A 72089-nucleotide genomic window follows, 5' to 3' on the forward strand; every position below is an offset into this window, starting at 1 on the left:
CCTCAGGCGCCGTGTACATGGACGGCGGATAGGCCATCTTCAACATGCATATTTGATAAACAAAGAAACAAAAAACAGTATCTTTTGTATTGGCAGTGGGGTTGTTCCAATGCTTGTGAATAAAATTCTCTGTTTTTCTTGATATTAATTTATGTAATTTGTTTGTATTGCCATGACGAAAAATAGATGAAAGCACAATGGGATAGTATCGGCCTTGGAATTTTCCTTCATATTATGTGGAAGGAGTGCAAATAATTGTGGCAAAGTGGATGGTTGACCAACCTTAATGTTGCATCAGGAACCCTAGGGTTTCGTTGCCTTCCCTTGTTTAGGCCCCCACCAAATCTTGTACTCTTATGATACACATTGAGAAACATATTCAGGTGGGGACACCCTTAGGTGATTTTACTCAAAAAAGTTTTCTGAAGCTCACGCTATAGCAAGCTATAAATCAACATCTAGGTTCTCTTCTCTCTCCTCAGATTCAGCATGAATCTGACGTGGTAATTGTCATTCCATGTTGGCATGTGCTATTTTTGACAAAACCCCAAAGTTCAAGCTTAGACTGTTGGTTTAATTTAAATCGTGTATTGATGAACTAGATTCGATCGATGAACTACATCCTCAACATGATAAAAGACGGTCCATGTACTAGTTTTGTTCGCATCCAAAAAAGGAAATCAACCTTATGTAATTATACAGGTATTTTAGGGGGGAGGGGGGGGGGGGGGTCTGCACTTATACATGCAGCACAAACAAGCGAGGGGAGCATTCATGGTTGGCCGGCCCATTTTAAGCAGCTACGTGAATCTGTTGTGTGGAACCTTCTAGAATGTTATGTCCCGTACTACCTAAAATTTTTCTTTTTATTTTGTTTTCTTCCCTTTTCGGATTTTTCTTTTTCATTTTTTATAAAAAATTCTGAAATTTCAAAAAAAATGGATATACAAAAAAATTTCAAAAAATGTTTGTTTTTTCAGAAAATGTACACGGATTTGAAAAAAAACATGGTTTTAAGAAGTTTCACATTTTCAAAAAATTGTTTGAAAACTGTTAACTATTTTCAAAACGTAAATAAAGAATTTTAAAATGTTACTTCAAAAAATCAATCTAAAACAAAAACACTATTAAAGAATCACTATTACAGTAACCGAGCCGAACCGCTACATTGACCCATCGCTATAGTTGCAGTACGAAAGTACTCCATGCACGACATCCTGCTGCACGATCGCAGCACGATTGCTAATCATACGGCTTGCTGTAATTTGGCGCACTGTATCGACGGTGCCATCTGGAGTGTCGTCCACATTTTGTGCGTGAAGTGTCGTGTGTGTAGCAGCATTCTTGCAGTAAATGGTCCGGCCTAGTGGTGACCTCCCTTTGTATTGCGGTCGCTATTGGAGGCAGAGAGCGTCACATATGATCTCCCTTGGGCATCCGCCATTTGTATTATTTTTGAAGTTGTCACTAGATTTTATTTAATTAAAATAGAGTTGGTGATACAAGTAATCTATAGGGAATTAAGAAGCCAAACATGATGCCCTAGATCTAGTGACATTGCTGCTTACTATATAGCTAAACAATGGGCTTCATAGTTTGCATCTCTACTCTCTAAAAAAAAATACTGTACTTGGTTCCATTAAAAAAAACGACGCGGACTTTTTTTTACTCGGTCACCACATGGATCTTTGTAGCACATAGCCTCTAAAACTTCAGGATCGGTCAGACCTTGTAACCATCTGAACTGGCACCTTGCCTGAGAATGGTTGGGCACCGCCGCACCGCAGACAAATCAGCCGCCATTTGTAGACCGATGGAATGGATCTATTTGCTTGCCTTCATGGCCTGTTCCCTTCACTGCTTGGTGTCAACAGGTTCCACGAACGCCACGGAGCCGTGCCATTTGGTCGTTGGATGCCGGAACCTCGTAAAACCGGCCAGATCTATGATGCCCTGGTAGCCTCCCGGGTGGCCGGCCGGCCGGCGCCGAGGATTGCCTCCGTCCTGCTCGGTCAGCTCAAATCATACGCACGTTACAGATGGTCCTTTGGTCCCCGGCCCTCGCCCATCCGATCACACGGTGGTCCAGATTAACCCAATGGTCCTTAGTCCTTAGCCTAATCACCAAGCGCTAATGCGATGGTGTATGGTGTTGGAATCCACGATCACGCAGAGCAGATCTCAGATCGTGATCGTGGTCATCGTGTGTAGTCTGCTCTGCAACGCACGGGAAGTGGGGGTAGTACTCCTTGGGTCCTTCTTAGTCCGCGTATTAAATTTGTGTCAAGTTTAATAACATATAGTTTGACCAAATTTATATTAAAAATGTCAACATCTACAATATCAAATATATATACTATGAAACAACATTTCATATCAAGTCTAATGTTCATATTCTTTGTTATAAGTATGATCAAAGTAGGGATACTTTAATTTTGGACAAAACTTATATGCAGACTAAAAAACGAAGGGAGTACTAGACTATTTCCAGTTTGGCTGATCAGATGAGTGGCCAGTTTGACCATGGCGGGCAGATCCGCACACTAATTTATCTATTTCTATTTCTATCTCTGATGAAGAGAAGAATCTTTCTAGACAGAAGTCTCTGCTAAATGAAATCGGAAAGGGAGCTTTCTTTTATCAGAAAAAAAAAAAAGATCAAAAACTGAAGTGTCTGAAGAGAAGAATCTTCCGGGTGATATGTGGAAATGGAGGAACCTGATGCTAAGCAGCAAAGAAGAATATCCGTCTTTTAGTAGGCCATTATTCCAAGCAAGGAATACAAACTGTACGCCAGGTGTCGACCGAGGGTTGCGCTTCCCACGTTTTTCACCGGTACCACTTGCTAATCCACCACCAGATCGGTTAAGCTCAGCCGGCCAGCCCCACAACGCGCCGGCCGCCCAGTGAAGAAGCCATCAACAGTGGTACCAGGACCGGGCGGTCGACATGTCATGGAACTCCAACCTCATCCTGTTCGGCGACGTGGATGGGCTGACGTCGCCGTGCACGCACGTCCGCCGACTTTTTAGCCGCTCGTGGCAAAATTTCGTGTTTTGACTTTTTTGCAAACAAAATCAGAATCTGACCCCGTTTGCAAGTATTTCGGGATCTGACCCTTTTGCCTACCGCCAGGGGGCCTGGCGGTAGGATCATATAGCCTACCGCCGAGACCAGCGGCGGTAGCAAATTTGTCCACGTCAGCAACGATAACGGCCTCCGTGCCCCCTCCGTCACACCCTACCACCGCTCCACCCGGCGGTAGGTTGTCTGAACCTACCGCCGGAGTCTCTGGCGGTAGGGTGTGGGCATATATAAACCGCGGGCCGGCCGCCCCCACCCCCTTCTCCCCCCCACCCAGCCGCCCCCACCACGAAGAACAGAGCAGTTGCTCCAACTCGCCCTCTCTCATTCCCTCCACTCCCCCCTCCGATCTTCTTCGTTTCTTGACGGATTTTGCGGATCGAGATGGCCCCGAAGTAAGAAAAGTAAGCTCTTTCAATCCCTCCAATAAGTTTTAATCAAACACCTTTCGATTCGTCGCATTATTCGATTCAAATCACTCCTATTTGAAAAAAAAATAACCCTAGGATTGATTTAGGTTGATTCTAGATGTTATATTGTGTTAGATATGAACTATATTGAATAGTTGGTATGGTTGTGTTAAGATGAACCCTAGTTCATAATTGATTCGAATGGTTTTTTTTATATGATGGATGATGCATGTTCCTATGCTATGATGCAAGTATTGGATGTAGTGTATGATGAATATTGGAGATGAATATTTGATATATTTGTTATATGTAGTGTATGAATCCTCAAGATGAACCCTAGTTCATTTTTTTTAACAAAAAATGAGATTATGCATGTTGGATGTTGTTGGAGAAATATGTGTTATGATGCATTGAAACCATGGTGATTGCATCTTCATAAAAGTATTTTATTTAGTTCTTGATATATGTATTGTATTTAGTTCATGTTCATAATAATCTTGATATATGATTATTCAAAGATTAAACTCATTGGTTCTGTTGGATGTGATTAATTTTTGTTATGCATCGATATGTTTCGTAGTTAATGTTGAACCATAGTTCATGTTGAAAAATCTTTTGATATGCTTATGCAATTCTTTTAGGAGGCCACCTCTTGCGGACGACATCGGCACGAAGAATGCTTGACCCTAGGTTCGACAAGTGTCACCGTGCCCGTTTCATTGAGAATGGAGTGGTAATTACCATTTTAAACCAAATCTTTCGAATTGATGAAAACAAGTTGCTAACTATTATGTCCATGCTAATTATGCTTTGGTTATTGATTTTCACATATGCTGCCGCCACTGTAGATGAGGGCTCACCAGACGACGGTTAAGATGGAGTACGACGATCGGTACGCATCGTTCTTCAGGAGAGCCCGACTATTGGGTTTCGTCCTGCAATTCAAGCGTAAGCCGCTGACGCTCGTTCACTCAGCTCTCACGGCTTTGATTGACCGGTGACGGCCAGAGACGCACATCTTTCATCTTCCATGCGGGGAGATGACTGTGACCCTCGAGGATTGGGCGATGATTACGGCACTACCGCTCGAGGGTCATCCTCTCACAGGAAGAGTGGAGAGAGTGAACTGGCACGAGAGGGTTGTCAGCCTCATCGGCGACTGCCCCCCCCCCCCCCCCCCGCTAAGAGCAACCGGACTTCCGGCATACCGCTGCTATGGCTCCTCGAGCACCAGAGCAAGTGCCCGGAAGATGCCGAGCCCCGGGTGGTGGAGCAGTACGCCAGGGCCTACCTGTGGTACATTCTCACGGAGGTAGTGTTTCCGGACTGCTCCGGGAACTCTGCCCTATGGATGTATCTCGACTTCCTAAAGGACTGGGATGCGGGGTACAGCTGGGGGGGCGCCGGACTCGCCTACCTATACCGTTCGGTAAGTGAATATCACTTTCTTTCAAATATCAGACGTGTGCTGCTTTACATTTTGACATCTTATCATCTATACTTGGTTTGTAGCTTGACGACGCAACCCAGAGAGCGGAAGTCATGTCCGGTATGTGTGGATGTGTATGGGGCCTCTCCATTTGGATGTGGGAGCGAATCCCGGTTGAGCACGTCGGCATAGTACTACTGCCCGGTTGAGCACGTCGTAATGGAGGTGAGTGGTTTGGTGTTAGGGGACTCCGGCTCCGGCGGCACAAGGTTTTGTGAGTGCGGGCATGGCTAGGGGCTTGAGTGCTGCGAGCGGGGAGTCCGGCAGCCGCCAATGGCCACCGCGCGAGCTTGTCGAGGCTGGCGGCGAGGTGGCCATCAGCAGCCCGGCGGGTCCGATGACGAGCACCCCAGGTTCTTCTGTTGCAGCCCGGCGGCGTGTCCAGTTGCTGCTGCAGCCCCGGCCGCTCCAACGGGCCGATGGCGGCCAGACCACGAGGGGCGTGGGAGAAAGAGAAATAAAGAGGTGGGATCGGGTGGGTGGATGGCAGGTGGGCCACGCAGGACAAGTAGCGAACACAACCGGACGAGTAGGACGTGGGAAACATCCGGTTTGTGTCCGCTTTGTATTCAAATAGAGAGCAAATTTGAATCGAAAATGGGTCCGAGCGAACACAAAACGAGATGGGTGTCTGCGTTGGGCGTCACTTTTTTGTTCACTTTTTTGTCCACATGGACACAGATGGACGCAACCAGACCATTTGGGTCGTTGCGTTGGAGTTGCTATAAGAAGATGGAGATGAAAGTCTATGAATGAAGACCATGATGTTTTTTATTTCTTGTTTGGGCGTTTCAATGTATTTCTATGCATTATTTGCCGTTTCTCACATATAATGAAACAAATACCGTGGCGTTTCTTGTGGAAAAATACAAGCCGAATCGAAAAGTGGTTGGTGAACCGGGCGAGGAATAACAATGGTCCTACCACCTACTACTAATAGGTGCCAGCCGAGCCCGGGGAGCCGGGGGACCTGCCACTGCCAGTCCTAGGCCGGGCCGGGGTGCAAACGGAACGGCGGTGGTTCCGTGATTTCCGTGGCGCCGCCGCGTCGTACGTGGAGACGCCAAATCCAATCCACCATCGCCGCTCACGGCTCCTCTCCCTGTCTGCCCCGTCCCGTCCCGTCTCCCTCTCGATTCCCTCCTCCTTCCTTCTTTAAAGAAGAACCCAGCCGGCAGCCGCCACCTCCTCCTCCTCCTTCCGTCCCGCCGGCTCCGATCGCCCGCCGCCTCCGTCTCCGCCAAATTCTATATCCGTACTTCCTCGGCCAGCGCTACGGATAGGGTCGCAGGTCCACGAGGACAGCTGGAGTCCTGAACGAACTCTCCTCGATTCCTCGGGCGGCAGCCTATCCATCCATACGTGTCGGGAAGCTGGCGGCAGATACAAAATCGCGATATATTTCTTCAGAGAAATGAACTAGCGGCCGATTCGCTCCTCTAGCGATCGAGGACAAAATGAATATGATATTTGTTGATGTTTGTGTGACAAATGAGTATGTGGGGGCGCCACCTCCCTCGTCTCAAGTTGGCGGCTCTCAAATTCGCAATGAAGATACTAACGTGGCAGGCTTAGGATGTGAATTAGATGCTACCCAGCAACTCTAGTAAATCGCCATATTGGTCAGATATCCATAATAACTGTCATTATGGCGATTTTGGTCAAAAAATACACTCTAGCAGATTTAAAAAGTCCCTCCATATCTGGCCTCCCAAACTCCATACATGGTGATTTGGGTTGCCTTTTGGACCGCGCTTCATATGATAGTTATGTGTGGCGAGAAGGAAACTTCAAGTGACCCCCCACCTCACATGGGATCTTTATTTTAGTTGGAAAAAAGGGATGCCCCACTGATACATGGTCCCACAATTATGGCATTATGGTGGCTCAGTGTTTGCACGCAGCCTCCATAATCCATATGGAGCATGTCGATATGACGACTCTGCTAGAGTTGTTCTATCATCTACCAAAGTTAAAGGTCTAAAAAAGAGATGATGTCCTTATGCACCTAGTCATGCGATGGTGCAAAAGATAATGATGATAGATTGCAATTTACGTGTATTTCTGACCTTTGGGGAAAGAGAGAGATTAGCCACAATTCGGTGACATCTAAAATGAAGGAGGATCTTGTGAGAGATGTGATTAAAAAGATGGAGGACATGGTGATGAATGATGGAGGTCTACCTGGAAGTGAAGTGTATTTCCATGCTCTACAGTTGTTTATAAAGAAGGAACATCATGATGTCTTTAGTGTCCTCATGGAGGAGACGACTATTGTGAGGCTGGAACGGATCAAGAGGACATGGAATACATTTATGAAAAATATTAGAGCATGTGTTATGTTACTTTCTTTGTTGTGAAATTATTGTAATGGCATATATCATGTGTTGTGGACCAAATGATTTGTTTTGTTGTGGAGAAAATTTAATGATATGTATCATGTGTTGTTTGTGTCATAGATGGACATCCGTATTGAGGGGGAGAGTTAAAAACTTGATTTATATGTTGTTGCAATCACACATTATTTTAAAAACAAAGAGAAGGTGCCATATGCACCTACAAGAGCATGGACGATGACATGATTACAGTGGGTGGCAGAGAAACAGAAGCAACCACAAACATTGTACTTCATGTTCAGGATGCGGATGTTAGGGCATCTCGAACGCTAACACCCAAATCGAACACCGTATTCGTCCGCGGGCCTATCCGGACACTGATACGGGAGCCGGCCATATAACCCTGTCCGCATCCATTTTAAAACAAATTTGAACAAGCCGGACTATATGTACAAAATAAGCACTTAAAAAGGAAATGAGAACCTTCCGCCATCCTAAATAGCCATGCTAGCTAACTAGTGTCTTTCACCTTCCCCCAACATGGTAGTACTAAAAATCACTTGAAAAAAATAAAAGTGTTTCGGAAAAAAGTGAAACAAGTGCTTCCCCGAACATGACGCGAGATGTGAACGGCGGAAGGTGAATTAGACGTCACACATGTTTGCGGAAACCCGACCTTCCGCCATATTTGACTAATAATGACGCCTTCATCTCCCACCAAAGAGACAAAATTAGCAACCGCTTTCCGCCATCCAGACAGAGCGCCCTTTGGGTGGCCAGACGGATGTTTGGACTCGTGCAGAGCCTCCTTTGTTATCTCGGATTTGCGGAAAAAAAATACGTTCTGACCGGCCGGCGGACCGATGCAAAACCATGTTGAATTACGTCCGGATAGCGCAGCAGTCCGGACGCCTGCGGAAAATTTGAGGAAGATGCCCATAGTGTTTTTTCACTACATGACATTTAGTTGAGAAGAATGGACTGGCTCGACTGTTGCAAGATGTCAAGCTAGGAAGCGTTAACACGGCCGACGGATCAAGCCCGGGCGGTCAGCGCGGCGACGACGTACGGACGCATCGACCGGTCGATGATAACGATGTGGTGAAGAAGTAAACGGTGGGCGCTAGCAGGCCGGGGCGACACGTCATCGCACCGCACCGCATCGTCGTCCTGTTAAGGCCGGCGACGTGGATGCCTGGATAGAGCAATGTCGCCGTCCACGTCCCGATGCCCGTCCCCTCGCGCCGGTCAGCAGGCAAACAAGCAACCAAACAAAGAAGGACGGACGGACCGCCGCTGCGGCAACGCCGGTAGAGCACACGGCCGTCGGACGGCGCGTCGCACCGCGTCCCAGCGGGAACCGGCAAATTTGATAAATTTGACTTATAGACGAAATCAGATCGCAGAATGAACTATCCGTAAAACTATTTTACGCGTCTGACCTTTTTGTGTGACGCCCGACAAGAAGGCGCCACACTACACTGTGCAACGCCTCACAGATAGGCGCTACACGGCCAGCGTCGCACCCGTGTAATCAGAAAATTACTAAGTCAGTGTGCAGCGCCTGAGAGCTAGGCACCACACTATACAGTGTAGCGCCTAGCTCCTAGGCGTTGCACTAGTGCAACGCCTAGCTCCCAGGCGTTGCACTAGTGCAGCGCCTGAGAGCTAGGCGCCACGGGTCAGCAGCGTGAAATAGTTTCACGGACAGTTCATTCTGTGATTTGATTTCGTCTATAGTTCAAATTTGTCAAATTTGCCGCGTGAACCGTGTCGCGCTGGCCGCGGTCCGGGCTATACGTGTGAGTGTGATGCGCCCGTCGCGTCGCCATCCCCTGCGCCTGTGCGCGCGGGTACGGTCTGCTTTGTCCTCCGTAGAAGGTGAGGCGAGTGCCGTCGCTGCTACGGTGGGCCCACTGCCCAGGACGTTGAGACCGACACGTACCTAGTGTAAAGACTCATGGCCAAAAATAAATCGAGAAAAGGAGCCGCGCTGCCATTTTCATTAACGAAATTGAGCACGCAGATTTAGAGACGCACTGTGCCAACACATCATTTTGAGATCGATGAAGTCGAAAATACGAGCATCAATGTCATGTTTGTGACTTGAACACTGTTCTCCTAAGAGCAAGTATAATAAGGTGACATAAGCGGGCTGTAAGGATTTAAATATTATATCTTTGTTGACTTGGAAAAGAGAGAAGAGAAGCGGACTGTAGACTTACAGCCGGCTGTAGCACGTGCTCCAAGAACCTATGTGAGAATGTATGGTGGGCCATATGATAAAAAAATAGTACTTCCTTATAGCCCACTATTATACGTGTTGGCTATTATATTGGCTATAGATGACATGACAAGATGTTATAGCCAGCAACGGGCTATACTATTAACCATGCTCTAACCATCCAACCACAGGTTGTTTCGCGACACAAAACACTTTCAGTTGTTTTATCAGGCTGTGGGTGTTTCGCAACACAAAACACTTCCAGTTGTTTTATCAGGCTGTAACTAGCAAATAAACGGTGCCTGCAAGTCCTGTTTAGTTACTTATAGCTAGCTGGATAGTTCATTTACCCTGAGGAAAAAAACTTTATTGAATTATTAGACCATGTGTGGACTTAAACGGGACCCAGCTTACATCCCTATTATCGGTTTTGCTATATCCTAGGTGCCTTTTTTTTTGCGTCAGTCACTTTATGTTTGCATGAGGCTGAAGGCGGGGATGGTGTGAGGAGCGCCGGCTATGGCAAGGTCAAGCTAGGACCTCACCAGAGTCGGGGCTCACAGCGTCGTCCCACGTGGAGGTGAGAAAGAAATTTAATTGGAGGGGAGGAGTCGAGGGAAGGGTGCAGAGCTCGTCGGGGCCATGCAGGTCAAGGGTTTAGAAGTGAGGCGGCTGGCCGGCGAGGGTGAGGGAAGGGTGGGACAATGAGGCGGTGCACTGTAGCATTCGCCGGCCATGGGTGTCGAAGGCCGGTGCCCGGTGGTTGGGGCAGAGTAGACTGGAGGCAGGAGGAAGAAGAGAAGGAAGGTTGAACATGAACAATGTGATTTATTTATTTTTTGCGGGTGAACAATGTGATTTCTTTGATAAAATATGATGGTCTTGAGAGAAGTGACTGATAATTGAAGCATTTTAAGAAATCTGACCTACAGAGAGTCCTTTATTATATATATTTATGATTTTTTCTGATCATGGCGGGATCATGTGATCTCGGTTGTAGGCTGACACTACTAAATATCTTGCGAATAAAGAGAAAGAGACAGTGGAGTGGTTGTGTCTTTATTTCAAACTGGAATATTTCTTTTGAACATAGTACAGACGCATATACAGATATAGATACATATAAACTCATATATATAATTTTTTTTAAAACTTTCAATCTATTCATCCTCAAACATGACAGTAGAAAGAACACTAGAAATAATAAAAATTACATCAAAACCGTAGACCACCTAGCGACGATTATAAGCACTGAAGCGAGCCGAAGACGCGCCGCCGTCATTGCCTCTCCCACACTGGAGCCGGGCAAACCTTGTTGTAGTAGACAGTCGGGAAGTCATCGTGCTAAGACTCCATAGCACCAGCGCACCAGAACAGCAACCGCCGCCGTTGAAGAGTAGCATAGATAGGAAGGATCCAACCTGAAGACACACGAACGTAGACGAACTATGACAAGATCCGATCAAATCCATCAATGACAGATCCACCGAAGACACACCTGCACACACCCACCGACGATGCTAGACACACCACCGGAACGGGGACTAGGCAGGGAGAACCTTATTCCATCTTCCGAAAGCCGCCGACGTCTCGTCTTCCTGAGCAGGACACAAACTCTAACAAAATGCGAAAAAACATTTAAGGCGGAGCCCGCTTCAAATAGCTGTTTGTTTCAGATTCTATTCAACTTCACTGGCAAAGCTGAATACGGGGTCTCAGAATCCGAAACAAACACGCCTAAATTTAGGACTAGCACAACACGGGAGCGTGCGCGTGACGAGCGACGCGGGGGAGGGGAGGCATCGGAGCGTGGAGCCGCGTCCGTGGCCGGACCCAGGCGCCGTGCGCGTTCGCGTCCCGTGCCGGAGACCGAGGCGCCGTCCTCGCGCGCCGGGACGTGTGTCCGTGCGGGTTTGACCGTGACGTCCCCCCGCTCTGCGGTGGCGCGGGTACGACACGGTGGCCGTCCCGGTCTCCTCCGCACTCCGTACCCCAGGACAACATAGAGTATACTTCGCCTTTGCCTTGGGCAAGATTCCTGTACGTACTCGGTGCCAGAGTCTCAGCCGGCCCTGCCTATGCTACGTATGACACATGGTACGAGTAGAAACGACGGCGAGTAGTCGCGACGGCTAGAGAAACACGACAATGTGTACACATCATATTACATATGTATTTGTTTTTTTAACAAACACAATATAGACGCAGACGCTCCTTCCTATGAACGCACACGCGCACATCCAGTCCCATACGAGCACCTTCGAGAGACTGAGCCGACACATCATTTTGAAATTGAGAAGTCGCCACAGACGCTTTCGTAATCGACGGTAACGTCTCCTCCCACTGAACGAGTGGACCGAGCATGACTCATAATGGCGGATGATTGCATTTTATCTAAAAGCTACTGTATTAAGGTTTGTCCATTTGGTCTCTAAGGTACTTACAAAAGTAGGGGTTTCATAGAGTGAGTGTGTGTTTCTCAAAAAAAAATTTACGGTTGACCACATTTATATGTTAGTTATGTACTCGCTACACCGTTTCGTTTGCAAGGCCCCCGCTATCGGTAAGGGCGTCGCGCTCGTCGTCGAGGACCTCGTCTACGCTGCCGTAGCCTGGCACAAGAGCAGATGCACACACGTTGAGCATGCCGGCATAGTACTACTGCCCCCGTTGAGCACGCCGTCATGGAGGGTGAGTGGTTTGGTGTCAGGGACTCCAGCTCCGGCGGCAAAAGGTTCTGCAAGTGCGAGCACGACCGGGCGTGTGATCGCCGCGAGTGGGGAGGCCGGCAGCCAACCATGGCCACCGTGCGCGGGCTCGACAAGGCAGGCTGCTGCAGCAGCGCTACGACAGTGAGGTGTCCATTAGCAGCCCGGCGGCCCCGACAACGAGCACTCCGTCTGCTTCTGCTGCAGGGCGACGACGTGCCCAATTGCCGTTGCAGCCCTGGCCGGTCCAACAAGCCGATGACGGCTAAGTCGGGGGGGGGGCAAGAAAGGGAGAGGTGGATGGGGTGGATCCATATCAAGAGCAAATTTACGCCGTAAATGGGTCCACACAGTACGAATAGAAAATGAGAATGAGTGTTCAGGTTGGGCGTCACTTTTTGTCCGCGCAGCCACAAATGGGGACGCGGCCGGGCCATTTGGGTCCTGCGTTGGAGTTGCTCTAAGAAGATGGAGATGAAAGCCTACGAATGAAGACTATGATGTATTGTTTTTTATTTTTTGTTTTTGGGCGTCTCAATGTATTGTTTGACGTTTCTCACATAGTATAATGAAACAAATACCGTGGCGTTTCTTGTGAGAAAAATACAAGTGGAATCCAACAAAATTGGTTGGTGAACCGGGCGAGGAATAACAATGGTCCTACTACCTACTACTAGGTGCCAGCCCAGCCCGGGGAGCCGGGGGACCTGCCACTGCCAGTCCTAGGCCGGGCCGGGGTGCAAACGGAACGGCGGTGGTTCCGTGATTTCCGTGGCGCCGCCGCGTCGTACGTGGAGACGCCAAATCCAATCCACCATCGCCGCTCACGGCTCCTCTCCCTGTCTGCCCCGTCCCGTCCCGTCTCCCTCTCGATTCCCTCCTCCTTCCTTCTTTAAAGAAGAACCCAGCCGGCAGCCGCCACCTCCTCCTCCTCCTTCCGTCCCGCCGGCTCCGATCGCCCGCCGCCTCCGTCTCCGCCAAATTCTATATCCATACTTCCTCGGCCAGCGCTACGGATAGGGTCGCAGGTCCACGAGGACAGCTGGAGTCCTGAACGAACTCTCCTCGATTCCTTGGCGTCTAGCCACCGCCTCCCGAGCCTCCGTCCGGCCGGCGGCGTTCCCCGTCGTCGCCGCCGCTGATAGTCCGCCCGCGGCGTCCGCTCTGCCGTTTCTCTGTCTCGAGCAGGCATGGAGGCGGCGGCGGCGGCGAGGCAGAGGGCGCGGCCGCGCACGCCGCCGGCCGAGGAGTACGACCCGTGGACGGCCTGGCTCTACAAGCCGCGCACCATCTCCGTGCTCCTCGTCGGCGCATGCCTCCTCATGTAAGCAACCCAAGAACTCTCCCCTTCCCCGGTCGATTGATTCCTCTCGTCTCGTGTTCGTCGCAATTCCCGAGCTTTTTTATCTTTCTTTTCTTCTTCTTCCGCCGGCCGTGCGGTGCGACCGACTGTGAAAAGTCAAAACCAGATGTGAAAAAGCGTGCGCGTATGCGCTGGGCAAGTACAAGGGCGTGCAGGGATATCAGGTGCTGCAACAGTGTCAGAGTTGTACACTCTTTTTTTCATGGAATACAGTACTTTTTTTCTCAGTCCAAGTTTAATGGGTTTTGTGCCAAAGGATTCAACTTTTGAATGATTGATTGAAGCATAATGAACCAACCTACTACTAGGAAGGTAGGAGTGCCGATGAGAATCGAAATCTTTTTCGAATATCTCAAGCCAAATTTTTTTATCTGAAAATATTCTTCTGCTGCATTTCGCCTCATTCTAGAAGAACACCTCTGCTGTTGCTTGATGAATGGATGAGAGTGACACCCCCATCAAGCTCAGAGCTAAACAAACCCCATAGACAATCCTCCATTGAGTGAGCTGAGTGTCAAGCCATCCCATATCCCATAAGAAAGATGTGCCTGAACTCATGCGGGACAAGCAACAGATTAAGTAACCTGTACTCCTACTACTGAAGAAATGTGGACTGTTCTTCTCTTCATTACTTTCCCTGGCTGCCATCTGACCTGAGATTCAATTGTTTCCCGTTTCAGCTGGGCGAGTGGAGCTCTGGACCCGGAGGGCGCTGCCTCCCACAGCAGCGCGACATCTATCAAGAGGTACTATGTACTAGTAGTAGTATGGCTGAATGCAACCTGAATTTTCCTTTTCGGTGTCATGTTTATCACGGCTGGGGAAAAATGGGTTCTGATGCCGCTTTTCGGCAAAAATGATTGGGGAGAGCGAGTGACGCTGACATGATGTTTTCCTTGCTGGCGCTTTCCAGGGGTGTCTGGGCTATGATTGCGGTGTTCCTCGCTTACTGCACACTCCAGGCACCATCAACGTGAGTTAATTTTTCCCAGTTTTTATATATTCTGTAGAAACTGAACATTAGTGCTCAATTTTCCCCAGTTGATCTCTTCATGATTTAAGATTCTTGTAAATTTGCTTGCTGTGCTGGTCTCATTGGATGATTTGATAGACAATAATTCAGCCATCTGGCGAAATTGTGACAGGATACTTATTCGGCCCCATCCTGCTTTCTGGCGCCTGGTGCATGGGCTGGCGGTTGTTTACCTTGTTGCTCTCACCTTTCTTCTTTTCCAGGTTAGCTATGTGCACACTATTTGTTACTGTTCTGTTAGCATCCAAACACATCGATCTTGACACTTCAAGAGTAAATACCATGGATATACACAGTGCCTTCTCATAATTTCTCGCTCGTTTTCCAGAATCGTGACGATGCTCGCCGGTTCATGAAACACCTTTCTCCTGATCTCGGAGTTGGTAATGTCTTTGTGTGAATTCGTTAGTTTCACATTCAACACTGGTTAAAATGCGAACGGTGTTAACAGACCCCTGCTTTTTTTTACCCCAATGCAGAATTACCGGAGAGATCCTATGGAGCCGATTGCCGTCTGTATGTTCCAGAAAACCCTAAAAACAAGTTCATAAATATTTATGTATGATTTCCATGTGAACCTTCCCATTTCATGAAGATGGCCTGCTTTTTATTGTTGCTGTCATTAATCCCACCAAATTTGATGGCTTCCGTGATCAATATATAGGAGACATTGTTTGATGAATTTGTGGTCGCCCATGTCTTGGGCTGGTGGGGCAAGGCTGTAATGATACGGAATCAAGCTCTCCTTTGGGTCTTGTCGATTGGCTTCGAGCTAATGGAGGTTAGATCTGGTCGTCTTGTTTGTAAGAAGTTATGTTTTTGTCGCCTTATTGCCGTCTTTGACAATGAAGTGTGCTTACTATCATCTTTTTGCAGCTTACGTTCCGACATATGCTGCCAAACTTTAATGAGTGCTGGTGGGATAGTATTATCTTGGACATCTTGATCTGCAATTGGTTTGGTGAGACATCTAAAGGCACTTAATGACTTCGCATACCTTTTCATACCTTATATTACCCAGAAATTTCCTGTAACAGATTTATGCATATTCAAATGACTGAGTACTTCTCGGTTTGCTTGATTTGATACAGTTCCTTTGAATCTGACCTTATCAACTGTAACATGATAACATTGTATCCAAAATTTGGAAGGGATTAAGGTGTAGTGCCTGATCGACATACTACTGATTGCTACATAAGATGCTTCCTACTTGACAATAAGATTCAGTTTCTCTTGTTCTTTTGCTTCAGTGGTAGAAACTGGACTTTCTGTTGCAAGTACCACTAGCGAAACAAGTCTTTAATTAATACATAAATCACTATTTCGAATATTGATTGCCCTTATGTTGACGGGATGGCTAGTTTAATTATCAAATGCTATGTGTACGGGAGCTAACGGTGTTCAGGTCATTGAAAATTCATGATATTTCACCTGGACGTCTTTTGAACTAAAGTAAACCATTTCTATCTGTTGCTGCAACACCTCATCATTTTGTCTGAGCACCAACTGCTAGTTCTGTCACAGGTGCAATCTTTTACTGAAATTCTGGTATTCTGATTCAGGTATTTGGGCGGGAATGCACACGGTCCGATACTTCGATGGCAAAACATATGAATGGGTTGGACTGAGCCGACAGCCCAGCATCATGGGTAAGGTATGTTAACTGAAAATACATCAACGGACCGATGGTTGCCTTGTCTCATGACTCAATTGCATCCACAGTCCCTAATTAGCACATCAGTGTTCCTTTGCCACAATGAATGGCCAATATCCTATACTTGTCAGATTCCCACGGTCTCCTCTGGCTCTCTAAAAGTTACAGCATGATTAATGTTGTGAGTTATCACAGACTCTGACCAGATTGTAGTGCAAGACCAGTAGTAACTCAATGAAACCTTGCTGTCAGCCAGTTACTGAGGAAAAGTGAATTGCTTTGACTTCTTGTATGTGAGATACCAGGCAACATGATGCAAGGGCATCCCAGTGGGGCTGTGTCTTGCGCTGTTCAAATCTGTCTTTTGTCATTATTGTTGTTCCATGATATATTTTCTTCATAATTTGTCTGCTGCATGCCAATTCTTTATGCATTTATCTGGCACTGTACCCACATGTGAACAGTCACAGCCTGTTACATACAACCAAACTTGTTAATCAGTCTTTGTACAGCTAAGCAATTGATATGATGGTATGGCCTAACAAACATTGATTTCGAAGGAAGCTTGCTAGAGTCTGAGAAAAGAAATGTTGTTTAAAAGAAACTATGCTATTTTTTTTATCATCTTTTCACAGTTTATTCTTGGGAACTATTGACTGACTTTATATTAGTTAACTAAAAAATTAATATAAAAAAATCAACATAAGCTGGTGTCAGTGTGATTTTTCGTTGAATCTTGAAGCTTAGCTGTGCAACTAGTTAGTTTTGATTCGGTCTTCTTACACCATCTACTTCCTCCCTTTTGATTTGCAGGTGAAAAGATCGTTGAGCCAGTTCACTCCTGCACAGTGGGACAAGGATCAATGGCAGCCGTTCATGGGGCCGTTGCGGTTCATCCAAGTGTTGTTCCTCTGCGTCGTTTTCATGATGGTGGAGCTCAACACATTCTTCCTTAAATTCTGCCTCTGGATCCCTCCGAGGAATCCCCTGGTTGTGTACAGATTGATCCTCTGGTGGCTGATCGCGATCCCGACCATCCGCGAGTACAACTCGTACCTGCAGGACAGGTACTTCTCGGTTCCCCTGCACAAACCTGCCAACAAATTAAGCATGCATTTATTGATGGAATTATAACATTTGGCCATGAACTGTTTTGATCGCCTCAGCAAACCGGTGAAGAAGGTCGGGGCCTTCTGTTGGCTCTCTGTAGCCATATGCATAGTGGAGCTGCTTATCTGCATGAAGTTTGGGCATGGTGAGCTCACCTTTTTTCTCCTCGTCACATATACCCTGCTGCTTCATGCGCCGCAAAATCGGCATTTAAGTGTCTAACATACGGAAACCGAAATTAATCTGGCCAGGTCTTTTTCATGATCCGATGCCTACCTGGCTGATCATCTTCTGGAGGTCGGCGGGGATAGCGTTCGTGATCTTCTTGCTCGCCTGGTCGTGGAGGAACCACCAGAAATTCCGGAGAAAGAATCTTTGATAGTTTGGTGTGAAGAATGATTCTACTGTAATCACTTCACAGTTGCTTTTTTTTATACATAGGCTGTACATATATGATGTAACTTAAAAACCTCAGGGGGGCCAATTCCATGTTGCTCCTGACAGTGACACGAACCTGGTCTGTGACAGTAGCCCATTGTTGCCAGCATCATAAGATTGGCGATTCCAGATCAATCAAGAATAATGCATCAAGGCATGATGTAACGAGCAAATAAATCGAGATTGTAACATTGATTGGGGTCTGTCTCAAAATGCCTGGACAATCTTTGTGTACAAAAAATATATAAGTCTTTTTTCTGCGGGTGAAAAAAAAAGTCTCGGGCTGTTTTTCTGTTTGCCCTGACTTTATGTTTTTGTTTGGTCCAAGTTTCTGATGCTAACTAAACCATTCTGGACAACAAGCAGAAAAGAGTCCTTAAGTATATTAAGAAAAAAGGAAGTCCCAAGCATATATAGTTAACTAATGAAAATTGTAGGAGAATATGTTTGGTTAAAAGCTGGACTTTCTCATAAAAATTCTAGTATTTTCCTGTAAAAAATAATAATGGCTGGACTCTGTCACACCTCTTCTACTTTGTGTGGCAGGCGTGTTCAAATCGTTCCCAAATAAGTTGTGCCAATAATGAATATTGCAGGAGAATATTGAAGTAACGAAATTGCTGGAGAATATGTTTGGTTAATATTTTTTAGGATATTTGGTTAATACCTGGAATATTAAAGCTACTAGGTTGCAAACATTGACTTCTTGGCAAGGATCATTGAAATGAGTAGGCCAGTGAAGTTTTAGAAAATAGGAAGAAGTCAAAAGGGGTGACAAAAAGGGCAAGCGGATGCTACAGAGAGAGAGAGCTCCTAATGCGCGCGTAAATGGTTTGGGACTTTCGATCCCTTGTACTGCTGTTTGGTTGCGGAACGGACCTGATGAGATTGGTACCTTATGCCAGCAGGATTGTAATGAGCCACCCTGATTAATACAATCCTTTCCATTCGCAAAAAAAAAAGCGTGCGTATTTTTTTTTTGAGGGATAAAAGCGCGCGTAAATGGTTTGGGGAGCGACCTAACACACACCCTCCCCCACAGGCTAAACTGGACAGGCCCATATAGGATCACGCCTATACCAACGGGGTTCTTTGGTGTTCTTTTTTATCGGCTTTTCTGGATTTTTTTTTTGCAAAACGGGTTTTCAGTCAGTTGTATATATTTTGGCCTGTACTCTATTAAATAAATTTAAATTAAAAAATGTTCTTTAATTCCAGAAAATGTTTGTAAATTATAAAATATTGTTCCAAGATTGTAAAAAGTGTTTTCCTGATTCAAAACATATTCGCGAATTTCAAAATATATTCCTGAATATCAAATAATATTCACTGAAACGAGTGTCCAAAATTTCAAATCTTTGTTCCAGAACTTTAAAAAATGCTTGCGGAATTTCTAGATATCAAAAAATATTCATGAATTTGAATTTCTTTCCAAAATTCTTGGATTTCAAAAAAATCTGAATTTTAAGAAATGGTTCCAGACTTGCAATTGTTTTCTTGAATATGAAAAAGGTTCCCCAACTCCAAAAAATGTTCACGAATTTGAAAATATTTGTAAATTTGAAAAAATGTTATATTTTTGAAAAGTTCACAAGATTAAAAAATTAAAAGTGAAAAAGACAGAAAAAAACCCGGTTGAGGTAACGTTCTAGAACCATCTAAAAACCGGCGCGACCGTGGGAGAAGAACGAACGGTGGAAGAAGAAGCCGCAAATAGGCCGGCCCATAGAGGCGCTAGCACTCCCATGAGGGTGCGTGTTTGCGCGCTAATAGTGCGGTACACGCGTAGGGATTGTCGATGCTGTAGATTAGCTCTCCATATTGCGACTCGCACCGTCTGCTCCTCTACGCGCACCAATGTGAACAATCTGAGCCAGCCTTACCTATCGTTTTTTTCTCTTTCCAATGCGCATCGGTTCGTCCTGGCATGGACCGGCAGTTGATTTTTCTATTGATTCTCAAAACATTGATTTATCTATTTCCATTTTTCTACTTATCTGATTTTCCAGTTTTCTATTGTGCTTTTCTTCTTTTGATTTTTCTTTCCAGATTGATTTCATTGTTAAATAAATAAATTCGATTTATTTTCAATATGTCTTACTTTTACTTTTCTACTTTTTTTGCAATTCACCACTAATTTTAAATATATTTCATTTTTACTTTCTTATTTTATTTTAAACATACACAATTCATTTATTTTTGTTCTCTGGTTTAGAAAAATGGTCATTCCATACATCAAGAATGTTTATCGCATTAGAAAAATGTTAAACATGTACTGGCTCTATCCCGTTATTTCATAAGATGTTCATGGTGTATTAAAAAGTTGTACATCTTTTATTTAAAAATGATCGTCATGTATTTTAGAAAACTTCATTGTGTTTCAATAATGGTCCAACATATATTTAAAAAACATTCGTCATGTATTTTATAAATCGTCTATTTTCAAAATATTCTTATTGTATTAAAAAATGTCCATCATGTATTGAAAAGCATCACCTTGTATTTAATTTTTTAAGTATGTATTAAAAATATTTAACATATATTGAAAATATGATCGTGTATTTTCAAAATAGTCGCTTTGTATTTCAAAAAATTCATCGTGTGTATAAAAAATGTTCTCCATGCAATAAGAAAAATGCATATGCCCATTAAATGTTTTTTGATGCGTATATAAAAAATATTCACCGTGCATCTATGAAATGTTCATCATGTATTCCAAAAATGTTCTCCGTGCATCTTGGAACATTTTATGTGTACACAAACAATTTTGTTCTTGCAACAAGTGGCTCTCTCCGTGCATCATGGTGGGCCTGTCCATTTAGCGCAGGATTTTGCTCCAGTTGAGTATCTTCTGATGCCAGTTGCTCGCTGATGCTGGTGCTCTGCACGAGCAGCGCATGTCATCCTATCAGTGTGGTCAGTTCTGCTACCTTAGGAGATATTATTCAAAATGGGGAGGCCACGGGCAGGGTTGCTAAGTGGGCAATTGAACTTGGACCTCATGGTTTGAAATATGTGCCAAGAACAGCTATCAAATCTCAGGCTCTGGTGGATTTCATCAATGACTGGACAGAGTTGCAGACGCTTGAGGAGAAGCCTGATAACACATTTTGGACAATTCATTTTGATGGGTCCAGAAAATTGGAAGGCTCGGGGGCTGGAGTTATTTTGACTTCCCCACGAGGTGATAAATTTTGTTGTGTTTTAAGGCTAATATTTCCTTGCACTAATAATGCAGCCGAAATATGAGGCTTTGCTCCACGGCCTTCGTGTGGCCAAGGAAACGAGAAATTTGGTCCATATGAGGACTTGGATCCATATGAAGAATTTGGTCCATATGGACAATTAGGTTTGGGGTTCCTATTCTTCACAGGTGGTGACATGATGACATTCACCTGAAGACTTTCAAGGCACCTTTTGGGAACCCAGATTTTCTTCATAGGGGAACCATTCCTGTAGTTAGTGCCAACATATCCAGCAAATACTTCACCATTCTGATTTTTGAACAGCTTATAGTTGGAGTTAAATGACTCATCAAAAGAATGAGGAGATTCACATATAAAGCCAGATAAAGTAGATGGATCTACTGGAGGTCCCTTTGCATCAACCCATGAGGTTTTGGGATACTGCTCAGGCTTCCAGTATGTTCCATCAGCATTGAGTTTCCTCTCAAAGGAAATACCCTCTTTCCTAGGGTTCCTGTTGAGGATCTGCTTTTTAAGCACATCACAAAGAGCTTGATGCCCTTTGAGGCTTTTGTACATGTCTGTCATATACAATTGCTTCAGCCCTGCATTGTCAGTGATACTAGCAATATCCTCAGATGAGGAATTAGTGATAGCAGAGACAGGTGAAGAATTTGCAGCAATAGAAGCATTTGAACTTTCAGGTGAAGAATTAGCAGATTCACGTTCAATGCACTTCAAACATGGGGGACTAATGTTCTGATGCAATGTGGAGTCACAAATCAAATGGTAGGCAATAATACTAAAGATTGGGTCCAACCAACAAGAGAAGGGGGAGATGGAGGACCTTGACAATGGCGAGAGCATGGTGGGGGAGTCGGCCGTGTCCGCCGTCCTTCGTGGACTGCTACCTCTTGAGCACTGCGTTGGTTTTCCCTTGAAGAGGAAAGGGTGATGCAGTAAAGTAGCGTACGTATTTCCCTCAGTTTTTGAGAACCAAGGTATCAATCCAGTAGGAGGCCACGCACGAGTCCCTCGCACCTACACAAACGAATAAATCCTCGCAACCAATGCAATAAAGGGGTTGTCAATCCCTTCACGGTCACTTACGAGAGTGAGATCTGATAGATATGATAAGATAATATTTTTGGTATTTTTATAATAAAGATGCAAAGTAAAAATAAAAGGAAATAAACGGCGCCAGAAATAGCTTGTTGTCGGGAGATTAATATGATGGAAAATAGACCCGGGGGCCATAGGTTTCACTAGTGGCTTCTCTCAAGAGCATGAATATTACGGTGGGTGAACAAATTACTGTTGAGCAATTGACAGAATTGAGCATAGTTATGAGAATATCTAGCTATGCTCATGTATATAGGCATCACGTCCGAGACAAGTAGATCGACTCCTGCCTGCATCTACTACTATTACTCCACACATCGATCGCTATCCAGCATGCATCTAGAGTATTAAGTTCATGAAGAACAGAGTAACGCATTAAGAAAGATGACATGATGTAGAGGGATAAACTCATGCAATATGAAATAAACCCCATCTTTTTATCCTCGATGGCAACAATACAATACGTGCCTTGCTGCCCCTACTGTCACTGCGAAAGGACACCGCAAGATTGAACCCAAAGCTAAGCACTTCTCCTATTGCAAGAAAGATCAATCTAGTAGGCCAAACCAAACTGATAATTCTAAGAGACTTGCAAAGATAACCAATCATACATAAAAGAATTCAGAGGAGATTCAAATATTGTTCATAGATAATCTTGATCATAAACCCACAATTCATCGGTCTCAACAAACACACCGCAAAAGAAGATTACATCGAATAGATCTCCACAAGAGAGGGGGAGAACATTGTATTGAGATCCAAAAAGAGAGAAGAAGCCATCTAGCTAATAACTATGGACCCGAAGGTCTGAGGTAAACTACTCACACTTCATCGGAGAGGCCTTGGAGATGATGTAGAGGCCCTCCGTGATCGATGCCCCCTCTGGCGGAGCTCCGGAAAAGGCCCCAAGATGGGATCTCACGGGTACAGAAGGTTGCGGCGGTGGAATTAGGTTTTTGGCTCCGTATCTGGTAGTTTGGGGATACATAGGTATATATAGGAGGAAGAAGTACGTCGGTGGAGCAACGTGGGGCCCATGAGGGTGGAGGGCGCGTCTAGGGGGGGGGGGGGGTAGGCGCGCCCCCTACCTCGTGCCCACCTGGTTGATGTCTTGACGTAGGGTCCAAGTCCTCTGGATCATGTTCGTTCCGTAAATCACGTTCCCGAAGGTTTCATTCCGTTTGGACTCCGTTTGATATTCTTTTTCTGCGAAACTCTGAAATAGGCAAAAAACAACAATTCTGGGCTGGGCCTCTAGTTAATAGGTTAGTCCCAAAAATAATATAAAAGTGTATAACAAAGCCCATTAATCATCCAAAACATAATATAATATAGCATGAAGCAATAAAAAATTATAGATACGTTGGAGACGTATCAAGCATCCCCAAGCTTAATTCCTGCTCGTCCTCGAGTAGGTAAATGATAAAAACAGAATTTTTGATGCGGAATGCTACTTGGCATAATTTTTTAATGTAACCCTCTTAATTGCGGTATGAATATTCAGATCCGAAAGATTCAAGATAAAAGTTTATTGACATAAAAGTAATAATACTTCAAGCATACTAACTAAGCAATTACGTCTTCTCAAAATAACATGGCCAAAGAAAGTTCATCCCTACAAAATCATATAGTTTAGTCATGCTCCATTTTCGTCACACAAGAATGCTCTCATCATGCACAACCCCGATGACAAGCCAAGCAATTTTTTCATACTTTAGTAATCTCAAACTTTTTCAATCTTCACGCAATACATGAGCGTGAGCCATGGACATAGCACTATGGGTGGAATAGAATATAATGATGGGGGTTATGTGGAGAAGACAAAAAAGGATAAAGTGTCACATCAACGCGGCTAATCAACGGGCTATGGAGATGCCCATCGATTGATGTTAATGCAAGGAGTAGGGATTGCCATGCAACGGATGCACTAGAGCTATAAATGCATGAAAGCTCAACAAAAGAAACTAAGTGGGTGTGCATCCAACTTGCTTGCTCACGAAGACCTAGGGCATTTGAGGAAGCCCATTGTTGGAATATACAAGCCAAGTTCTATAATGAAATTTCCCACTAGTATATGAAAGTGACAAAACAAGAGACTCTCTATCATGAAGACTATGGTGCTACTTTGAAGCACAAGTGTGGAAAAAGGATAGTAGCATTGTCCCTTATATATATATATTTATATATTTTTGGGCCTTCTCTTTTTTTATTTGGCCTTTCTATTTTTTTTTCATTGGGACAATGCTCTATGAATGATGATCATCACACTTTTATTTATTTACAACTCAATGATTACAACTCGATACTAGAACAAAGTATGACTCTATATGAATGCCTCCGGCGGTGTACTGGGAATGCAATGAATCAAGAGTGACATGTATGAAAAATTATGAATGGTGGCCTTGCCACAAATACTATGTCAACTACATGATCATGCAAAGCAATATGACAATGATGAACGTGTCATGATAAACGGAACGGTGGAAAGTTGCATGGCAATATATCTCGGAATGGCCATGGAAATGCCATAATAGGTAGGTATGGTGGCTGTTTTGAGGAAGATATAAGGAGGTTTATGTGTGACAGAGCGTATCATATCACGGGGTTTGGATGCACCGGCGAAATTTGCACCAACTCTCAATGTGAGAAAGGGCAATGCGCGGTACCGAAGAGGCTAGCAATGATGGAAGGGTAAGAGTGCGTATAATCCATGGACTCAACATTAGTCATAAAGAACTCATATACTTATTGCAAAAATCTACAAGTCATCAAAAACCAAGCACTATGCGCATGCTCCTAGGGGGATAGATTGGTAGGAAAAGACCATCGCTCGTCCCTGACCGCCACTCATAAGGAAGGCAGTCAAAGAACACCTCATGTTTCAAATTTGTTACATAACGTTTACCATACGTGCATGCTATGGGACTTGCAAACTTCAACACAAGTATTTCTCAATTTCACAACTACTCAACTAGCACAACTTTAATATCACTACCTCCATATCTCAAAACAATCATCAAGCATCAAACTTCTCTTAGTATTCAACACACTCATAAGAAAGTTTTTTACTAGTCTTGATCACCTAACATATTAGGATTAATTTCCCAATTTAAGCAAATTACCATGCTGTTTAAGACTCTCAAAATAATATAAGTGAAGCATGAGAGAATAATAGTTTCTATAAAATAAAACCACCGCCGTGCTCTAAAAGATATAAGTGAAGCACTAGAGCAAAAAATATATAGCTCAAAAGATATAAGTGAAGCGCATAGAGTATTCTAATAAATTCTGAATCATGTGTGTCTCTCTCAAAAGGTGTGTACAGCAAATATGATTGTGGTAAACTAAAAAGAAAAGACTCAAATTATACAAGACACTCCAAGCAAAACACATATCATGTGGTGAATAAAAATAAAGCTCCAAGTAAAGTTACCGATGGAAGTAGACGAAAAGAGGGGATGCCTTCCGGGGCATCCCCAAGCTTTGGCTTTTTGGTGTCCTTAGATTATCTTGGGGTGCCATGGGCATCCCCAAGCTTAGGCTCTTGCCACTCCTTGTTCCATAATCCATCAAATCTTTTACCCATGTAGCGACCAGACCTCAAATGGCCTGTGCTGCTGTGCACCAGTGTCATCCCTGGATCAGTAATGCTGACACGCACAGTACAAATGGAGGATTTATAACAGAGTAGCAATCACACACTTATTACATCGAATATCTCCAAAGAGAATAAGTATGATAAACATGGCTTAAGGCCATCTAATAACGATAACAGCGGAAGACTTGGAAGATAAGCGAGTCCATCACTCCAGCGGCATCACTGAGTATAAGACCACGACCTAAGGCACCTTACTCGTCGTCTGAAAAGTCTGCAACATGAAATGTTGCAGCCCGAAAACGGGTCAGCACATAGAATATGCTGGCAAAGTAACACATAGAGAGCAATGAGCAAAAATAATGCTATTCTACATGCATATATGGTTGGTGGAAAGCTCTATGGTTACAGTTTTGCGAAAAGCCAATTTTATCCTACTTCAAAGGAATACACTTTATTTAACTATCATGGTGGTTGTGAAACATTGAGAAGGTACCTCCAACTCAATCCCAATTAAGTGTCATCATTAACCCAACAAAATTAATTATAAGTAACATGGTGATGAGATTCAAATGATAATCCAGGTACTAGATACTCAAGTTGTCCATAACCGGGGACACGGCTAACCATGGTTAGTTTGTACACTCTGCAGAGGTTTGCGCACTTTTCCCCACAAGACTCGATCGCCTCCGCTTGATTCTCGCACTACATGATGTTTGAGAAACGGATGACCGAGACACAGCCTTTCAGAAACAATCACTCTTTACTCTGGATGGACCGGTACACCTACTTTCCCCTACATCTGCTAGCCCACCTCTTCAAGGGATCTTGTAACCTACTCAACTATGCTAGAACCCATAATAGCTTGTGGCTGCACACGGAAGTTTCTAGCATGAATAATCTTATGATCCCTTTGAGCCTGGGTGGCGGACCTTATAAAATCAGACAACACTGGGTTCTCCAGGTGCCTCAATCCACCCAGATGTGAGTTTTAGTTGCCACCTTAAGTTGAACCATTAATAAACATCTCACATCTGTCATGAATATCACTCAAACCCAATCCACGTCTACGAGCATAGCATGGCAATAATAAAAGCAACGTAGAAGTAACTCCCAAGGGTTTGATAAGAAAAACAGGTAATAGGTACTACCTCAACTACTTCCCAATACCCACAATTTAATTAGATCCTAATCATGCAAGTGTTTGAGGAAAACATATCTAATGCAGTAAAACTGGGTATGAACGGGATATGATCAAAGTGTTACTTGCCTTGCTGATGATCCGCAAAACCTAGCGAGTCGAAGTAACAAGCGGCACACTCCGGGTACTCTATCGCAAACAAACAAGCATACAATCAGTACTCATCTAATGCACAGGTAAAACTCGAATGAAAGATCCAACCAGAAAGTTCAACTTAAGAACTCCGGTTTGCAAAAAGAATCAACTCGAAAGAAGCAACGAAAGTCAAACGGCGAAAGAAAGAAACTTCGTTTGCTAATCTGGATCTAGGTCAAATTTTACTGTAGCAAAAACTTGTTTGAGTAGGTTAAACGGAAAGAGAATTTCGAGACGAAACTCTAGGCGCTTGAATCGCCTGATTCCGATAAACGAGCGAGAAGTTAAACAGAATCGAAGATTCGATCAGAAATCGAATATGAGAAAATAACGAGAAAAAATCCGACGAAAAAGAAAAACGGACGAACCGTTAAAGAACGGACGTTCGTTAACAGAGAAAAACCGACGAACGCGTTCGTTAAAACGAACGGTTCGGTGAACGCTCGCAAAATAATAAAACCGAAAAAAACCGATCTAGGGTTTTTTTAAACGAACGGTTTTTTTAAAAGAAAACCGGCAACGGCGAGGTGCGGCTACCTCGGGGACGGGCTCCGGCGACGGGGCTGCGGGGCTGCGGGCTCGGGGGCGAGGGGCGGGGCTCCGGCGGCGGCTCCGGCGAGCGGCGGCGGCGGCGCGGATCCCGTGCGGGCGGCGGCGGGCGAGGCGAGTGCGGCGGCGACGGCTTGAGGTGAGGGAGAGGGGGGGGCGGCGGTATAAATAGTGGGGGGGTGGAGGTGACTTGGGGGAGGGGGCGGCCGGCGGGTGCCGTGCGGGAGCCGGACTCGGCGGCGGCTCCGGCGCCGTGCGCGAGGAGGAGAGGGGCGCGGGGTGGGCCGGCGGCCTGGCTGGGCTGCGGCCCGGTCGGGCGCGCGCAGTTTTTTTTTTTGAAAATAAGTTCCGCGGAAAATAATACGTAGAAAAATAAATAAAAATCAGAAAAATATAAAATAAATTTTTCCCGTCTAGTTAGAAAATCTAGAATAGGGTGAACATTTTTTTAACACAAAATAAATATTTTGAAATCATGCAATAATTTTAATGCAATAAAAATTGCAAATAAAATCCAATTAAATCCAATAAATGATTTTAACCTTTTTCCTCCAGTATTTCAATTGTTTTGGAGAAGTCATGTTTTCTCCTCTCGTTTATTTTTAGAATGAAATATTTTTTTTCCGGAGAGAAAATAATTAAAACCAAAATCCTCGTCTTATTTTTTTATGAAAATCAAATATGAAAATTTGAGAAAATCCCCAACTCTCTCCGAGGGTCCTTGAGTTGCTTAGAATTTATCGAGGATTTGTCAAAATGCAATAAAACATGATATGCAATGATGATCTATGTATAACATACCAAATTGAAAATTTGGGATGTTACAAACCTACCCCCCTTAAGATGAATCTCGCCCTCGAGATTCGGGTTGGCTAGAAAACAGGTGGGAGTGGTCTTTCCGTAGATCTTCCTCTCGCTCCCAGGTGGCTTCATCTTCTGTGTGGTGACTCCACTGAACTTTGCAAAACTTGATAACCTTGCTACGGGTAACTCGGCTGGCATACTCGAGAATCTTAACTGGCTTCTCCTCATAAGTCAAATCACTTTCCAACTGTATCGCTTCCAGTGGCACAGTATCTCTCAGTGGTATCTCAGCCATCTCTGCGTGGCACTTCTTCAACTGCGAAACGTGAAATACATCATGTACTCCAGACAATCCTTCGGGCAATTCCAGCTTGTAGGCAACTTCTCCCATACGTTCCAACACTCTGTATGGTCCGATAAAACGGGGTGCTAACTTTCCTTTAACTCCAAAGCGCTTCACTCCACGAAGTGGCGATACTTGAAGATACACTCTGTCTCCGACTTCGTGAACGGTCTCCTTTCGTTTAGAATCAGCATAACTCTTCTGCCTGGACTGGGCTACCTTGTGCCTATCGCGAATCAACCTCACTTTCTGTTCAGACTCCTTAATCAAATCTGGTCCAAACAACTAACGGTCTCCGACTTCGTCCCATAACAACGGTGTTCTACACCTCCTTCCGTACAAGGCTTCGAAAGGGGCCATCTTCAAACTGGTTTGATAACTGTTGTTATAAGAAAACTCCGCATATGGCAAATTGTTGTCCCAGCTGGATCCGTAATCTAGTGCACATGCTCTCAACATGTCCTCCAAAATCTGGTTGACTCTCTCGGTCTGTCCATCTGTCTGTGGGTGGAAAGCTGTACTAAATTCCAGCCTGGTTCCCAACGTTTCATGTAACTGCTTCCAAAACTTCGAGGTAAATTGGGTTCCTCTGTCTGATACAATGGTCCTCGGAACTCCATGCAAACATACGATCCTGGTCATGTATATCTTTGCCAACTTAGCACTGGTGTAAGTGGTCTTCACTGGAATGAAATGAGCCACTTTCGTCAATCGGTCGACTACAACCCATATTGAGTCATAGCCTGAACGAGTCCTGGGTAATCCTGTGATAAAATCCATGCCTATTTTATCCCACTTCCATTCGGGTATCGGCAATGGCTGTAGCAATCCTGCTGGCTTCTGATGCTCTGCCTTCACTCTCTGACATACATCACAAACTGCTACATACTCCGCAATATCCTTCTTCATTCCGGTCCACCAGAAAGTATTCTTCAAATCCAAATACATCTTGGTATTCCCTGGGTGAATCGAGTACGGTGAATCATGGGCTTCTTGCAAAATCAACTTCCTGATCTCCGGATCATTTGGCACATATACACGGTCCTCGAACCATAAGGTATCGTGCTTATCCTCACGAAATCCCTTGGCTTTTCCTTTGCTCATCTTCTCCTTTATCTCTTCAATCTCCTTGTCTGTCTTCTGAGCTTCTCTGATCCTTTCCATCAAGGTAGACTGAATCTCCAATGTCGCTAAATAGCCTCTTGGGACTATCTCCAAACATAGCTCGCGAAGGTCCTCGGCTAACTTTTGAGGTAACTCTCCTGTCATGAGGGTGTTGACATGACTCTTGCGGCTCAACGCGTCTGCTACTACGTTAGCCTTTCCAGGGTGATAATGCAATCTCATATCATAATCTTTAATGAGCTCCAACCATCTCCTTTGTCTGAGATTTAACTCCTTCTGCGTGAAAATGTACTTCAACTCTTGTGATCCGTGTACACCTCACAATGGTTTCCGATGAGAAAATGTCTCCACGTCTTCAATGCATGCACCACGGCTGCTAATTCCAAATCATGCGTAGCATAATTCTTCTCATGGGGTTTAAGTTGTCGTGAAGCATACGACACAACTCTTCCTTCCTGCATAAGCACTGCTCCAAGTCCTCGACGAGAAGCGTCGCAATATACTTCATAGTCCTTGCGTTGATCGGGCAGAATCAACACTGGTGAGGTAACCAATCGTTTCTTCAGCTCTTGGAAACTAGTTTCACATTCCTCAGTCCAATTGAATTTGGTGTCCTTCTTCAATAGCTCAGTCATGGGCTTAGCAATCTTTGAGAAATTCTCGATAAATCTCCGATAGTATCCTGCAAGTCCAAGAAAACTCCGGATTTCTCCAACTGTCGTGGGTGATTCCCAACTTGTCACTGTGTCAACCTTGGCAGGGTCTACTGCTATTCCTTCTCCAGAAATAACATGTCCAAGGAATCCAACTTCCTTCAGCCAAAACTGACACTTGCTGAACTTGGCATATAGTTGATGTTCTCTGAGCTTCTCAAGTACCAATCGTAAATGCTCCTCATGCTCTTCTTCATCCTTGGAAAAGATTAAAATATCATCAATGAACACCACGACGAACTTATCCAAAAACTCCATAAACACTTTGTTCATCAGGTTCATGAAATAGGCAGGTGCGTTAGTCAGACCAAATGACATAACGGTATACTCATACAATCCATATCTGGTGGTAAATGCCGTCTTGGGTATATCCTGCTCTCGAATCTTTAACTGATTGTATCCTGATCGTAGATCGATCTTGGAAAATACTTTAGCTCCTTGTAAGCGGTCAAACAAATCATTGATCATCGGCAGTGGGTACTTGTTTTTGATGGTCACTTCATTCAAACCTCGGTAATCAACAACCATCCTCAGCGATCCATCTTTCTTCTCCACTAGAAGTACTGGGGATCCCCAAGGTGACGAACTTGGGCGAATATAGCCTTTATCCAGTAACTCCTTGATCTGCTTCTTAATTTCCTCCAAATCCTTTGCGGGCATCCTGTACGGTCTCTTAGATATTGGCCCTGTGCCTGGCAAAAGTTCAATCAAAAACTCAATGTCTCTATCTGGTGGCATGCCTGGCAACTCTTCTGGAAATACATCCGGATAATCCTTCACCACTGGTACTTCCTCCCGTACAACTCCTGATAGGGAATTCACTTGAGTCCTCTTCGGCATATGCCGGGATACATACTTGATCCTTTTCCCTTCCGGGGTGGTAAGCAAAATTGTCTTGCTGGCACAATCAATGTTTCCTCCATACAACGATAGCCAATCCATTCCCAAAATCACATCCAAACCTTGCGATTCCAATACAATGAGGTCTGAGGGGAAAACATGCCTACCAATGGCCAATGGTATCTAAAAACATCCTTGGGTGGCCATATACTCTGCTCCTGGCGAGGTTACTAACATAGGGGTTTTGAGAACTTGGGTGGACATCTTAAACTTATTCACGAATCCCCTTGATATGTATGAATGCGATGCACCAGTATCGAAAAGAACGGTTGCAGTAAATGACTTAACCAAAAACTTACCTATTACTGCATCAGGCTGAGCTTCAACCTCCTCCACGCTCACGTGGTTCACATGTCCTTTGTTGAATGGGTTCGGCTTCTTCCCAGAGCTTCCATTGCCATTTCCATTTTGGGCTTCGGGACAATCAATAGCATAATGTCCCGTCTTCTGGCACTTGAAACAAGTAATGTGACTTAGATCCCTCTTGGTTGGGGTGGATGGGTTGGTGCAGTTATGTCCGTTTCCTCCTCCATTCCCATTACCATTCTTGGAGCCATTATGGTTGTGCGAACTACCTCCTCCATGGGTATGCTGAAACTGTCCTCCCGGCTTCGGGGTAAATCGTGGCTTCTGCTGGGCTCCCGAATTGTACTTCCCTTGTCCATACTTCCTCTTGCGGTTTTCAATCTGCTGTTGCTTCCCTTCAATCATGAGAGCTCTATCTACCACTTCCTGGTAGTTGTTGAAGGTTGCTACCATCAACTGCATACTCAGTTCATCATTCAGTCCTTCCAAGAATTTCTCCTGCTTGGCAGCCTCTGTAGCAACGTCATCTGGTGCATAACGTGCTAACTTACTGAAATCCTCCACATACTGGCCTACGGTGCGTCCTCCTTGGCGTAGGTTACGAAACTCACGCTTCTTCGTAGCCATAGCTCCTGCTGAAACATGAGCTGTGCGGAAAGCTTGCGGAAACTGGTCCCATGTGATAGTGTCAATAGGGTGCGTGGCTGTATAATTCTCCCACCATGATGCTGCGGGTCCATCAAGCTGATGTGCGGCAAAACGCACTCTTTCCGCATCTGTGCATCCAGCAGTGGTCAACTCCCTTCCAACTTTGCGGAGCCAATCATCTGCTACAATCGGCTCGGTGCTACTGGAAAACACCGGCGGGTTTAGCCTTAAGAAACGGGCTAAGTGATCAACAGGTGGTGGTGGCGGTGGGTTGTTGTTGTTATTGCCTTGGTTCTGCACTAACACTTGCATCAGGGCATTCTGTTGCTGAATCAACTGGGTGATCTTTGGCGGGAAAACAAATCCAGTGTCGCGTCTCGGAGGCATCTGATAGGTTTAGAAAAGATGAGAGTTAAGAATAGAATGAGGTCTAGAGAGAAAACACTACCCATATGCTCATGAGACAAATACAATCAATATCACTCAATCAATTCAAACAAGGCAAAACAATCGATCTAACTAGCGTTACAAAGTGCTTGAACTATACTATTAATGGGGGAAAACTACTACTGATATGGTGGTCTACTAGAAATTCTGATCCGTTGAAGACTCCATGATGTCTGCTCCAGCTTCATCAACCCAGTCGTCTTCACTTGGTTCTGAGTCGGTGTCGTCGATGATGATGTAGTTATCCGGACAAGTGCATTCGTCGACTTCTGCTTTTGGCACTGGATTTCCCACGAATGCTCCAATCTTCTTCTCCAGGTCGTCATTCTTCCCTACTAGTGCGTTGATTTCTTCCAAATAATCTTCGCGTGTAGCCTTGAGTTCTTCTTGGAGTTCCTTGATCTTCATTAATGCCTTCTTCAGTTCTTCCTTGTCCGTGCACACATGGTTCTCTAGGCGACGAATATGTTGGTTCTGCTCCTGGATGAAAGCTGCAATTGATCCATCCTTCTTGGTCTTGATCACCTCCCATTGCGCGTCTCGACGTCCACAAATTTGGTAAATTGTATCCTTAAGCTCCTGGTGATAGACTTCTCCAATGCGTCCCATGGCGATGTGTGCGGCCATGCTCTTCCCTAAACTCCAAGTTGGTGCTTCGAAAACCAATCTCGTGGGTTCAGTAATTGGCACAAACGTCCTTCCTGGAATGATAACTTGAATCTTCCAGCTCTCCTCTTCAGGTAATGTGGCGTTGTTGGTTCCGGTGATGCTTGGTGTCGTGGAATTGTCACGGCAGATGTCCTCGAGTTAGGACTTAGTCGTGGAGCCATCGCAATTAGGAAGCTTGAAGGGGTTAAGTGGGACAAGGAACACGAGGGTTTATACTGGTTCGGCCCCTTACGGTGAAGGTAAAAACCTACGTCCAGTTGAGGTGATATTAATCAGGGTTTCGATAACCAGGGAGCTAAACAGCTTTGCCCGGCTCTCGATCAGATTGTTGTCGCCCCTAAACCGCTGCCGGGTCGTCCCTTTATATAGGGAGGTTGACACCCAGCGGCCCTTAGAGCCCCGGCCGGCTCATAAGAGTGTCCGGCTCGGACTCTAAACAATACTTGCCTTATACTACAAGTTCTACTATAACAATAAAGATTGTACTACGGGCTTTAAGCCATATCCGGGTCTCAGCCCATCTCTGGCCCATTATCCCGGAACTTGGCTCCGGGCTTCTGGCAATGACCCTACAAGTAACCCGGCCCTCCTGGCGGGTGACTCCAAGGTCTATATCCTCAACATTAGGCCCCAGATTGACTTGAGCCGGTCGCCGAGACCATGTGCCGGCTGTAACTCGGGCTCTGCCCTGGACGAGGGGTTGAGTGGATCCTATCCCGGCTGTAGGAGTACGCCTATTGTTGCGCCAGTGCTGTATGAAGGAGTTCTCTGACCCGGCGGGTCTCAATAGCCGTCGGAGAATCGCCATCAACGGGCAGAGCCGCCAGCCGTGCCGCCGCGGCGACCATGTTCTCCAGCGGGTTATTATAATGGCCCGGGGGTATTGGCACATATTGAGGCGGGGCAGGGGGCCCCTGGGGAGGCCCCATCACTCGTGGTTGAATAAGGGGTCCAGACCCGGGTGCTACGACCCCTGGCGGGTGACTAGACCCTGCACCTGGCGTGTTGAAGAGGTTGCGCGGATCGTAGACCGGCGGGAGTCGAGATTGAGCCTTTTGATGCCTCCTTCTCATGACCTCATTGGCCGCGTTCTGATCCATCGTGAGTTGGAAGGACTGCGCCTGAATCAGCTGGGTCTGGGCATCGAGAGCCGCCCGCTCCGCAGCCAGCCTGATCCCTTCCGCTGCAAGGTCCTCTTTAGCTTTTATCAGATCCAATTTTAGCTGTGCCACCGCCGCATCATGCTGAACTTGATCCGCCGGGTCGACCGTGGCGGTTAACAGGGCCGTCATCTTATCGGTGAGATCCATCAGCACCTGTGCCGGGGAAGGCACCGGGTTTTCCGATCCGGCAGCGGGGTTCTGAACAGGCTGCGCACCAGCCATAAAAACTCCGACCTGACTTGGCGGCTCAAAAAGGTCCGGAATACTGTTGCCATCGGAATAACTCATGAGCCTGCCATCTTGAAGTTGGTACAACGAGTTTGACTCATCAGCGACCGACTCGCCGTCAGAGCCGGCGGCCGCCTCATCACCAGACCCGGATGGATCAGAGGGCCCTCCGTGGATGCATCCCACAAAAGCGCGCCTTAAGGCAGGCCGGGCCCGGGCGGGTCGTGCGCGCTGAGCCGTTTCGATGAGATCGGCGCGGGGATCCGGCTCGGGGCCCGGCTCACCAATCTTGCCGATGAAGACATGAATTCCACCGAAGGGGACCCGGTACCCGTACTCCACTGAGCCGGTGTCGGGGCCCCAGTCCGCATCGTCGATGTAGAGCTTGCCGCGACGACTCTTGGTCATCCGGCCCACAGCGTATCCCTTGAGCCCTTCGAAGCTGCCCTTCAAGAACTCAAATCCACCATGCGCCAGCCCCACGGTGGGCGCCAACTGTCGTGGAATTGTCACGACAGATGTCCTCGAGTTAGGACTTAGTCGTGGAGCCATCGCAATTAGGAAGCTTGAAGGGGTTAAGTGGGACAAGGAACACGAGGGTTTATACTGGTTCGGCCCCTTACGGTGAAGGTAAAAACCTACGTCCAGTTGAGGTGATATTAATCAGGGTTTCGATAACCAGGGAGCTAAACAGCTTTGCCCGGCTCTCGATCAGATTGTTGTCGCCCCTAAACCGCTGCCGGGTCGTCCCTTTATATAGGGAGGTTGACACCCAGCGGCCCTTAGAGCCCCGGCCGGCTCATAAGAGTGTCCGGCTCGGACTCTAAACAATACTTGCCTTATACTACAAGTTCTACTATAACAATAAAGATTGTACTACGGGCTTTAAGCCATATCCGGGTCTCAGCCCATCTCTGGCCCATTATCCCGGAACTTGGCTCCGGGCTTCTGGCAATGACCCTACAAGTAACCCGGCCCTCCTGGCGGGTGACTCCAAGGTCTATATCCTCAACACTTGGTATTCCTATGTTCAAGTACTTGGTGACTTCCTTCAAGTGTCGACCAAACGGCGTGTCTTCATCTGGTTGCATGAACTTGCTCCTTGCATTCGCCATTCCTAAAAGAGTAGAAAAAGGAGAGGGGTCAGAAATGAGAAGAGAGAAGCTTTCTAGGGCTTAAGCTTAGTGGTCGTGTCCTACAGTCAGCGTGTGCTCTGATACCAACTTTGTAGCGACCAGACCTCAAATGGCCTGTGCTGCTGTGCACCAGTGTCATCCCTGGATCAGTAATGCTGACACGCACAGTACAAATGGAGGATTTATAACAGAGTAGCAATCACACACTTATTACATCGAATATCTCCAAAGAGAATAAGTATGATAAACATGGCTTAAGGCCATCTAATAACGATAACAGCGGAAGACTTGGAAGATAAGTGAGTCCATCACTCCAGCGGCATCACTGAGTATAAGACCACGACCTAAGGCACCTTACTCGTCGTCTGAAAAGTCTGCAACATGAAACGTTGCAGCCCGAAAACGGGTCAACACATAGAATATGCTGGCAAAGTAACACATAGAGAGCAATGAGCAAAAATAATGCTATTCTACATGCATATATGGTTGGTGGAAAGCTCTATGGTTACAGTTTTGCGAAAAGCCAATTTTATCATACTTCAAAGGAATAAACTTTATTTAACTATCATGGTGGTTGTGAAACATTGAGAAGGTACCTCCAACTCAATCCCAATTAAGTGTCATCATTAACCCAACAAAATTAATTATAAGTAACATGGTGATGAGATTCAAATGATAATCCAGGTACTAGATACTCAAGTTGTCCATAACCGGGGACACGGCTAACCATGGTTAGTTTGTACACTCTGCAGAGGTTTGCGCACTTTTCCCCACAAGACTCGATCGCCTCCGCTTGATTCTCGCACTACATGATGTTTGAGAAACGGATGACCGAGACACAGCCTTTCAGAAACAATCACTCTTTACTCTGGATGGACCGGTACACCTACTTTCCCCTACATCTGCTAGCCCACCTCTTCAAGGGATCTTGTAACCTACTCAACTATGCTAGAACCCATAATAGCTTGTGGCTGCACACGGAAGTTTCTAGCATGAATAATCTTATGATCCCTTTGAGCCTGGGTGGCGGACCTTATAAAATCAGACAACACTGGGTTCTCCAGGTGCCTCAATCCACCCAGATGTGAGTTTTAGTTGCCACCTTAAGTTGAACCATTAATAAACATCTCACATCTGTCATGAATATCACTCAAACCCAATCCACGTCTACGAGCATAGCATGGCAATAATAAAAGCAACGTAGAAGTAACTCCCAAGGGTTTGATAAGAAAAACAGGTAATAGGTACTACCTCAACTACTTCCCAATACCCACAATTTAATTAGATCCTAATCATGCAAGTGTTTGAGGAAAACATATCTAATGCAGTAAAACTGGGTATGAACGGGATATGATCAAAGTGTTACTTGCCTTGCTGATGATCCGCAAAACCTAGCGAGTCGAAGTAACAAGCGGCACACTCCGGGTACTCTATCGCAAACAAACAAGCATACAATCAGTACTCATCTAATGCACAGGTAAAACTCGAATGAAAGATCCAACCAGAAAGTTCAACTTAAGAACTCCGGTTTGCAAAAAGAATCAACTCGAAAGAAGCAACGAAAGTCAAACGGCGAAAGAAAGAAACTTCGTTTGCCAATCTGGATCTAGGTCAAATTTTACTGTAGCAAAAACTTGTTTGAGTAGGTTAAACGGAAAGAGAATTTCGAGACGAAACTCTAGGCGCTTGAATCGCCTGATTCCGATAAACGAGCGAGAAGTTAAACAGAATCGAAGATTCGATCAGAAATCGAATCTGAGAAAATAACGAGAAAAAATCCGACGAAAAAGAAAAACGGACGAACCGTTAAAGAACGGACGTTCGTTAACAGAGAAAAACCGACGAACGCGTTCGTTAAAACGAACGGTTCGGTGAACGCTCGCAAAATAATAAAACCGAAAAAAAAACCGATCTAGGTTTTTTTTTAAACGAACGCTTTTTTTAAAAGAAAACCGGCAACGGCGAGGTGCGGCTACCTCGGGGACGGGCTCCGGCGAGGCTCCGGCGACGGGGCTGCGGGCTCGGGGGCGAGGGGCGGGGCTCCGGCGGCGGCTCCGGCGAGCGGCGGCGGCGGCGACGCGGATCCCGTGCGGGCGGCGGCGGGCGAGGCGAGTGCGGCGGCGGCGGCTTGAGGTGAGGGAGAGGGGGGGGGCGGCGGCGGTATAAATAGTGGGGGGGGTGGAGGTGACTTGGGAGAGGGGGCGGCCGGCGGGTGCCGTGCGGGAGCCGGACTCGGCGGCGGGTCCGGCGCCGTGCGCGAGGAGGAGAGGGGCGCGGGGTGGGCCGGCGGCCTGGCTGGGCTGCGGCCCGGTCGGGCGCGCGCAGTTTTTTTTTAAAATAAGTTCCGCGGAAAAAATAATACGTAGAAAAATAAATAAAAATCAGAAAAATATAAAATAAATTTTCTCCGTCTAGTTAGAAAATCTAGAATAGGGTGAACATTTTTTTAACACAAAATAAATATTTTGAAAACATGCAATAATTTTAATGCAATAAAAATTGCAAATAAAATCCAATTAAATCCAATAAATGATTTTAACCTTTTTCCTCCAGTATTTCAATTGTTTTGGAGAAGTCATGTTTTCTCCTCTCGTTTATTTTTAGAATGAAATATTTTTTTTCCGGAGAGAAAATAATTAAAACCAAAATCCTCGTCTTACTTTTTTATGAAAATCAAATATGAAAATTTGAGAAAATCCCCAACTCTCTCCGAGGGTCCTTGAGTTGCTTAGGATTTATCGAGGATTTGTCAAAATGCAATAAAACATGATATGCAATGATGATCTATGTATAACATACCAAATTGAAAATTTGGGATGTTACAACCCAAAACTTGAAAACTTCACAACACAAAACTTAACAAAAATTCTCGTGAGCTCCGTTAGCGAAAGAAAACAAAACACCACTTCAAGGTACTGTAATGAACTCATTCTTTATTTATATTGGTGTTAAAACTACTGTATTCCAACTTCTCTATGGTTTATAATCTATTTTATTAGCCATAGATTCATCAAAATAAGCAAACAACGCACGAAAAACAGAATCTGTCAAAAACATAACAGTCTGTAGTAATCTGTAACTAACGCAAACTTATGGAACTCAAAAAATTCAGCAAAAATAGGAAGACCTAGACAATTTGTTTATTGATCTGCAGCAATTGGAATCGATATTTTATCACGTTCTGATGATTTTTAACAATTATTTTCGTGAACAGAAAGTTTCTGGAATTTTCAGCAAGATCAAATAACTATCATCCAAGAAGATCCTATAGGCTTAACTTGGCACAAACACTAATTAAAACATAAAAAAAATCTAACCAGAGGCTAGATCACATATTTATTCCTAAACAGAAGCAAAAAGCAAAAAACTAAAAATAAAATTGGGTTGCCTCCCAACAAGCGCTATCGTTTAACGCCCCTAGCTAGGCATTGATAATTTTAATGATGCTCACATCAAAGACAAGAATTGAAGCACAAAGAGAGCATCAAATAGCACGTGACAAACACATCTAAGTATAACATACTTCCTATGCATAGGCATCTTATAGGCAAACAAATTATCAAAGCAAGCGAAAACTAGCATATGCAAGGAAGCGGAAGGCAATCTCAATATATCGAGAGGTAATTTAGTAACATGAAAATTTCTACAACCATATTTTCCTCTCTCATAATAATTACATGTAGGATCATAAGCAAATTCAACAATATAGCTATCATATAAAATATTTTCAACACGATCCACATGCATGCAAAGTTGACACTCTTCCGAAATAGTGGGATTAACATTAACTAAAGTCATGACCTCTCCAAACCCACTTTTATCAAAAATTTCATAAGATTGAATATTCTCCAAATATGTGGGATCTAAAGTTGACACTCTTCCAAACCCACTTTCAATATTATTGCAAACAATATTATCAATCTCATATTCATCATGGGGATTAAATAAATTTTCAAGATCATAAGAAAAATCATCCCAATCATGATCATTGCAACAAATAGTGGACATAGCAAAACTAGCATCCCCAAGATTAGGGTTTTGCATATTATTAGCACAATTGACATCAAGAGAATTTATAGTAAAATCATTGCAATCATGCTTTTCATCGAAGGAACTATCAAGCATGGGTGCAATAGCAGCGATCTCATTTTTAACATAAGGAACTATAGCAAATTCGTCTTCATAAATATTGGCATCATGGCCACAAGAATAGCAAGCATCATGTTTATCAAGGGATATTTCAACCAAATCATCGGAATCATCATTATCTATAGATTCATGCATATCATTATTTTCTTCCAAAGCAACGGTCATTCTTTCAATAAATTCTTGGACATAGACATTATGAGCAAAGTTTTCATTGCAATATTTAAGTATGACGGAATTTTCAGATTTGTTGAGAGTAAAATCGTACTTTTCAATCAAAGAAGCAACTTCATGAGCACCCTTAAAAACGACAAATTCTTCAATTTGTTCGATATCATAGTAACTATAAACACCCTTTGCATAAGAAGATAAGATTTCATTATCATTGAACTCACATAGGTAGGGAAGGTGTTTTTTAGGGTTCTTAGAGCAACAAGTAAAATCACAAATTTCACAAAGATTCCAAGCATAGCATAGCAAACTATTTATATGATACCATAAGAGCTTCCCCTTTTCAGACAAACGATGACGCACAAAATGAGCATGCTCATCTAAAGATTTCCCATCAACTAGGCTAGTTGGGGTTTCAGCACGAGCGCATAAGGATCGAAGATGATCCAAGTAGAACACTTTAAGTGGATCCATATCAATAGATTTTCAGCAAGCGAAGATGCAAGCATATAGAAGGCACATGGCAACACGAGCAAACAAAAGGACGAACGGAAAAGAGAGGGCAAATAAAATGGCAAGGCTGAAGTGGGGGAGAGGAAAACGAGAGGCAAATGGCTGATAATGTAATGCAAGGGATAAGAGTTTGTGATGGGTACTTGGTATGGCTTGACTTGTGCGTAGACTCCCCGGCAACGGCGCCAGAAATCCTTTTGCTACCTCTTAAGCACTGCGTTGGTTTTCCCTTGAAGAGGAAAGGGTGATGCAGTAAAGTAGCATAAGTATTTCCCTCAGTTTTTGAGAACCAAGGTATCAATCCAGTAGGAGGCCACGCACGAGTCCCTCGCACCTACACAAACGAATAAATCCTCGCAACCAACGCAATAAAGGGGTTGTCAATCCCTTCACGGTCACTTACGAGAGTGAGATCTGATAGATATGATAAGATAATATTTTTGGTATTTTTATAATAAAGATGCAAAGTAAAAATAAAAGGAAATAAACGGCGCCAGAAATAGCTTGTTGTCAGGAGATTAATATGATGGAAAATAGACCCGGGGGCCATAGGTTTCACTAGTGGCTTCTCTCAAGAGCATGAATATTACGGTGGGTGAACAAATTACTGTTGACCAATTGACAGAATTGAGCATAGTTATGAGAATATCTAGGTATGATCATGTATATAGCCATCACGTCCGAGACAAGTAGACCGACTCCTGCCTGCATCTACTACTATTACTCCACACATCGACCGCTATCCAGCATGCATCTAGAGTATTAAGTTCATGAAGAACAGAGTAACGCATTAAGAAAGATGACATGATGTAGATGGTTAAACTCATGCAATATGAAATAAACCCCATCTTTTTATCCTCGATGGCAACAATACAATACGTGCCTTATTGCCCCTACTGTCACTGGGGAAGGACACCGCAAGATTGAACCCAAAGCTAAGCACTTCTCCTATTGCAAGAAAGATCAATCTAGTAGGACAAACCAAACTGATAATTCTAAGAGACTTGCAAAGATAACCAATCATACATAAAGGAGATTCAAATATTGTTCATAGATAATCTTGATCATAAACCCACAATTCATCGGTCTCAACAAACACACCGCAAAAGAAGATTACATCGAATAGATCTCCACAAGAGAGGGGGAGAACATTGTATTGAGATCCAAAAAGAGAGAAGAAGCCATCTAGCTAATAACTATGGACCCGAAGGTCTGAGGTAAACTACTCACACTTCATCGGAGAGGCCTTGGAGATGATGTAGAGACCCTCCATGATCGATGCCCCCTCCAGCGGAGCTCTAGAAAAGGCCCCAAGATGAGATCTCATGGGTACAGAAGATTGCAGTGGTGGAATTAGGTTTTTGGCTCCGTATCTGGTAGTTTGGGGATACGTAGGTATATATAGGAGGAAGAAGTACGTCGGTGGAGCAATGTGGGACCCACGAGGGTGGAGGGCGCGCCTCCCTACCTCGTGCCCACCTGGTTGATGTCTTGACGTAGGGTCCAAGTCCTCTGGATCACGTTCGTTCCGAAAATCATGTTCCCGAAGGTTTCATTCCGTTTGGACTCCGTTTGATATTCTTTTTCTGCGAAACTCTGAAATAGGCAAAAAACAGCAATTCTGGGCTGGGCCTCTGGTTAATAGGTTAGTCCCAAAAATAATATAGAAGTGTATAACAAAGCCCAATAATGTCCAAAACAGAATATAATATAGCATGAAGCAATCAAAAATTATAGATATGTTGGAGACGTATCATGGACACGGTGGCAGGGTGGACCTTGCGCAGTTGGGGTCGGCGCCGCGGATCCATTGTTGGAGAAGGGGAGCACGAACGGCGAACGGGATGCCACGGCTCCTCCTACTACAAGAAATCTGTTAATCCATGACAGATTTCTGGTGACGTTCACAAGAACCGTCATGAAAACCGTCACATATAAGCAAGATACGAATGGGCCTGAAAACAGTAGTCCCTTTATGATAGACTTTGAGGGACCGTCACAAAAACTGTCATGGACCGACCAGCTACGCCTAGTCGGGCCTAGCCTTTTTTTTTTCTTCATATACCATTTGGACCGTCATGGATGGTTCTAGATGATGTGCCATTTGTTTGACCCACGGGTCAGTCGAATGCAATAACGCTGAAGAAACTGAAACTGAGAGCGCGCGCGGTGAACGAAAATTTCGAGTCGCCGGCACGGGGTGTCGAAATTTTCGAGCCGGCCCATTTAACTGCAAAGTCCACGCTAGCCTAACCCTAATTTTCCTTCTCCCAGCTCCTCCCCTACCAACCTTCAGCAGCCACCACTCTACCTATCCTCCTCATGCCACTCAACCGGCATCGGCGCTGAACCACCCCGCGCCGCTTCACCGCCGCCGACGCTGAACCACCCCACGCCGGGCCGTTCCCCACCATTCCCCTCCCCTCGACATTCAGATCTCTGCTAGTCCTACCCCTCGAGCCGAGGCGGCAGCGGTGGCAGCGGGACCAACGGCTGGACTTGGAAGTCCTCGAGGTCACCGGCGGCGGGGCCGACGACATGATTTGGAAGTCTCAGAGGTCACCGGCAGCGGGCACGGATCCAGCTCCATCCAACGGAGAGCCCATGTGAGTAAGGAATCATCCATCTTGGTTGTTCATCGGGATTGAGTGCTTACATAGTTCCGTATTTGGGTTGGGGATCTGCAGGTCGGTCTCATGGGGATGGTTAGCTGCAAGGCAGAGCAGAACACATACATGTCCTTCACGCTCGACGACGACACCGACTGCATCGATTTCATCAGATGGTGAGTGAAGAGCACCGGTAGCACCGACGATGTTGGCTATTAGTACGACAGTGCAAGAAATCCAGTAATAAGGGAATAAAACCCACAGATTCTTAACCATCTCTGATTAGTTCAGTAATTGAGTTCCAGATGTGTTTTAGGATACAAGTTGCCCGCGATTGAGACAGGTTTTCCAATTTACATGTTGCGCAAGATTCATCTCTCTTTCCACCCCTTTGTCTTGCCTTTGGTCTTCCTACGTCCAGGGGAATGGCTTGCTTGCTGTTCACTTCGTACATAATACTTGTTCTTCCCAGAATACTGTCGAGACACCATACTCCATGTTATTTATTGATGATTTTTAGGGGTTCTCATGCTTGTTTATTCTAGATTGCTCTGTCAGAACTGCTTGTGTGTCCATCTGCGGCAATGGCTGCTGGACAGTTTGTCTATTTCTTGCCTTCCTTGCTCCCTAGTGATGTTCATTATAATGTCTCTTAGGAACCTCAATTACTTATTTCTGTCTACTGTGAGGTATTTGTTCAGTTTCAATCTGAATTGCCTAACTTGGAGTGACAATCCGCATTTTAATTTTGATATAACTTCAAACATTTTAATTTTGGAAGACAATGATTACCCCAATGCAATTGGAGTTCAGTTAGTGTTTACTATTGCTCACTTGTTATACAGTGTACTGTCTATCTATGTTAGAACACTTGTTGGTTCTTTTAGGAATGGTAAATCTCACCACGGACTCGAGGGCAAGAATTGAACCAATTCAATTAATTACAATAGAACAATTACACAACAAAAGAGAAAATAAAGGAGGTAATTGTTGGCAGTAGATGGATTTTACTAAATCAAAATTGTGATTCTTTAGTTATTTATTTTAGATTTGCAATCCTTATAATTTGTACTTTTTCTAATCGTTTGGGCAACAAAAAACACTTGTGTTTATTATTAGTAATCTTATGCCAATTGACAATTATTACTGAGCAAACAGAAGTGATGGCCGCATTGTGAAGAACACCTTATATATGCGTCAGGTTTGGTCACCTGTGAATGTTCAGACAGTTGTGGTGGTGTATCCACTTCAGATTTTCATTAAAACCTGAAGTAATATTGCATTTCTTTAATGTGGTCAATACTTTCATGTAGTCTGGAACATGATAGTCACTATTGCGCGTGTTTCAGTATGCCAAAGCTGAACTTGTGTGGCACATCTTGTGAAAACTATCTTACTTTTGGTTGTGTCGTGTGTGCTATCTCTGCATCTGCACTTGCATGCTATTGGACAGCTTAATCTTATGTTAATAACTATGCATTTATTACTATATGACATGTAAAGTTAATTTAAGGCGACCGATCATTTAGCTAGCTCCACACATGTTACAGTGTTATACTCTGTCACCTAGCTAGCTTGTCATATCAGGGTAAATGTTTTGGTTTGGCATGGCTATCATAAGCAGATGATGCTTTTGTAATCCTTTTTCTTTTCTATTGGCGGCGCGTCTAACATTGCCAATACCATGATGTGGTCTATGTTCATTCACAGTTCACCATGATGGCAGGGTGCGGCAACGCGCTACTTCAGGTTCTAGTATGTTCGTAATTTACCAATGTAAATGCTGAAATCTATTAATTCAGTGTACTATTGTTGTCTCATAGGTCCTAAACATGCTTAACTGGGAACTTAACTGGGAAGCTCAGAATGCTAATTCAGGTCAATTGTAAACTAGCATCCCTTTGTGATTTATGAACTTTGAGGTATGAACTCTGAACTTTTTTCGACAGAGATAATTGTGTGCCTTATATCTCATCTCATATGGAAGTGTGGGCAGAGATAATTATGTACCTTTTATGCCATGAAGGCTGATCAGTAAATGGGAGAATGCATGCTTTTTTTTTCTTCCAACATATTTTACTGTTCTTCACAATTCCTAGGTGTGGTTAAAAGATGTGAAGGTTTGGTCTGAAAGCATTAGACTAAATTTGAACCATTAGGTTCATCTTTGTTCTAAGGAACGTGCTACGCATTGGTTGGCAGATCTTTTAAAAATATCTTCCGAGTACCGATCTGTCAGATCTTTTTTTGTAACATAGGTCTTCTTGCATAATTTCTTTTGCAGCAGAGGTCTTGTTGCAGAAAAAAAATTGCGTCTCCCTTTTTAGCGACATAGGTTTTGTTGCGGAAGGGACTTTTGCAACATAAGTGCTGTTGCAAAAAAAATCACAACAAAGATGTAGTTAGAATAGTGTGGTGTGCGAGCCACACACGGGACACGCTTCACGCGCCGGAGGCGAAGGACGTCGTGTTGGATCAGTCGGTTGTTCCCAAGCTTTTCCCTTGTTCTAAAGTGGTTAACTGAAGTTCTATCATGTCCGTTTCGGGCCTGGCCGGGCCAGGGGTGGCCTGGCATGCCCTGCTGCCGCGTCCGGACGGCTACCGCAACGGTGCTGGAGGTTCTGGCCTCCCGCACGACGGCGGTGGAGGTAGTTCCCTCCCGTTCGGCTTCGGTGCTGCTTCTCCCTCCGCGGGGCGCTTCTCCCTGGTCCTCTTGGACTCGTGTTGGTGTTCGCAGTGAGGCGGCGTGGGTGAGGGCGCAACCGCGATGGCGCATGGTGGTGGGCGGCGGTCTGGCTGGCCGGCTCCGGTCCGTGGGGCGGTGGGGATTGGAGTACGGGAGAAATCCTTGCCGGTCTTTGGCCCCGATGCGGTGACACTTGCGGGTGCCACCATTCCTTCCTGGAGGGTGTCGGTGATATCCATCCCCCACCTCCCTCCGCGTGCCGGGGAAACCCTAGGACATGTCCGGGCAGCAGCATCGTCGGCGTCGCTTTCCTTCTTGGAGGTGCTGTTTTGTACGCGGTGGTTCGGAGCCTCGGGTTGTAGTGGTTTGTGTCTGGTGGGCGTACCGGTGGTGGGTCATCCGCGCTCTGTCGAGCTGCCGTTGTTGGCATTTGCTTCTTCTTCTTTTTCTTTTGGGCTTGTTGTGCTGTTCGCCCCAGCAATCCTGTATCGGTGTTGGTTGCTTTGGAATACAAAGCGGGGGGAAACCCTTTTTCGGTATCATGCTCGTGAAAGAATTCTACTGTTAGAATAATGAGATCACTAGGTGGATCATTTAATTGCCTAAAATTGTTTTGCTTTTAAGTGTTTTTTATTTTACATGAAAAAAGCAAGTTTGATAGGAATTATCTTTAATTGGTGAAGAAAGTAGGCCTCCGGTATTACTTTTTCTCGTTTTCTAACTACAAACTACAGTACATTGTATTGTATGAACCATCCTGTAGTGTATGAACCATCTGTTTTGATAGACCAAGCCCTATCAGTGTATATAAACTTGATTTTTTGTGGTACTTGATGAATAAGAAATGATGTCTCCATCCTTTGCTTAAAATTTGCTTGGAAAATCAACTATATTATTACTCTCTAGATTCATTTGGGGGCTGGCTGTTATTACTTACTATAATTTTTTATATGTTTTGGATTCTATGCAGGTTGGCACTCAGCTGGAGATTGAAGTTTTTAGCAGGAATTACTTGGCCTCGAATAACTACCTGGAAGCATTAGTGGTGTAGCGTTGGAGATTAAATCCAGCTAGTAGTATATTTACTTGATTTTTTTGTGCTTATAGGGCTTTCTAGATATGTATGTGATGTTTTGATACAAATATTTGTTACGAAATATGTATATGGCAACCGTGTGGCAGATTGCAAAACTGCCACACGCATCCAGCGCCGTCAGTTCTCTCCCGATCTCCTTCCTTCCCCGCACGTCCTCCTGATTTCTTTCCTTTCCCGCACGCCTCCCGATCTCCTTCCTTTCCTGCACGACCTCCCCCGATTTCTTTCCTTTCCCGCACGCCCTCCCCGATTTTATCGGGCACACCCGCTCGTGCCTTCCTGATTTCGTAATCAATATGGCCCACGCGCCTTCCTGATTTTCGGCAAAAATAATGCTTGTACAAGGATTTGATCTCTGTTCTGCAGGTAATCAACAAAGGGAGCTAACCACCTCACCTATGACACTCATTGTTGAGCAAGCTGTGGGAAATACTGTTTTTGACATGTTCGTGGTAACTTTGATCATTGGGAATAAATTTGTTGAACCCCCCCCCTTAATTTCTGTAAATAGCACGATAACATTCACGCCATATACCTGGTAATTTAGATACAAACATCGTGGTAACTTTAACCATTGGGGAAGACAAATGTGAAAAGATACCCGATAATTCATCTGTAAATAGATGGTAATATACGCAGCGCACATCTGATAACAGAGGTAGAAACACCATGGTAACTTTGACCGTAGGGATTTTTTTGAAAAGATACTCCGGTGTCTTCTTTGTAAATAGCACGGTAGTATACCTTCCTCCCCTGGCATTTTTATGTGTAAATAGCATGAAAACATATGCACTGTGATAACTAAACACCATGATAAGTTTTTGAACCGGGGGGGGGGGGGGATTTGCTGAAACATACCCCTGATAAATTTTGTGTAAATAGCATGATATTTTAAGCACTACGGGCTTGATAGGTTACCTAGAATCATCATGATAACTTTTTGTCCCGCGAAAAAGTTGTTCAAAACATCCCCAATATTTTTTGTGTAAATAACATGATAATATAAGCACCGCATAACTGATAACTTGCAATATAAACATGATGGTAACTTTTTTACCAAAGGAAATTAAGTTGTTAAAAACATACAATTGCCTCGCGCGTGGGTCTCTTGGATGAGCACAACACATGGCGTGCCATGGGAAAGTCACATAATGTTTAGTGTCATGAGCAGCACACGTGCTATAGGCGTGAGAAGTTACGCAAAAACATCGTGGTAATTTTTGACCTATGGAAAAAGCTACCGAAACACACCCATGATAATATATGAACTGTAGACCCGGTAACTCATGTACAATCCCTCATGGTAACTTTGACCGGGGGGAGGTCGATGTACATATACCCTGATAACTTATGTGTAAGTACAACGGTATTTTACACATTGAAGACCTTATAACTTGTTTACAAAACACAGTGGTAACTTTGAAGGGATGTAGTTGTTGAAGCATAGATACCTGGTACATTCTATGTAAATAGCACGGTAAGTTATGCAACACGGGCCTGATAACTTGCATACGAATACCATGGTAACTTTGTCCCGAGGAGAAATCATGTGGTAGACGTGAAGAAGTGGCAGTTTTCTCGGGGGTGGGCGCCTGAGATGTGCGGGAGAAGCAGGTTTCTCGGGCGAGCCTACGGGGTCGTTTGGGAGGAGGCGAGGTCAAAGGACGAGGGATCGTGTGGTACTTTAAAATGAAAGAAGTAGAGGTGTGGCAGTTTTGCTTATATGGCACACGTGTGCCAAATATCACAGTCCTATTTGTTATTAGAAATCAGTCTAGATTGTTGGAAGTTTGTATTTTCTTGTGACCAGATGCTATTGTGTGAATGAATTTGTCTTGTTGCAAATTGGGTTGCATGAAAAAACACGCTGGACAAAAAATGGGCTAATGGTTGGACTAAAAGAATAGGTATTCTAATGGGTAGAACTGAAATAAGTGGCTAATGGGTTGGACTGGACCAAAATTATTGGGCTAAAACCTTAATTGGGATGTTTACTACATGGGCCATGTTCGCTGCCACGTCAAGATCCACGTAGACGCCACCTCTGGTCCATGCTGCTACCAGGTCATGTAAATCTGTGACGGCTTAGTCTGTCATGGAATCTTGGGCCCGGCGGGCCTAGGGCCAGATCTATGACGGCCAAAAACCGTCAAGGAAGGTACTGTGTCAAATTATGACGCGATATACATGACGGATTTCAAGTCCGTCACGTCTGTGCATCCACGACGGTTTTTCATTGATCCATGACAGCTTGGGACTGTCATCGATTAACAGGTTTCTTGTAGTGTCCCGCAGTGGGGGGCGACGGATCCGGTGCACGAGGACCTCGCCCAGTGCTCGTCGGCGTGGATCCTTGGTTGGACTAAGGGAGTCAGGGAGGCCACGGCTGCTCCCACGATTGGGATGACAGATCCGGTGCACGGGGACCTCCCCCAGTGCTAGTCGGCGCCGATTCGGTCCTTCCTCTCCGGTCACTAGCTCTCAGCAGTGAGGGGTGGTGGGGGCGGTGTGCCGTCGTGCTCCTTGCTTGTTGCAGGTTGGGGTTGAATCGGGGGCGGCTTGGGAGAGAAGGAGATCAGAGGAGAAGGGGGATTTTTGGGGCCGGCGGCGGAGATGCGGAAGGATACCTAATGCACGCATCCATGTCTTTCTCACTGGCCAGTGGGTCCCTGCCGAAATATGGCGCTGGCCACCCAAAGAAAGCGCGCGGACGACGAGAAATGAGCGGGAGGCAGTGGCTACTTGTTTTTCAGGAAAAATCACACATGAATTTCCCTTCCCCTAGGGTGTACTGTTCATGGCTCTTGTTTCCATTGAGGAGATCAATGAGCTCTAGGTAAAGAACTGGCCCTAGGTAAAATGGTTGATTCTAGTAGTGTTGGGGCAAAAAGTCAAGTTCTTCTTTATTGACTAGAGCGAGTTAAAATACATATCTATCATTTATTTATAGAAAACATTTTTACTTGTTTATAATTCAGAACTCAGGAGCCCAATATTATAGGTTAACAATTACAATTTTCTATACTTAAAAACAATTACTTACATAGTAATGAAGCATAATATTAAGATAATATATATTAGTTAAATGGTTAAATGACGACCGTGGAAAATGCACCTACAGAAATTTTGAAGCATATAATACTAGGAAAGTGTCATTAGTCGCTTTTTGTAAGAGTTTAAAAAATCTTTAATTAAAGCAAATTATTTTCGATCAAAGAAAAAACACATTTCTCCACATATTAAGTTGTGCCACTCAGATGAATGCAAATATGTAGATGTACTCAATTATATTTTATTTACCTAAATATCATGGCAGAGACCTCCGAAGTTAGTAGATACTTTTAGAATACATGGTTGTCGTATGTAGGTTTAAGTAAGTAAATATAAGGGTAGTTACCAATATATTAATTCAAATAATATACAAAAATAAAACATAGGAGCGTTTTATCCTCACATTTTTGCATTGATATCTTATTGGTTCTTCCACGGCCCAATATGTCTTACCTTAATCCTGGTTCAACAATCAGCGAGTATCTCATGCATACTTGGTCTAGAAATAGAACCATTCAGCCAGTACACATCGCATGTGTCTAGCCTTTTTCCTTGGTTCTATCTGCATCATGCATGAAAATTTACTTGTCTTGAGATATGTAGGGAAATTTAAACATCATGTTTTTGTTGAATAGCTTCACGTAGGAACAAAGAACTTGACAAATATTAAATAAACCAAACATATCATGCATCTATATAGATATTTATGACCTTTCTTTCATTGAATGGTCTTCATGAAAGAATGAAATACCACAAAAATTCAATGGAAACAAAGCATTTTAAATATTTCTTAATATATGTATTCTATAACTATAAACCGGAAACAAGATATTTCATAAGTATGGCCCTATCTTTGGGGTGCCAGCGATTTTGGTTGTCACTGAAAGAATTAGCGATTGATATGATTTGAATAACCACAATCACTTCAAAGAGGCTTCTTTTATACATGGTTGTACATATATGATGCAATTTAAACCTTAGTGGAGTCAATTCCATCTACCTTCTGACCCGAACATGGCCTGTCACATGATCTCATTGTTGCCACATCATAATATAATAATTCAAGTCCAGTAAAATGTAATGTGGAAAAGCATGATGTAAAGAGTTAATAAATCAAGATTATAACATTCATTGGGTTCCTATGAAAATCTTATGGCGTAAAGTGTTGTGAGATTCGTGGAGCTAATCATGCCTCGAGGAGGAGGGGGCTTTGTCAGGAACTAGATGTAAGAGTGTTCTATGATTTGCATTTTTTTTTCAAAAAATTAAGCATGAAGCATTTGACAATAGTGTATGAAAAGAGAAGAGCTTCTGGGCAGGAGTTAATGGAATGTGTTATTCTAACAAAAATGTAAACTATGAAATACATAGGTATGCTCCAAGAATCAAACAAGTAAACCATCCATGAAAACATATAATAAATTGGAAATGTAACTTTTGACTAATATGCATGACTTGCTGATGTGATATGATTGTATAGATAGATTAATGCAGAAGTTGTAACTTATCATTGTCATGCAAGACCTATTGATGCGGCATGTTTACGCGACTAGAATTAATTTGGGAGTGAGTTGCAACCATTTTGGAATATCTCGATTTAACTTATATATAATGGCATAAAAGTAAGTGCATGGTACCAAACTATCTCTTGTATGATTTGCTACTATTTAAGATCTTTCCAGTTTACAAACATAGAATGCAAAGGACACCAAATGGCATAGGGGGTCTTTGTTTAATGTATTTTCTTAAGATTTAAATCAGGTAATATTCACAATTGGATTTATCTTTCTTGTTCTTACGTTAGTAATATGAAATTTGGTAGCATGGCACATGCACATGATGTCTATGTCGTAAAAACGGTACAAATATTTCCAAGGCTTTTAGAGTGCACTTCTCATTGTGCTGCTATTCTTACTCATGTCTCTTCCTCCACTAGTAGTTCTGAGACTAGCAGGCAGCACATTAGCCTCTCTGGCCAGAGAATTGGGATGGCTCGTTAGTTTTGGTCGGGAGCTAGACGGCTATGGCCTAAGGGGGCGATAAGGTGTGTAGTTTGACATGCTTGCAACTTCGAAAAGGCACTCGCTGCTCGTGCAAGGGTACGTGAATGAGATCATGATGAGATACTCTGTGAGTGCTCCGATCACCAAACAAATGTCCTTGATTCAAGGAATGAGAGGCACTGCCATAGGGGTAGGGACATGACTCAGGGTAGTGAATGAGGTAGTAACCGGGAGAAAGACCATGTGCATGCGACATAGATAGGGATATGGACCATGGTCGAGATCATCATCGGGAGAAGGATCATGGCCGCTCATGATCATCACCATGAGAGAGGCAGGGATCGTTAGAGAGATCATGAACGTGTGAGTCACGGACGTGACCTTGCTCACTTGCGGGTAGGGATCGTGATTATTCCATTGGTGATCCAAAGCTTGACACAAGCATGGCTGATTATGGGTAATCAACAAAATATGGTTACATTCAAGATGGGCATGTGCACTCATAATGCTTAAGGCAACATGAGCATGAGTACTATTAGGCAGAACTTGACACAGAACATGAAGGCCTTGAGTAAGAGCATGTCCAATAGATGATGTAAAATTTTGGTGCCCAAATGGTTTTATGACAGGAAATAGGAGGTTTTTGGGCACCAATTTTTTCCCGCCATAACAGATGATGCAAAATGGATGCCCTAAAATTTGGAAATCAATTGAAACATGAGATCCAATGGTGGGGAGGCCGGGAGGCAGAACTGACGGTCGTCAGGTGCTGAACTCAATTTTGACCGACGGAGGTCGTCAGGGACAGGAGTCGGGAGGGGCTAGGGGCGGTAGGGGAGCCTGGGATGTGGCCAACTCCGACGGCAGCGCTCCACCCGAGAAATGAGTGCTTCGAACAGGGCTGGCGGCTCGGTGGTTGACGGGTCCGTCGATTGGAGGTCGCTAGACAACTAATCAACCTCGTGTTGGGGAACGTAGCATGCAATTTCAAAAAATTTCCTACGATCACGCAAGATCTATCTAGGAGATGCATAGCAACGAGAGGGGAGACTGTGTTCACGTACCCTCGTAGAACGAAAGCGGAAGCGTTAGGTTAACGCGGTTGATGTAGTCGAACGTCTTCACGATCCAACCGATCTAGTACCGAACGTACGACACCTCCGAGTTCAGCACAGGTTCAGTTTGATGACGTCCCTCGAACTCTTGATCCAGTAGAGGGTTGGGGGAGAGTTCCGTCAGCATGATGGCGTGGTGACGGTGATGGTGATGTGATCCGCGTAGGGCTTTGCCTAAGCACTATGACGCTATGACTGGAGGAGTAAACTGTGGAGGGGGGCACCGCACACAGCTAAGAGAACAAATGTTGTGCTTTAGGTGCCCCCTGCCCCCGTAATAAAGGAGGGGAGGAGGATGCTGGCCACCAAGGGGCACGCCAGGGAGAGGGGAGTCCTACTAGGACTCTTGTCCTAGTAGGATTTGGCCCCCCCTTTTTTTCCTTCTTCCGGAGGGGGAAAGGGGGAAAGGGGGAAAGGAGATGGAGTAGGAAAAGGAAAGGGGGGCGCCGCCCCCTTCCCTAATCCAATCCGGCCTCCTCCTTTGTGGGGGGCGTGCCAGCCCCTTGTGGGCTGGTTATGCTCCCTCCTATGGCCCATATGGCTCATATCTTTCCCCGGGGGGTTTCGGTAACCCCTCTGGTACTCCGGTATGTACCCGATACACTCCGGAACCCTTCCGGTGTCCGAATACTACCTTCCAATATATCAATCTTTACCTCTCGACCATTTCGAGACTCCTCATCATGTCCGTGATCTCATCCGGGACTTCGAACAAACTTCGGTCACCAAAACACATAACTCATAATACAAATTGTCATCGAACATTAAGCGTGCGGACCCTACGGGTTCGAGAACTATGTAGACATGACCGAGACACCTCTCCGGTCAATAACCAATAGCGGAACCTGGATGCTCATATTGGCTCCCACATATTCTACGAAGATCTTTATTAGTTGAACCGTGACAACATACGTTATTCCCTTTGTCATCGGTATGTTACTTGCCCGAGATTTGATCGTCGGTATCCACATATATACCTAGTTCAATCTCATTACTGGCAAGTCTCTTTACTCGTTCCACAATGCATCATCCCACAACTAACTCATTAGTCACATTGCTTGCAAGGCTTATTATGATGCGCATTATCGAGAGGGCCCAGAGATACCTCTCCGATACTCGGAGTGACAAATCCTAATCTCGATCTATGCCAACGCAACAAAACACCTACGGAGATACCTGTAGAGCATCTTTATAATCACCCATTTACGTTGTGACATTTGATAGTGTTGGGGAACGTAGTAATTTCAAAAAAATTCCTACGCACACGCAAGATCATGGTGATGTATAGCAACGAGAGGGGAGAGTGTTGTCTACATACCCTCGTAGACCATAAGCGGAAGCATTATGACAACGCGGTTGAAGTAGTCGTACGTCTTCACGATCGACCGATCCTAGCACCGAAGGTACGACACCTCCGCGATCTGCACACGTTCGGCTCGGTGATGTCCCACGAACTCACGATCCAGCAGAGTGTCGGGGAAGAGTTTCGTCAGCACGACGGCGTGATGACGGTGATGATGAAGCTACCGGTGCAGGGCTTCGCCTAAACACTGCGACGATATGACCGAGGTGGAATATGGTGGAGGGGGGCACCGCCACACGGCTGGAAACAATCAAGGGTGCCCCTGCCCCCGTATATAAAGGAGCAAGGGGGAGGCCGGCCGGCCCTTGTGGCGCGCCAGGAGAGGAGTCCTCCTCCTCCTATTAGGAGTAGGACTCCCCTTTCCTACTCCTACTAGGAGGGGGAAAGGAAGGAGGAGAGGTAGAAGGAAAGGGGGGCGCCACCCCCCTTCCCAGTCCAATTCGGACCAGAGGGGGAGGGGGCGCACGGCCTGCCCTGGCCGGCCCTCTCTCTTTCCACTAAGGCCCATGTGGCCCATTAGTTCTCCCGGGGGGTTCCGGTAACCCTCCGACACTCCGGTTTTCTCCGAAATCACCCGGAACACTTCCGATGTCCGAATATAGCCGTCCAATATATCAATCTTTATGTCTCGACCATTTCGAGACTCCTCGTCATGTCCGTGATCACATCCGGGACTCCGAACTACCTTCGGTACATCAAAACACATAAACTCATAATACCGATCGTCAGCGAACTTTAAGCGTGCGGACCCTACGGGTTCGAGAACTATGTAGACATAACCGAGACTCATCTCTGGTCAATAACCAATAGCGGAACCTGGATGCTCATATTGGTTCCTACATATTCTACGAAGATCTTTATCGGTCAAACCGCATAACAACATACGTTGTTCCCTTTGTCATCGGTATGTTACTTGCCCGAGATTCGATCGTCGGTATCTCAATACCTAGTTCAATCTCGTTACCGGCAAGTCTCTTTACTCGTTCCGTAATGCATCATCCCGCAACTAACTGATTAGTTGCATTGCTTGCAAGGCTTATAGTGATGTGCATTACCGAGAGGGCCCAGAGATACCTCTGCGACAATCGGAGTGACAAATCCAAATATCGATCTATGCCAACTCAACAAGTACCATCGGAGACACCTATAGAGCACCTTTATAATCACCCAGTTACGTTATGACGTTTGGTAGCACACAAAGTGTTCCTCCGGTATTCGGGAGTTGCATAATCTCATAGCCATAGGAACATGTATAAGTCATGAAGAAAGCAATAGAAATATACTAAACGATCAAGTGCTAAGCTAACGGAATGGGTCAAGTCAATCACATCATTCTCTAATGATGTGATCCCGTTTATCAAATGAGAACTCATGTCTATGGCTAGGAAACTTAACCATCTTTGATCCAACGAGCTAGTCAAGTAGAGGCATACTAGTGACACTCTGTTTGTCTATGTATTCACACATGTACTAAGTTTCCGGTTAATACAATTCTAGCATGAATAATAAACATTTATCATGATATAAGGAAATATATAATACTTTATTATTGCCTCTAGGGCATATAAATAACAACTTTATTATTGCCTGATACGTCTCCAACGTATCTATAATTTTTTATTGTTCCATGCTATATTATATTCTGTTTTAGATGTTTAATGGGCTTTATTATACACTTTTATATTATTTTTGGGACTAACCTATTAACCGGAGGCCCAGCCCAAATAGCGGTTTTTGCCTATTTCAGTGTTTCGAAGGAAAAGGATATCAAACGGAGTCCAAACGGAATGAAACCTTCGGGAATGTGATTTTCGGAACAAACGTGATCCAGAGGACTTGGAGTCCACGTAAAGCAATCAACGAGGAAGGCACGAGGCAGGGGGCGCGCCTACCCCCCTGGGCGCGCCCCCACCCTCGTGGGCCCCTCGTTGCTCCACCGACATACTTCTTCCTCCTATATATACCCATATACCCTGGAAACATCATATACGGAGCCAAACCCCTATTTCCACCGCCGCAACCTTCTATACCCGTGAGATCCCATCTTGGGGCCTTTTCCGGCGCTCCGCCGGAGGGGGCATTGATCACGGAGGGCTTCTACATCAACACCATAGCCTCTCCGATGATGTGTGAGTAGTTTACCTCAGACCTTCGGGTCCATAGTTATTAGCTAGATGGCTTCTTCTCTCTCTTTGGATCTCAATACAAAGTTCTCCTCGATCTTCTTGGAGATCTATTCGATGTAATCTTCTTTTGCGGTGTGTTTGTCGAAATCCGATGAATTGTGGGTTTATGATCAAGTTTATCTATGAACAATATTTGAACCTCCTTTGAATTCTTTTATGTATGATTGGTTATCTTTGCAAGTCTCTTCGAATTATTGGTTTGGTTTGGCCTACTAGATTGACCGTTCTTGCAATGGGAGAAGTGCTTAGCTTTGGGTTCAATCTTGCGGTGCTCGATCCCAGTGACAGTAGGGGAAACGACACGTATTGTATTGTTGCCATCGAGGATAAAAAGATGGGGTTTATATCATATTGCATGAGTTTATCCCTCTACATCATGTCATCTTGGTTAAAGCGTTACTCCGTTCTTATGAACTTAATACTCTAGATGCATGCTGGATAGTGGTCGATGTGTGGAGTAATAGTAGTAGATGCAGGCAGGAGTCGGTCTACTTGTCACGGACGTGATGCCTATATACATGATCATACCTAGATATTCTCATAACTATGCTCAATTCTATCAATTGCTCGACAGTAATTCGTTTACCCACGTAATACTTATGCTCTTGAGAGAAGCCACTAGTGAAACCTATGCCCCCCGGGTCTACTTTCCATCATATTAATCTTCCAACACTTAGCTATTTCTATTGCCGTTTATTTTACTTTGCATCTTTATTTCTCTTTATTATAAAAATACCAAAAATATTATCGTATCATATCTATCGGATTTCACTCTCGTAAGTGACCGTGAAGGGATTGACAACCCCTTTATCGCGTTAGTTGCGAGGTTCTTATTTGTTTGTGTAGGTGCGTGGGACTCGCGTGTGGTCTCCTACTGGATTGATACCTTGGTTCTCAAAAACTGAGGGAAATACTTACGCAACTTTACTGCATCACCCTTTCCTCTTCAAGGGAAAACCAACGCAGTGCTCAAGAGGTAGCAAGAAGGATTTCTGGCGCCGTTGCCGGGGAGTCTACGCACAAGTCAAGACATACCAAGTACCCATCACAAACTCTTATCCCTCACATTACATTATTTGCCATTTGCCTCTCGTTTTCCTCTCCCCCACTTCACCCTTGCCGTTTTATTCGCCCTGTCTTTTTCGTTCGCTTCTTCTTCGCTTGCTTCTTGTTTGCTTGTTTGTTGGATTGCTTGCTTGTCACGATGGCTCAAGATAATACTAAATTGTGTGACTTTACCAATACCAACAACAATGATTTTCTTAGCACTCTGCTACCTCTTGAGCACTGCGTTGGTTTTCCCTTGAAGAGGAAAGGGTGATGCAGCAAAGTAGCTAAGTATTTCCCTCAGTTTTTGAGAACCAAGGTATCAATCCAGTAGGAGGCCATGCACGAGTCCCTCGCACCTACACAAACATATAAATCCTCCTAACCAACGCGATAAGGGGTTGTCAATCCCTACACGGTCACTTACGAGAGTGAGATCTGATAGATATGATAAGATAATATTTTTGGTATTTTTATGATAAAGATGCAGAGTAAAGAAAGTAAAATAAAAATGGCGCCAGAAATAGCTTGTTGTCGGGAGATTAATATGATGGAAAATAGACCCGGGGGCCATAGGTTTCACTAGTGGCTTTTCTCAAGAGCATAAGTATTTACGGTGGGTGAACAAATTACTGTTGAGCAATTGATAGAATTTAGCATAGTTATTAGAATATCTAGGTATGATCATGTATATAGGCATCACGTCCGAGACAACTAGACCGACTCCTGCCTGCATCTACTACTATTACTCCGCACATCGACCGCTATCCAGCATGCATCTAGAGTATTAAGTTCATAAGAACAGAGTAACGCTTTAAGTAAGATGACATGATGTAGAGGGATAAACTCATGCAATATGATATAAACCCCATCTTGTTATCCTCGATGGCAACAATACAATACGTGCCTTGCTGCCCCTACTGTCATTGGGAAAGGACAACGCAAGATTGAACCCAAAGCTAAGCACTTCTCCCATTGCAAGAAAGATCAATCTAGTAGGCCAAACCAAACTGATAATTCTAAGAGACTTGCAAAGATAACCAATCATACATAAAAGAATTCAGAGAAGATTCAAATATTGTCCATAGATAAACTTGATCATAAACCCACAATTCATCGGTCTCAAGAAACACACCGCAAAAGAAGATTACATCGAATAGATCTCCACGAGAGAGGGGGAGAACATTGTATTGAGATCCAAAAAGAGAGAAGAAGCCATCTAGCTAATAACTATGGACCCGAAGGTCTGAGGTAAACTACTCACACTTCATCGGAGAGGCTATGGTGTTGATGTAGAAGCCGTCCGTGATCGATGCCCCCTCCGGCGGAGCTCCGGAAAAGGCCCCAAGATGGGATCTCACGATTACAGAAGGTTGCGGCGGTGGAATTAGGTTTTTGGCTCTGTATCTGGTAGTTTGGGGGTACATAGGTATATATAGGAGGAAGAAGTACGTCGGTGGAGCAACAGGGGGCCCACGAGGGTGGAGGGTGCGCCCATGGGGGGTAGGCGCGCCCCCCTACCTCGTGGCTTCCTGGTTGATGCCTTGACGTAGGGTCCAAGTCCTCTGGATCACGTTCGTTCCAAAAATCACGTTCCCGAAGGTTTCATTCCGTTTGGACTCCGTTTGATATTCTTTTTCTGCGAAACTCTGAAATAGGCAAAAAACTGCAATTCTAGGCTGGGCCTCCGGTTAATAGGTTAGTCCCAAAAATAATATAAAAGTGTATAATAAAGCCCATTAATGTCCAAAACAGAATATAACATAGCATGGAACAATCAAAAATTATAGATACGTTGGAGACGTATCAAGCATCCCCAAGCTTAATTCTTGCTCGTCCTCGAGTAGGTAAATGATAAAAACAGAATTTTTGATGTGGAATGCTACTAGGCATAATTTCAATGTAATTCTTCTTAATTGTGGTATGAATATTCAGATCCGAAAGATTCAAGATAAAAGTTCAATATTGACATAAAAATAATAATACTTCAAGCAAACTAACTAAGCAATTATGTTTTCTCAAAATAACATGGCCAAAGAAAGTTCATCCCTACAGAATCATATAGTTTAGTCATGCTCCATTTTCGTCACACAAGAATGCTCTCATCATGCCCAACCCCGATGACAAGCCAAGCAATTGTTTCATACTTTAGTAATCTCAAACTTTTTCAACTTTCACGCAATACATGAGCGTGAGCCATGGATATAGCACTATGGGTGGAATAGAATATAATGATGGGGGTTATGTGGAGAAGACAAAAGAGGAGAAAGTCTCACATCAACGAGGCTAATCAATGAGCTATGGAGATACCCATCGATTGCTGTTAATGCAAGGAGTAGGGATTGCCATGCAACGGATGCACTAGAGCTATAAATATATGAAAGCTCAACAAAAGAAACTAAGTGGGTGTGCATCCAACTTGCTTGCTCACGAAGACCTAGGGCACTTGAGGAGGCCCATTGTTGGAATATACAAGCCAAGTTCTATAATGAAAAATTCCCACTAGTATATGAAAGTGACAAAACAAGAGACTCTCTATCATGAAGATTATGGTGCTACTTTGAATCACAAGTGTGGAAAAAGGATAGTAACATTGTCCCTTCCCTCTTTTTCTCTCATTTATTGGGCCTTCCCTTTTTTATGGCCTTTCTCTTTTTTATTCCTCACTTGGGACAATGCTCTAGAAAATGATGATCATCACACTTCTATTTATTTACAACTCAATGATTACAACTCGATACTAGAACAAAGTATGACTCTATATGAATGCCTCCGGCGGTGTACCGGGATATGCAATGAACCAAGAGTGACATGTATGAAAGAATTATGAATGGTGGCTTTGCCACAAATACTATGTCAATTACATGATCATGCAAAGCAATATGACAATGATAAACGTGTCATGATAAACGGAACGGTGGAAAGTTGCATGGCAATATATCTCGGAATGGCTATGGAAATGCCATAATAGGTAGGTATGGTGGATGTTTTGAGGAAGATATAAGGAGGTTTATGTGTGAAAGAGCGTATCATATCACGGGGTTTGGATGCACCAACGAAGTTTGCACCAACTCTCAATGTGAGAAAGGGCAATGCACGGTACCGAAGAGGCTAGCAATGATGGAAAGGTGAGAGTGCGTATAATCCATGGACTCAACATTAGTCATAAAGAACTCACATACTTATTGCAAAAATCTACAAGTCATCAAAAACCAAGCACTACGCACATGCTCTTAGGGGGATAGATTGGTAGGAAAAGACCATCGCTCGTCCCTGACCGCCACTCATAAGGAGGACACTCAAAGAACACCTCATGTTTCAAATTTGTTACATAACGTTTACCATACGTGCATGCTATGGGACTTGCAAACTTCAACACAAGTATTTCTCAAAGTCACAACTAGTCAACTAGCACAACTTTGATATCACTACCTCCATGTCTCAAAACAATCATCAAGCATCAAACTTCTCTTAGTATTCAGCACACTCATAAGAAAGTTTTTACTAGTCTTGAATACCTAGCACATTAAGATTATTTAAGCAAATTACCATGCTATTTAAGACTCTCAAAATAATCTAAGTGAAGCATGAGAGAATAATTGTTTCTTTAAAACAAATCCACCACCGTACTCTAAAAGATATAAGTGAAGTACTAGAGCAAAAACTATATAACTCAAAAGATATAAGTGAAGCACATAGAGTATTCTAATAATTTCCGAATCATGTGTGTCTCTCTAAAAAGGTGTGTACAGAAAATATGATTGTGGTAAACTAAAAAACAAATACTCAAATCATACAAGACGCTCCAAGCAAAACACATATCATGTGGTGAATAAAAATATAGCTCCATGTAAAGTTACCGATGGAAGTAGACGAAAGAGGGGATGCCTTCCGGGGCATCCCCAAGCTTTGGCTTTTAGGTGTCCTTAGATTATCTTGGGGGTGCCATGGGCATCCCCAAGCTTAGGCTCTTGCCACTCCTTGTTCCATAATCCATCAAATCTTTTACCCAAAACTTGAAAACTTCACAACACAAAACTTAACAGAAAATCTCGTGAGCTCCGTTAGCGAAAGAAAACAAAACACCACTTCAAGGTACTGTAATGAACTCATTATTTATTTATATTGGTGTTAAACCTACTGTATTCCAACTTCTCTATGGTTTATAAACTATTTTACTAGCCATAGATTCATCAAAATAAGCAAACAACACACGAAAAACAGAATCTGTCAAAAACAGAACAGTCTGTAGAAACTGTAACTAACGCAAACTTCTGGAACTCCAAAACTTCAGCAAAAATAGGACGACCTATACAATTTGTTTATTGATCAGAGGCAATTGGAATCAATATTTTATCACGTTCTGGTGATTTTTAACAATTGTTTTCGTGAACAGAAAGTTTCTGGAATTTACAGCAAGATCAAATAACTATCATCCAAGAAGATCCTATAGGTTTAACTTGGCACAAACACTAATTAAAACATAAAAATACATCTAACCAGAGGCTAGATCAAATATTTATTCCTAAACAGAAGCAAAAAGCAAAAAACTAAAAATAAAATTGGGTTGCCTCCCAACAAACGCTATCGTTTAACTCCCCTAGCTAGGCATAAAAAGCAAGGATAGATCTAGGTATTGCCATCTTTGGTAGGCAATCCATAAGTGGCTCTCATGATAGATTCATATGGTAATTTTATTTTCATTCTAGGGAAGTGTTCCATGCCTTTCTTTAACGGAAATTGGAATCTAATATTCCCTTCATTCATATCAATAATTGCACCAATCGTTCTAAGGAAAGGTCTACCAAGAATACTAGGACATGAAGGATTGCAATCTATATCAAGAACAATAAAATCTACGGGCACATAGTTCCTATTTGCAACAATAAGAACATCATTAATTCTTCCCATAGGTTTCTTAATAGTGGAATCCGCAAGGTGCAAGTTTAAAGAGCAATCATCAAAATCACGGAAACCTAACAAATCACACAAAGTCTTTGGAATCGTGGAAACACTAGCACCCAAATCACACAAAGCATAGCATTCATGATCTTTAATTTTAATTTTAATAGTGGGTTCCCATTCATCATAAAGTTTTCTAGGGATAGAAACTTCCAACTCAAGTTTTTCTTCATAAGATTGCATCAAAGCATCAACGATATGTTTGGTAAAGGCTTTCTTTTGACTATAAGCATGAGGAGAATTTAGCACAGATTGCAACAAGGAAATACAATCTATCAAAGAGCAATTATCATAATTAAATTCCTTGAAATCCAAAATAGTGGGTTCATTAGTATCTAATGTTTTGATCTCTTCAATCCCACTTTTATCAATTTTAGCATCAAGATCTAAAAACTCTGAATTTTTGGAACGCCTTCTAGGTAAAGGTGGATCATATTCAGTCCCATCATTATCAAGATTCATATTGCAAAACAAAGATTTAATAGGGGACACATCAATAACTTTTAGATTTTCATCTTTATTTTCATAGAAACTAGAAGAACACGCTTTTACAAAACAATCTTTCTTAGCACGCATCCTAGCGGTTCTTTCTTTGCACTCATCAATGGAAATTCTCATAGCTTTGAGAGACTCATTGATATCATGCTTAGGTGGAATAGATCTAAGTTTCAAAGAATCAACATCAAGAGAAATTCTATCAACGTTCCTAGCCAATTCATCAACTTTAAGCAGTTTTTCTTCAAGCAAAGCATTGAAATTCTTTTGCGAATTCATAAATTCTTTAACACTAGTCTCAAATTCAGAAGGCATCTTATTAAAATTTCCATAAGAATTGCTGTAGGAATTACCATAATTATTAGATGAATTACTAGGATACGGCCTAGGATTAAAATTTCCTCTATACGCTTTATTACCAAAATTATTCCTACCAACAAAATTCACATCCATAGATTCATTATTATTCTCAATCAAAGTAGACAAAGGCATATCATTAGGATCAGAAGAAATACTCTTAGTAGTAAATAATTTCATAAGTTCATCCGTCTTTCCACTCAAAACATTAATTTCTTCTATCACATGCACTCTTTTATTAGTAGATCTTTCAGTGTGCCATTGAGAATAATTAACCATAATATTATCTAGGAGTTTAGTAGCTTCTCCTAAAGTGATTTCCATAAAAGTGCCTCCCGCAGCCGAATCTAAAAGATTTCTAGAAGCAAAATGCAATCCGGCATAAATTTTTTGTATGATCATCCACAGATTCAAACCATGCGTAGGGCAATTACGTATCATTAATTTCATCCTCTCCCAAGCTTGTGCAACATGTTCATGATCAAGTTGCTTAAAATTCATAATATCATTTCTAAGAGAGATGATCTTAGCGGGAGGAAAATATTTAGAGATAAAAGCATCTTTGCACTTATTCCAAGAATCAATACTATTTTTAGGCAAAGACGAAAACCAAGCTTTAGCACGATCTCTAAGCGAAAAAGGAAATAGTTTCAATTTAACAATATCATTGTCCACAACTTTCTTCTTTTGCATATCACACAAATCAATGAAGCTATTTAGATGGGTAGCGTCATCTTCACTAGGAAGGCCGGCGAATTGATCTTTCATGACAAGATTCAACAAAGCAGCATTGATTTCACAAGATTCAGTATCGGTAAGAGGAGCAATCGGAGTGTGATACGTCTCCAACGTATCTATAATTTTTTATTGTTCCATGCTATATTATATTCTGTTTTGGACATGTTTTGGACATATAAAACAGCATGGTAATTTGCTTTAATTGTGAAATTAGTCCTAATGTGATAGGTATTCAAGATTAATAAAACTTTCTTATGAGTGTGATGAATACTAAGAGAAGTTTGATGCTTGATGATTGTTTTGAGATATGGAGGTAGTGATATTAAAGTTGTGCTAGTTGAGTAGTTGTGAATTTGAGAAATACTTGTGTTGAAGTTTGCAAATCCCGTAGCATGCTCGTATGGTAAACGTTATGTAACAAATTTGAAACATGATGTGTTCTTTGATTGTCCTCCTTATGAGTGGCGGTCGGGGATGAGCGATGGTCTTTTCCTACCAATCTATCCCCCTAGGAGCATGCGCGTAGTGCTTGGTTTTTGATGACTTGTAGATTTTTGCAATAAGTATGTGAGTTCTTTATGACTAATGTTGAGTCCATGGATTATACGCAGTCTTAACCTTCCATCATTGCTAGCCTCTTCGGTACCGTGCATTGCCCTTTCTCACCTTGAGAGTTGGTGCAAACTTCGCCGGTGCATTCAAACCCTGTGATACGATACGCTCTATCACACATAAGCCTCCTTATATCTTCCTCAAAACAGCCACCATACCTACCTATTATGGCATTTTCATAGCCATTCCGAGATATTTTTCCATGCAACTTTCCACCATTCCGTTTATCATGACACGTTCATCATTGTTATATTGCCTTGCATGATCATGTAGTTGACATTGAAAGAAATATGCCCTAGAGGCAATAATAAAGTTATTATTTATTTCCTTATATCATGATAAATGTTTATTATTCATGCTAGAATTGTATTAACCGGAAACATGATACATGTGTGAATACATAGACAAACAGAGTGTCACTAGTATGCCTATACTTGACTAGCTCGTTGATCAAAGATGGTTATGTTTCCTAGCCATGGACAAAGAGTTGTCATTTGATTAACGGGATCACATCATTAGGAGAATGATGTGATTGACTTGACCCATTCCGTTAGCTTAGCACTTGATCGTTTAGTATGTTGCTATTGCTTTCTTCATGACTTATACATGTTCCTATGACTATGAGATTATGCAACTCCCGTTTACCGGAGGAACACTTTTTGTGCTACCAAATGTCACAACGTAACTGGGTGATTATAAAGGTGCTCTACAGGTGTCTCCGAAGGTACTTGTTGGGTTGGCGTATTTCGAGATTAGGATTTGTCACTCCGATTGTCGGAGAGGTATGTCTGGGCCCACTCGGTAATGCACATCACTATAAGCCTTGCAAGCATTGAAGCTAATGAGTTAGTTGTGGGATGATGTATTACAGAACGAGTAAAGAGACTTGCCGGTAACGAGATTGAACTAGGTATTGAGATACCGACGATCGAATCTCGGGCAAGTAACATACCGATGACAAAGGGAACAACATATGTTGTTATGCGGTTTGACCGATAAAGATCTTCATAGAATATGTGGGAGCCAATATGAGCATCCAGGTTCCGCTATTGGTTATTGACCGGAGACGTGTCTCGGTCATGTCTACATAGTTCTCGAACCCGTAGGGTCCGCACGCTTAAAGTTTGATGTGTTATATTATGAGTTTATGTGTTTTGATGTACCGAAGGTAGTTCGGAGTCCCGTATGTGATCACGGACATGACGAGGAGTCTCGAAATGGTCGAGACGTAAAGATCGATATAATGGATGATTATATTTGGACACCGGAATGGTTCCGGGTGAGATCGGGATAATACCGGAGCACCGGGAGGTTATCGGAACCCCCCGGGAGGTATATGGGCCTTAATGGGCTTTAGTGGAAAGGAGGGGAAAGGAGCAAGGGAGGGGGCGCCCCCCAAGCCCAATCCGAATTGGGAGGGGGGCCGCCCTCCTTTCCTTCCTCCCTCCTTCCTCTTCCTTCCCTCTCCCTCTCCAAATAGGAAAAGGAGGAGTCCTACTCCCGGTGGGAGTAGGACTCCCCCCTTGGGCGCGCCTCCTCCCCTTGGCTGGCCCCCTCCTCCACTCCTTTATATACGGAGGAGGGGGCACCCCATAGACACAACAATTGATCTCTTGGATCTCTTAGCCGTGTGCGGTGCCCCCCTCCACCATAATCCAGCTCGATAATATCGTAGCGGTGCTTAGGCGAAGCCCTGCATCGGTAGAACATCATCATCGTCACCACACCGTCGTGCTGACGGAACTCTCCCTCAAAGCTCGTCTGGATCGGAGTTCGAGGGACGTCATCGAGTTGAACGTGTGCTGAACTCGGAGGTGCCGCGCGTTCGGTACTTGATCGGTCGGATCGTGAAGACGTACGACTACATCAACCGCGTTGTGCTAACACTTCCGCTTTCGGTCTACGAGGGTACGTGGACACACTCTCCCCACTCGTTGCTATGCATCACCATGATCTTGCGTGTGCGTAGTAATTTTTTTGAAATTACTACGTTCCCCAACAGTGGTATCAGAGCCAGGTTTTATGCGTTGATGTTATATGCACGAGTAGAACACAAGTGAGTTGTGGGCGATACAAGTCATACTGCTTACCAGCATGTCACACTTAGGTTCGGCGGTATTGATTGGATGAAGCGGCCCGGACCGACATTACGCGTACGCTTACGCGAGACTGGTTTTACCGCCGTGCTTTGCACACAAGTGACTAGCGGGTGTCAGTTTCTCCAACTTTAGTTGAACCGAGTGTGGCTACGCCCGGTCCTTGAGAAGGTTAAAACAGCACTAACTTGACGAACTATCGTTGTGGTTTCGATGTGTAGGTAAGAACGGTTCTTGCTCAGCCCGTAGCAGCCACGTAAAACTTGCAACAACAAAGTAGAGGACGTCTAACTTGTTTTTGCAGGGCATGTTGTGATGTGATATGGTCAAGGCATGATGCTATATTTTATTGTATGAGATGATCATGTTTTGTAACCGAGTTATCGGCAACTGGCAGGAGCCATATGGTTGTCGCTTTATTGTATGCAATGCAATCGCCCTGTAATTGCTTTGCTTTATCACTAAGCGGTAGCGATAGTCGTAGAAGCAATAGTTGGTGAGACGACAACGATGCTACGATGGAGATCAAGGTGTCACGCCGGTGACGATGGTGATCATGACGGTGCTTCGGAGATGGAGATCACAAGCACAAGATGATGATGGCCATATCATATCACTTATATTGATTGCATGTGATGTTTATCCTTTATGCATCTTATTTTGCTTTGATTGACGGTAGCATTATAAGATGATCTCTCACTAAATTTCAAGATAAAAGTGTTCTCCCTGAGTATGCACCGTTGCCAAAGTTCGTCGTGCCCAGACACCACATGATGATCGGGTGTGATAAGCTCTACGTCCATCTACAACCGGTGCAAGCCAGTTTTGCACACGCAGAATACTCGGGTTAAACTTGACGAGTCTAGCATATGCAGATATGGCCTCGAAACACTGAGACCGAAAGGTCGAGCGTGAATCATATAGTAGATATGATCAACATAGTGATGTTCACCATTGAAAACTACTCCATTTCACGTGATGATCGGTTATGGTTTAGTTGATTTGGATCACGTGATCACTTAGATGATTAGAGGGATGTCTATCTAAGTGGGAGTTCTTAAGTAATATGATTAATTGAACTTAAATTTATCATGAACTTAGTACCTGATAGTATTTTGCATGTCTATGTTTGTTGTAGATAGATGGCTCGTGCTGTTGTTCCGTTGAATTTTAATGCGTTCCTTGAGAAAGCAAAGTTGAAAGATGATGGTAGCAGTTACACGGACTAGGTCCGTAACTTGAGGATTATCCTCTCATTGCTGCACAGAAGAATTACGTCCTGGAAGCACCGCTAGGTGCCAAACCTGCTGCAGGAGCAATACCAGATGTTATGAACGTCTGGCAGAGCAAAGCTGATGACTACTCGATAGTTCAGTGTGCCATGCTTTACGGCTTAGAACCGGGACTTCAACGACGTTTTGAACATCATGGAGCATATGAGATGTTCCAGGAGTTGAAGTTAATATTTCAAGAAAATGCCCGGATTGAGAGATATGAAGTCTCCAATAAGTTCTACAGCTGCAAGATGGAGGAGAATAGTTCTGTCAGTGAGCATATACTCAGAATGTCTGGGTATAACAATCACTTGATTCAACTGGGAGTTAATCTTCCGGATGATAGCGTCATTGACAGAATTCTTCAATCACTGCCACCAAGCTACAAGAGCTTCATGATGAACTATAACATGCAAGGAATGGATAAGACAATTCCCGAGCTCTTCGCAATGCTAAAGGCTGCGGAGGTAGAAATTAAGAAGGAGCATCAAGTGTTGATGGTCAATAAGACCACCAATTTCAAGAAAAAGGGCAAAGGGAAGAAGAAGGGGAACTTCAAGAAGAACAGCAAACAAGTTGCTGCTCAAGAGAAGAAACCCAAGTCTGGACCTAAGCCTGAGACTGAGTGCTTCTACTACAAGCAGACTGGTCACTGGAAGCGGAACTGCCCCAAGTATTTGGAGGATAAGAAGGATGGCAAGGTGAACAAAGGTATATGTGGTATACATGTTATTGATGTGTACCTTACCAGAGCTCGTAGTAGCACCTGGGTATTTGATACTGGTTCTGTTGCTAATATTTGCAACTCGAAACAGGGACTACGGATTATGCAAACACTGGCTAAGGACGAGGTGACGATGCGCGTGGGAAATGGTTCCAAAGTCGATGTGATCGCCGTCGGCACGCTACCTCTACATCTACCTTCGGGATTAGTTTTAGACCTAAATAATTGTTATTTGGTGCCAGCGTTGAGCATGAACATTATATCTAGATCTTGTTTGATGCGAGACGGTTATTCATTTAAATCTGAGAATAATGGTTGTTCTTTTTATATGAGTAATATCTTTTATGGTCATGCACCCTTGAAGAGTGGTCTATTTTTGATGAATCTCGATAGTAGTGATACACATATTCATAATGTTGAAGCCAAAAGATGCAGAGTTGATAATGATAGTGCAACTTATTTGTGGCACTGCCGTTTGGGTCATATTGGTGTAAAGCGCATGAAGAAACTCCATACTGATGGACTTTTGGAATCACTTGATTATGAATCACTTGGTACTTGCGAACCATGCCTCATGGGCAAGATGACTAAAACGCCGTTCTCCGGAACTATGGAGCGAGCAACTGATTTGTTGGAGATCATACATACTGATGTATGTGGTCCAATGAATGTTGAGGCTCGCGGCGTGTATCGTTATTTTCTCACCTGCACAGATGATTTAAGCAGATATGGGTATATCTACTTAATGAAACATAAGTCTGAAACATTTGAAAAGTTCAAAGAATTTCAGAGTGAAGTTGAAAATCATCGTAACAAGAAAATAAAGTTTCTACGATCTGATCGTGGAGGAGAATATTTGAGTTACGAGTTTGGTCTACATTTGAAACAATGCAGAATAGTTTCATAACTCACGCCACCTGGAACACCACAACGTAATGGTGTGTCCGAACGTCGTAATCGTACTTTACTAGATATGGTGCAATCTATGATGTCTCTTACTGATTTACCGCTATCATTTTGGGGTTATGCTTTAGAGACGGCCCCATTCACGTTAAATAGGGCACCATCAAAATACGTTGAGACGACGCCTTATGAACTATGGTTTGGCAACAAACCAAAGTTGTCGTTTCTTAAAGTTTGGGGCTGCGATGCTTATGTGAAAAAGCTTCAACCTGATAAGCTCGAACCCAAATCAGAGAAATGTGTCTTCATAGGATACCCAAAGGAAACTGTTGGGTACACCTTCTATCACAGATCCGAAGGCAAAACATCGTTGCCAAGAATGGATCCTTTCTAGAGAAGGAGTTTCTCTCGAAAGAAGTGAGTGGGAGGAAAGTAGAACTTGATGAGGTAACAGTACTTGCTCCCTTATTGGAAGGTAGTTCATCGCAGAAACCGGTTCCTATAACGTCTACACCAATTAGTGAGGAAGTTAATGATGATGATCATGAAACTTCAGATCAAGTTGTTACTGAACCTCGCAGGTCAACCAGAGTAAGATCCGCACCAGAGTGGTACGGAAATCCTGTTCTGGAGGTTATGTTACTAGACCATGACGAACGTACAAACTATGAAGAAGCGATGGTGAGCCCAGATTCCGCAAAATGGCTTGAGGCCATGAAATCTGAGATGGGATCCATGTATGAGAACAAAGTGTGGACTTTGGTTGACTTGCCCGATGATCGGCAAGCCATCGAGAATAAATGGATCTTCAAGAAGAAGACTGACGCTGACGGTAATGTTACTGTCTATAAAGCTCGACTTGTTGCAAAAGGTTTTCAACAAGTTCAAGGGATTGACTACGATGAGACCTTCTCGCCCGTAGCGATGCTTAAGTCTGTCCGAATCATGTTAGCAATTTCCGCATTTTATGATTATGAAATTTGGCAAATGGATGTCAAAACTGCATTCCTGAATGGATTTCTAGAAGAAGAGTTGTATATGATGCAACCGGAAGGTTTTGTCGATCCAAAGGGAGCTAACAAAGTGTGCAAGCTCCAGCGATCCATTTATGGACTAGTGCAAGCCTCTCGGAGTTGGAATAAACGTTTTGATAGTGTGATCAAAGCATATGGTTTTATACAAACTTTTGGAGAAGCCTGTATTTACAAGAAAGTGAGTGGGAGCTCTGTAGCATTTCTGATATTATATGTGGATGACATATTGTTGATTGGAAATGATATAAAATTTCTGGATAGCATAAAGGGATATTTGAATAAGAGTTTTTCAATGAAGGACCTCGGTGAAGCTACTTATATATTGGGCATAAAAATCTATAGAGATAGATCAAGACGCTTAATTGGACTTTCACAAAGCACATACCTTGACAAAGTTTTGAAGAAGTTCAAAATGGATCAAGCAAAGAAAGGGTTCTTGCCTGTGTTACAAGGTGTGAAGTTGAGTAAGACGCAATGCCCGACCACTGCAGAAGATAGAGAGGAAATGAAAGATGTTCCCTATGCTTCAGCCATAGGCTCTATCATGTATGGAATGCTGTGTACCAGACCTGATGTGTGCCTTGCTATTAGTTTAGCAGGGAGGTACCAAAGTAATCCAGGAGTGGATCACTGGACAACGGTCAAGAACATCCTGAAATACCTGAAAAGGACTAAGGATATGTTTCTCATTTATGGAGGTGATAAAGAGCTCATCGTAAGTGGTTACGTCGATGCAAGCTTTGACACTGATCCGGACGATTCTAAATCGCAAACCGGATACGTGTTCATA

General features: G+C 43.8%; 1 protein-coding gene and 1 long non-coding RNA gene across 4 annotated transcripts; both read left to right on the forward strand.

Annotated features, from left to right (window-relative positions):
- The first annotated feature begins 12932 nt into the window (after positions 1 to 12932).
- Positions 12933 to 18195, forward strand: LOC109744623 (CDP-diacylglycerol--serine O-phosphatidyltransferase 2). 3 transcript variants are annotated; one of them, XM_045229294.2, is made up of 13 exons: positions 12934 to 13926; positions 14024 to 14193; positions 14295 to 14360; positions 14528 to 14587; positions 14760 to 14850; positions 14976 to 15030; positions 15127 to 15206; positions 15312 to 15428; positions 15524 to 15608; positions 16210 to 16301; positions 17115 to 17368; positions 17468 to 17556; positions 17663 to 18195. In XM_045229294.2, exons 2-13 carry the CDS (start codon positions 14171 to 14173, stop codon positions 17788 to 17790), a joined length of 1140 nt encoding a protein of 379 aa, XP_045085229.1. In that variant the 5' UTR covers positions 12934 to 13926; positions 14024 to 14170; the 3' UTR covers positions 17791 to 18195. The 3 variants fall into 3 exon arrangements, with proteins under 3 accessions (XP_020159364.1, XP_045085229.1, XP_020159363.1); XM_020303775.4 differs by lacking the exon at positions 14024 to 14193 and having other exon boundaries at positions 12933 to 13575; XM_020303774.4 differs by lacking the exon at positions 14024 to 14193 and having other exon boundaries at positions 12934 to 13778.
- A 24889-nt stretch (positions 18196 to 43084) lies between these two features.
- LOC109744642 (uncharacterized) lies at positions 43085 to 47450 on the forward strand. The gene is made up of 3 exons (XR_002228358.4): positions 43085 to 43554; positions 43636 to 45479; positions 47214 to 47450. It is a non-coding gene; the product is annotated as an uncharacterized lncRNA (long non-coding RNA).
- The last annotated feature ends 24639 nt before the right edge of the window (positions 47451 to 72089 follow it).

This window comes from Aegilops tauschii, chromosome 1 (genome assembly GCF_002575655.3).
Source record: "Aegilops tauschii subsp. strangulata cultivar AL8/78 chromosome 1, Aet v6.0, whole genome shotgun sequence".
NCBI classification, from domain to species: domain Eukaryota; kingdom Viridiplantae; phylum Streptophyta; class Magnoliopsida; order Poales; family Poaceae; genus Aegilops; species Aegilops tauschii.

What these genes read in the sequence shown, in the direction of transcription:
- LOC109744623 (XM_020303774.4), top strand. Translation starts at nt 13,564, where the DNA reads ATGCCTCCTCATGTAAGCAACCCAAGAACTCTCCCCTTCCCCGGTCGA. An exon ending in TCACCTTTCTTCTTTTCCAG is followed by an intron (nt 14,851 to 14,975) that starts GTTAGCTATGTG and finishes CTCGTTTTCCAG; the next exon opens with AATCGTGACGATGCTCGCCG. An exon ending in AACTCGTACCTGCAGGACAG is followed by an intron (nt 17,369 to 17,467) that starts GTACTTCTCGGT and finishes TGATCGCCTCAG; the next exon opens with CAAACCGGTGAAGAAGGTCG.